Source organism: Triticum urartu, chromosome 5 (genome assembly GCF_003073215.2).
Source record: "Triticum urartu cultivar G1812 chromosome 5, Tu2.1, whole genome shotgun sequence".
NCBI classification, from domain to species: Eukaryota; Viridiplantae; Streptophyta; class Magnoliopsida; order Poales; family Poaceae; genus Triticum; species Triticum urartu.
In genome coordinates, this window is record NC_053026.1 from 86,157,165 (window position 1) to 86,229,253 (window position 72,089).

The 72,089-nt window shown below is 43.6% G+C and overlaps 1 long non-coding RNA gene across 1 annotated transcript; it reads left to right on the plus strand.

The window, feature by feature from the left end:
- Positions 1–33,025: 33,025 nt before the first annotated feature.
- Positions 33,026–36,408, plus strand: LOC125555709. Its single transcript, XR_007304821.1, has 2 exons — positions 33,026–33,625; positions 36,320–36,408. It is a non-coding gene; the product is annotated as an uncharacterized LOC125555709 (long non-coding RNA).
- Positions 36,409–72,089: the final 35,681 nt, after the last annotated feature.

Below are 72,089 nucleotides of genomic sequence, written 5' to 3' on the forward strand. Positions count from 1 at the left end.
ACACTGAAAAGAGCTACATCGGGTCTGTTGAAATGAAGCCATGGTATGGTACGCCCAACCATGTTATATATTTTCTTAACATTTGGAATATGGGGCTTGTGTAAAATATTACAAACCTATTCCAAATCAGACAAGTGCTACTTTGTAGGTTATACCAAAATGTTGGGTATTCCTCCCTCACTATACCAAGGCAAATAGTTTTGCCGTGTAACGGTGTGCTTTTAAAGAGAATGGTTCTTTCAAAAAGGTGAGTGGGAGAATAGTGCAACTCGATGAGATAAACAGAATCTTCGTCATCAGATCAAAGTAAAGAGACCTTGGAAGTAATTCCAGAGTTTCCTACTGCGACTGATACGGAAGTCTCTACAATAAAATGTATGAACTTCGGTCGAACTTGCAGCTGAACCACGTAGGCAAGGCTCGTGCAAACCTCTCAGGTGCGCAAACGAGATATTGTTGTTAGACAACATTATACCTATGATACACAAGGAAGCGTTGATGGTCCCTGACTCCAGAATTGGCTAAATGCCAATACAACTCGAGTTAGTTTCCATATAAGTGATTCAAGAATATAACCTTGATACACCTTTCGGAAGACTTAGAGTCTAACGAATATTTATGGAACTTAAAACTGATACGGATAAAAATGTTTTATCCATAAAGCTCGACTTGTTGAAATAACAAGTTCAAGAGTTAGACTACAATGAGGTTGTTTTCATCGTAGCGATGCTTAAAGTCGGTTCGGGTTGACTAGCAATTAATACATATTTCAATCATGAGATATGAAACATGGATGACAATAGGATTTCCATCTGATGGAAATGAAACCAAGGACTTGTATGTGTTACAGTCCAAGGCATTTTGTCTATCCAGAGGATGCTAGTAAGGGTGCAAACTTCAGAGTTCCAACGATGGACAGAAGAGAGCAAAATGGAGTTGGAATCTTCGTGCTTTGATGAAATGGTTAAAGGGGTTTGACTTCATCAATGGGTAACGAAGATGCTTGTAATTCAAGAAAGTAAGTGGGAGCATAATAATATTTCTAAAAACCTTGTGTGCTTGACACATTGTTAATTGGAAATAAATTTCTTGACACGAATTAGGACTTCATTTGAAAATAGTTTTTTGATGAAGTGCTTAGGCTAAATAGCCTCAATATTAGGCATAATGATCTATGGAGATAGATTTACCTAATAGGGCTAAGCAATAAATACATATTGACAAGGTGCTAAAACCTTTTAGCATTTAAAACCGCCAAGAAGTGATTCCTGCCGGAGTCACATGGAAGAGTTTTTTGCAAGACTCGGTGTCCCAAAACACTGATGAGCAAAATACATGATGCAGATTCCACACACTTTTGTGTTTGGATTAATCATGTATTCCATGGTATGTAAAACAATCAGATATGTCCGATACTCCCAAGGTGTTGCGAGTATGGATACTAAAGTGATCAAAGTACTAATCGTGGGACAACAGTGGAAGATGTCATTGAGTACTAGAGTAAGTACTGATGATATGTTTTCTCGCAAGTGGAGATCAGGAAGAGTTCGTTGTAAAATGTTACATCGATACAGTCTTCATCTTTTCTCCATGTGATTTTCGATTTAAGTTAAGGCTTTTGTGTAATACACAATATGGTGGCACGGTAGTTGGAAATTGTTCCCAACAGGATACTGTAGCGAATTCTATAACAAATGACTAAGTATGTTGACGCTTTAGAAGCGACAAACAAGATGTTGAATCATATAGTTCATTCATGAACTTAGTATGGTTCCAAGATGGCTTTTGTCAATGGGACACTACTGCTGGTAGTTTCTCCATAACTCAGTCTGAGGAATCCAGGTTCGACCTATGATTCACATACATAAAAGCCAAGTCCGCACAAAATATGAATTTTGTGAAAGCGTGAAAACGCGAGGATATGTAGAGATAGACACGGAGCTGAAGTTGTCAGATCCGATGGACATCAGGCTATACCACATGCGAAGCATTTTTTACACCGGTATGCCATAAGTGTAAAGTGCATTAGCATTAACTAGATTATTGACTCTAGTGCAAGTGGGAGTCTATAGGAGATATGCCCTAGAGGCAATAATAAATGCTATTACTTATCTCCATGTTCATAATTATGTTTATGTTCCATGCTATAACTGCTATGGTTCTCGAGTCTGCAATAACACGAGGCTCGGAGGAAGACTCATATGCACGTGTGGAATAATAAACGGTAAGAAGTATTCCTAGTCTGGCCTCTAAGACTAGCTCAAGTGTTGCATGATGATTCTGTTTTCCTGGTCATGGGCATGTCTATGCCAGCAACTTTGAGGGTACAATGTTAATAGAACATTTGTGTTGAATCGACCCGGATTGATGTTATGCTATGAGATTCATTCGTCACAAGTTTAATGGTACATAACATAGAGATGGTTAACGTTTGCATGATTCCTTAGACCGTGAGAGTATCGAGTTTCTTCATGCTTGCTTCATGAACCTTGGGGTTTGTTAAACGTCATCCGTAAATGGGTGGCTATTAAGGCGGCTTACGGGTTCATGGAAAAGTATGTCAAGTAACTTGATAGCTCAAGATTGGGATTTGCTCCTCCGACGATGGAGAGATATTCTCGGGCCCTCTCGGTGTTATGCTATCCATAATCGTTTTGCCAGACACCTTGTGATTTGATCACTGGGATGCCGGAACACGGAAACGAGAAAAGAGAACAAAACCGGTAACGAGGTAACTTGCATGGTGGACAATTGTTCGTCCATGGGGATGCAATAAATCTCACCTCAGGTGTTTGTGACATATCGCGAAGCAACAGGAATAGCTCACTGCAACTGGAGGTTCACTCGAATATTTATTCGTGTGGGTATAGGGGTCAATATGGGTGTCCACGGCTCCGATGTTGATCATTGATCAGAAGGGGTTTCGGGTCATGCCTATACTTCACCGAACCTATAGGGTCACACGCTTAAGGGTCATCTATCTGCTGAATACTAGACAAGGAGTTTGAGAGAAAATCATCGAAAAAGTTTCGGACAGCGGAAAAGTTCCGCAGAGGGAGGTCACCGGATGAGTTTCGGTGAAACAAAAAAAGTTGTTTCGGGGTATGCCATTAAGTCAAAATGGTTTCGGCACATGCCTGATAATTCTTGTAGGGTGGCAGAATCATTCTGGAAACTTTTGGGAATTTTCAGAAAAAAAACCGGAAATGTTCCGGAGCTGCCGGAACCGGTTCAGATGCTTTTCACAGATGAAAATCACTAAACTGGAGTTGTTCCAGAATGCGTTGAAAATTATTATCGTGGGTACTGGAAATGTTCTAAGCCCACATAAATATTTTCAGTTTGAACGGATGCTAAAAATGTCGTTGTGAATAGTGAAAGTGCTTTTTGGGATATTTTATGGAAAGCCACCTTTTGGGGCTTTGCCCAAAAGATCTAGGGATGACATGGAAGGGTGGGAACCTCCTTTTGGGGGGGCCCACAAGGGGTGGGACGTTCATGGGTGCAGCTCATCCATGGGGCTCCACTTGTCCCTTGTTTTCACTCTTTAGGTCCTTGGGAAGGACTCCATTTAATGTGGGTTTTGGGTTTTCTTGTAAAACCACCCTACCCCTTGGGATTTCCTATAAATAGAGGTGGAGGGGCATCCCTCCACTCTCATCCCTTGCTCTCATACACATGCCATGCATTATCTGGCTTCTTCTCTCCCTCCCACGAAAAGAGTCTTGTAGAGCCATAAGGTTGTCTAGGTTCTGGCATGAACTAGTTCTGGACGGCAAAGCCCTGCCGGATAGATGACACCGTATGTGTGCTACTCTGTAGAGAGATCGTAGTTTCGGTCTTAGTTCATGAGTGCCTCCCGAAGGACTTTCCGAGTTTCTAAGGTCCTCCCGAAGGGCTGTCCGAGTGATCGTTCGAGTTTCGAAGGTCCTCCCGAAGGGCTGTCCGCGACACCGTCCGGGGGGCTGTTCGACCGCCTCCTGAAGGGCTGTCTGAGGAGCAAATGAGGGTATACATCCTCGCGGTTGGGAGGTTGTAAATCCTAGCTGCGGGGATCTGCACCGCCGTTCGTCATCGACTCTACTTCCGCTGTGCTACGAGTCGGTAATGAAAAAGATCAAACCATGTATGCAGTCTCCATATTGGTCCTGGGCTGGTGTAGGTGAGAAATTTTTTGTTTTCTGCTGCGTTACCCTACAATATCTTCAACTACTGATGTGGTAACTAACCCCTCTGCTGAGGATACCACTACTATTGCTGATGAGAATGCCAGGTTGAAGACATTGCTTGAGACAGGAATGTACAAAAGTATCAAAGGGCATCAGACACTATTTGATGTCCTCAAGAAACAGATTCTGAACCGAAACCCTAGGAAAGAGGGTGTTGGGTTCGAAATGAAAATGAACATTGATGGTTCTTACTGGAAGCCTGAGCAGTACCCCAAAACCACATGGGTTGCTGCAAAGGGACCTTTAGTGGATCCATCTACCTTATCTGGCTTCACTTGTGCTAACCCGTCCATCATTGATGAATCCTTCGATGCAAACTATAAACTATTTAAGAATCAGAATGGTGAAGTGTTTGCCAAGTATATTGGTACTAACTGCAGGAATGGACCACCTTTGAAGAAGATCTGGGTGCCCAAGAGTTGTCTTGAAAATCTTCAGGTGAATGTCATCATGACACCACTTGGGATAAAGACAAACCCCAAACCAAAGGATTCACATGGTCCAAAGGCTTCATACAGACAGAGGACTCACTAGAGTCACCCTAACACAAATGTTTTGCAGGGAAACCATACTCAGACCTATGAATATGAGCGTGTTTCATCAAACCGCCATGTTCATAAGACCAAGAACTATTCTGCTTATTCTTATGAGTATTATTCACCTCCTGTAAGACTATTTGCTAGGGCTCCAAAGCCAAAGTTCTCAGATGCTGCACTTAGACTCATTGCTTCGAAGCCACCCCTGAAGATGTGGGTGGTTAAGAAAACTTAACTCTCTTTTGCAGGGAAAGGTCTCTAGCCGGAAATCAAAGGCGTCAGATGCTATTGCTAGAGACCTAAAACATCTTGTGGGGCGCAAGATAAAATGCCCAAATGGTCTTATTATGTATTTCGTTCCTGAATCACTTGCCATTCATCCTATCAGTCCTAACCTGGATTCGATCTTTCATAATCCACTTGCTTGTCAAATGTTTATGCTTCACAATACTCTTCGTGAAGCCTATCCCCCTAACTGCACTATAGGGTATGGCACCGGCTGCTTCAGAATGGATTATTGATAGTGGATGCACTAACCACATGACTGGCGATCGAAGTCTCCTCATGGACTCAACCTTATGTCCATCTGACAAGAGTCATATCACATTTGCTGACACTGGTAAAAGCAAGGTATTGGGTCTAGGTAGAGTTGCAATATCAAAGGATTAGTACATGGATAAAGTGATGCTTGTTGAATCCCTTGGTTTCAACTTAATGTCTGTACCAATCTTTGTGACTTGAACATGATTGTGATATTTGGAAAATATCGTTGCCTTGTTCTAATGGAATGTGACAAGTCTCTAGTCTTTGAAGGGTACCGAAAAGGTGATCTGTACATGGTAGATTTCTCAGCAGGACCAAAGTTGGCGGTATGTCTTCTAGCAAAAGCTTCAGAGTGCTGGCTCTGGCATCGGAGGCTAGGGCATGCTGGCATGAGAAACTTGTGCACTCTCGTGAAGAAGAAGCATGTCGTAGGCATCGAGGGCGTCAAGTTCAAAAAGGATCATCTGTGTGGTGCCTGCGAAGCCGGGAAGATGACTAGGGCCAAGCATCCCTCGAAGACAATCATGACGACATCACATCCCTTCGAGCTGCTTCACATGGACCTATTCGGCCCTACTCACTACTCCACCCTTACTACAACTGCTTGTCTCTATGGCTTCGTTATTGTTGATGATTACTCTAGATATACCTGGGTGCATATAATTCTCTACAAGACTGAAGTGCAGGATGTCTTCAGAAGATTCACAAATCGTGCCATGACGAACTATGGCATCAAGATCAAGCACATAAGAAGTGACAATGGCACAGAGTTCAAGAACACCGGCCTCGACACTTATCTTGATACATTGGGCATCACTCATGAATTCTCAGCTCCATACACACCTCAGTAGAATGGCATCATGGAGCGCAAGAACAGAACACTCATTGAGATGGCTCGTACGATGCTTGATGAGTACAAGACTCCAAGAAAATTCTGGCCTAAAGCTATTGATACTGCATGCCACATCATCAACCATGTTTATCTTCACAAGCTTCTAAAGAAGACATCATATGAACTACTGACTGGTAAGAAGCCAAATGTAAGCTACTTCAGAGTATTTGGTGCCAGGTGCTGGATCAAGGATCCATATCACACTTCAAAATTTGCACCGAAAGCACATGAAGGTTTTATGCTTGGTTACGGAAAGGATTCGCACTCCTACAGAGTCTTCAACCTCTTTCACTATAAAGTGGTTGAAACTGTGGATGTGTGGTTCAATGAAACTAACGGCTCGCAATGAGAGCACCTGCCAAATGTGCTAGATGAAGTCCCTCCTAGTGAATCAATCAAGCTTATGGGTACTGGAGAAATCATACCTTCAGAGGCACAGGCTGAAGAGGAACTTATTATCTCTGCACCAAATCAACCTGAAGACTCTGCTCAGCCAGAAGCCAATGTTGAAGATGAAGACAATGATCAGCAAGAGCAAAATCTTCGTCCGGCTCATCCTCGTGTTGTAAATGAAGTACAGATTGAGAATATAATTGATAGCATTAGTGCACCCGGTCCCCTTACTCGTTCAAGAGCTACACAACTAGCAAATTTCTATGGGCCTTTGCATTTGTGTCCATATATGAACCCAAGAAAGTTGCTGAAGCCTTCATGGAACATGAATGGTTTCAAGCTATGCAAGAAGAGCTTCAACAGTTCGAGCTGAACAATGTATGGGAACTGGTCAAGCGTCCTGATCCTCGCAAGCACAATATCATTGGCACAAAATGGATCTATCGCAACAAACAAGATGAGCATGGTCAAGTAGTCAGAAACAAGGCCCGTCTCGTTGCTCAAGGATATACTCAAGTTGAAGGAATTGACTTCGATGAAACATTCGCTCCGGTGGCTAGGCTTGAAGCCATTCGCATTCTGCTAGCCTATGCCAACCATCACAACATCCTCCTGTATCAAATGGATGTGAAGAGTGCTTTTCTCAATGGCAAGATTGAAGAAGAAGTGTATGTTGCACAACCACCTGGCTTTGAAGATCCAAAACATCCTGATATGGTTTACAAGCTCAACAAGGCACTGTATGGCCTCAAACAAGCCCCTCGTGCTTGGTATGACACAGTCAAGGACTTCCTGAAGAGCAAAGGCTTCAAACCTGGTTCCCTGGTTCCCACTCTCTTCACGAAGACATATGATGGTGAACTGTTTGTGTGCCAGATCTATGTGGATGACATTATCTTCGGTGCACTAACAAAAGATACAGTGATGAGTTTGGACACATGATGCAAGAGCAATATCAGATGTCCATGATGGGTGAGCTGAAGTTCTTCCTTGGTCTTCAAATCCGCCAGCAAAGGAATGGCATCTTCATATCTTAAGAGAAATACCTCAAAGACTGCCTGAAGAATTTTGGAATGCAAGACTGCAAGGGATACACGACGCCAATGCCAACCAAAAGTCATCTGGGCCCCAACGACAATGGTAAAGAGTTCGATCAAAAGGTATATCGCTCCATGATTGGTTCTTTACTCTATTTGTGTGCATCTAGGCCAGATATCATGCTTAGCATTTGTATGTGTGCCTGATTCCAAGAGGCACCAAAGGAATCACATCACTTAGCTCTGAAGCGAATTCTTCGATATTTGGCTTACACCCCAACACTAGGATTATGGTATCCAAAGGGCTCAGAGTTTGATCTAGTTGGATTCTGAGATGCTGATTATGGTGGTGACAAGGTTGATCGCAAGTCTACATCAGGCACATGTCATTTTCTTGGACAATCTCTTGTCTGTTGGTCTTCAATAAAGCAGAACTGTGTCTCTCTCTCAACTGTTGAATCTGAATACATTTCTGCTGGATCTTGCTGCTCAGCTTCTGTGGATGAAGCAAACTCTCAAGGACTATGGCATCCATCTGAAGCATGTGCCACTCTACTGCGACAATGAAAGCGCCATCAAGATTGCCAACAACCCAGTTCAACATTTGAAGACAAAGCACATTCAGATCCGTCATAACTTTCTCAGAGATCATGTCATGAAGGAAGATATTGATATCATTCACGTCAACAGTGAAGAGCAATTGTCAGATATCTTCACGAAGCCCTTGGATGAGAAAAGGTTTTGCAAGTTACGGTGTGAGCTAAATATCTTAGAATCCTCGAATGTCCTGTAGTTGGACACACATTCTAACGCTTATGCATGTGCTGACTTAGATGTGCAACACACGAAGTAACGTATATCCTCAAATAATGAAGACATACACTCTAAGTGTGAATACATTAATGCGGAAATTGACTTCGGAGCACCACGTTAATCGTGCGCCATGTCTGGGTCTAATAATTCCTATACGGTGGGTAACGCCACCACCAAAATCTTATTTGAAGTGTTTTTATTGGCGTCACATATGCATAGTCTTCGCATTTGGTTTGTCTTCAACATTGAATCAACTTCATGTTTATCTTCACAATGTTGATTTGGTATCATATTGGTATATACATATACTTGTGTTCTGTCCTCTACAACATTCACTTATAGCTATGACTTCTTGTCTGAATCCTTTGATCGGACCCTAACCCCCTCTATGCTTCTACCTCACATTCTATCTATCCAAATCATACGCATTCTATTGAAACCGTCGATTGTCTTCTCTGAGTCCTTGTCAGCAGAAGACACAGAGACAAAAATTGAATCTATTTTAATGCCATATCTCTTTTACCTAAAAACCGGAGAAGCGGGAACGACCACCCGACAATCTAGGCGTGCGTGGGAACATGGAACAACTTCCAAGGTGTTGCATGCATGCCACGCGTCCCTCAGATGTGAACCGCCAGGGGCACCTGTGTAATAATGTTGTGCCGTCCATGTCCCTATAAATATACACCTCACCGCGGTCATTATCTTTTCTTCCACCTCTCCACCCCGCACAAACCCTAGCGCCACCTCTAGCTCTCGACGACACCGGTGATGAAGCGGTTAGCTGCCGCGACCTCACCGACGCCGTCCTCATGCCGGCCGCGGACCTTGTCTCCTCCGCCACCGCCGTAGGTGTCTTTCGTCGCCAAGTTAGGGCACGAAAGATTGAACTGCTCGGCCTCCAACTCCACTCCGTCTAGCAGTTCTTCGTGTGGTAATTAAAATTACCTTTTACCATATTTTTGATCCGATAGATCCATTCTTCATCACCAAAAGTGGTTTCTAAAACTGCAAAATTGGATCTATCCTGTTCTGCATCTCATATCATGCCTAGAATGTTCACTTATGCTTCACTACTAGTTAGATTCCTCACTTGTACCTATTCTTGGATTCGTACAAATTTGGAACCAACTCTTAACAAATAAGTGAATGTATTCGCGTCATGAGGTCAATGTCTTCAAACTGATTTATCTTCAAAATCTCTTGAGAATGCATATGACCTCTTCCCCTTCCCTCGCATCTCTAATGCTATCACAGGTACATGTCCGTGGGAGAATCCCTTGGTTCTCATAGTCTGCATTCATTTGCAGAATTCTTATAGCGTCACATAAATTCTCCTGAAGCCAGTTCCTGTCTGACCAGCAGACGGAAGCCTTTGCAAGTTCTGAAGCCATTTAGTCTGAATTCCATGGCGACAGAAAAGACAGCAAGAAAGGGCGGCAGACAGCACCGTGGGGACACAGCCAAGGACCTGCCACCAGATCTCTTTGAACTATACAAGTCAGACCTTGAAGAGACCTATGGGGAACACAAGAACCGAATCCAATGGATCCGAAGATATTGGGCAGAGGAATGGTTCAAGTACAAATTTGTCACCGCCAAATATGCTGAAAAGAATGCCATCAAGGGCCCCTGGGGAGATATTGTATACAAAGGTCTTCAGCCCAAGTCCAAGTCTGAAGCCATAGCTCTAGGTTTCTATTCTTGCATGGTCCGAGGACCACAGCCTGAAAATGACAATCCATCCAGTCTGCTATGGTGTCGTGAAGACAATCTCTTCAAGCACAACTTCCAGTTTGCCAAAGAGTCTACCAAGAAGAACAAGAAGGACTTTGGACCCGACTTCAACCCCGGTCCATCTGCTCCTCGGGCTGATGGCACTCGTGATGCTGAACCCAATATCATCGGGCCTTTCTACAACCTCGACGGTCTCCTCACTCACATTACTGTTCAGGGGGCAGCTGTGGAGCACTCTGAGCATGACGCTGACACTGATGAAGCGCCAGCTCCACCAAGGCCATAGAAGCAGAAGCAATCTAAGGCTTCAAAGCCCTCTGCTGCTCCTAAAGCTTCGCGTGTGAAGCCACTAGCCACTGCACCACCCGAAGCAAGCGTGTAGTCTGAAGATCTTTATCGCATCTCCAAGAAGACCGAGAAGTCTTCAAAGCAGATGAAGCCCATCCAGCACTCTGGGCAAGAACTGACCCCAACTGATATCTTGTGAAATGAAGAAGCCATCATTGATCTGTCCAGCAACGACGATTTTGGTGATGATGCTCTTGAGATGCTCATAAAGAGCAAGGAGGACGCGGAGATCTTCAATGACCTGTCCCTGTTTGATATGGATATCTTAAACAACTTCATTGATGAATGGTTTGAAAACCCTAGCATCAACATCGATGACCTTGAGCTTCCAATTGGCATCAGTGTCTCTTTCCATAGTGCCATTGCTACTGAGCTGGCTCAAGCTCAGAAGATAGTTGAACTGAAAAACAAGATTGATCATGAGAAAGCTCAGTTCAAGAGGAACATGGCCAATCTCAGCGTGGCAGATGTTCAAAGCTTCAAGCAGATGCTGCATGAGCTCAAGGAGCTGTTTCACCAGAAATGCGAGGAAGCTAAAGGTTTCAGAGAGAGAATGAAATACTTTACTGATAAGAGTGTGCAAGCGCACAATGAGGCTGAGAAGCGCAAGGCACTGGGGCGCCCTGGCATCAACCCCATAATGGCTGCCAAGAAGAAGAAGAAGTCTGCTACGGGACGCACCAAAGAAGTAAGGCAGGAAGCACCTAGCATTGTCGTCCCTGCCAGCATGACAAGCTCGAAGCCTAAGGTCCCCACAACTGCTTCAGAACTGAAGAAGACAAGGGCAGCTGAGGCTGAATCCAGAAAGCGCAAGAGCAAGTATGCCACTGACGATGCTCCACAGACCAAGAAGAGGAAGACAAAGAAGAAAGATCGGGCTGCTCCCATAGAGCCCCTTTTCGTCGAGCCCATCTCAGTTGCTCATCCTGTGTCAGAAAACCAAGAGTGTCAGTTAATTGTTCATGAGCCTGCTTCCACAGAGGCTCCTGAAGCTGAAGACATTCCAGCTGCTAATCCCATCACAGCTGAAGACATTGGTCATCACGACAATGTAGATGATGATGAAGTCCTTCCTCAGATCGAGCGCCAACCAGTATCATCGCCTGTTCTCACAAACAGCGAACTCATCAGCATTGGTCATCCATTGACGCCAACTGCTCAGGATGCATCGTGGGTTGATCACCCACAAGACACACCTAGCAAAGACACACCCAGTACTCCCCCTCCTCAAGTTACCACTCCGGTACTTGAGGATGACAATTACATGGTGAAGACCACCCCATCTCCAAAGGCGTCGCCCGCATTGCGCAGGCTTCGCAAAGGCCCTAGGCCACCGGTCGCCATGCCGAGTGATAACCCACAAGGAAAGGAGATTGCAACAGTTTTCGAGGGTAGAGTATTCAACCCAAATTTATTGATTCGACACAAGGGGAGCCAAAGAATATTCTCAAGTATTAGCAGCTGAGTTGTCAATTCAACCACACCTGGAAACTTAATATCTGCAGCAAGGTATTTAGTATCAAAGTAATATGATAATCATGGTAATGGTAGCAAAAGTAATATTTTTGGGTTTTATAGTGATTGTAACAGTAGCAACGGAAAAGTAAATAAGTGAAGAACAATATAGGAAAAACTCATAGGCATTGGATCGATGATGGAGAATTATGCCGGATGCGATCGATCATGTAACAGTCATAACATAGGGTGACACAGAACTAGCTCCAGTTCATCAATGTAATGTAGGCATGTATTCCGAATATAGTCATACATGCTTATGGAAAAGAACTTGCATGACATCTTTTGTCCTACCCTCCCGTGGCAGTGGGGTCCTATTGGAAACTAAGGGATATTAAGGCCTCCTTTTAATAGAGTACCGGACCAAAGCATTAACACTTAGTGAATACATGAACTCCTCAAACTACGGTCATCACCGGTAAGTATCCCGATTATTGTCACTTCAGGGTTAACGGATCATAACACATAATAGGTGACTATAGACTTGCAAGATAGGATCCAGAACTCTCATATATTGATGAAAACTAATAGGTTCAGATCTGAAATCATGGCACTCGGGCCCTAGTGACAAGCATTAAGCATAGCAAAGTCATAGCAACATCAATCTCAAAACATAGTGGATACTACGGATCAAACCCTAACAAAACTAACTCGATTACATGATAAATCTCATCCAACCCATCACCGTCCAGCAAGCCTACGATGGAATTACTCACGCAAGGGGGTGAGCATCATGAAATTGGTGATGGAGGAAGGTTGATGATGACGATGGCGATGGATTCCCCTCTCCGAAGCCCCGAACGGACTCCAGATCAGCCCCCCCGAGAGAGTTTACGGCTTGGCAGCGGCTCCGTATCGTAAAAACGCGATGAATCCTTCTCTCTGATTTTTTTCTCCCCGAACACGAATATATGGAGTTGGAGTTGAGGTTGGTGGAGCGTCAGGGGGCCCACAAGGCAGGGGCGCGCCCAGGGGGTAGGGCGCGCCCCCACCCTTGTGGACAGGGTGTGGGCCCCCTAACGTGGATCTTTCTTCTAGTACTTTTTATGTATTCCAAAAATAATCTCCGTTGATTTTCAGGTCATTCCGAGAACTTTCATTTCTGCACAAAAATAACACCATGGCAATTCTGCTGAAAACAGCGTCAGTCCAGGTTAGTTCCATTCAAATCATGCAAGTTAGAGTCCAAAACAAGGGCAAAAGTGTTTGGAAAAGTAGATACAATGGAGACGTATCAACTCCCCCAAGCTTAAACCTTTGCTTGTCCTCAAGCAATTCAGTTGATAAACTGAAAGTGATAAAGAAAACTTTTACGAACTATGTTTGCTCTTGTTGTTGTAAATATGTAAAGCCAGCATTCAAGTTTTCAGCAAAGATTATGAACTAACCACATTCGCAATAACATGTAGGTCTCATGTTTACTCATATCAAATGGCATAATCAGCTAGCGAGCAATACTAACAAATCTCGGATGACAACACTTTCTCAAAACAATCATGATATGATATAACAAGATGGTATCACGCTAGCCCTTTCTGAGACCGCAAAACATAAATGTAGAGCACCTTTAAGGATCAAGGACTGACTAGACATTGTAATTCATGGTAAAAGAGATCCAGTCATAGTCATACTCTATGTAAACTAACAGTAATGGATGCAAATGACAGAGGTGCTCTCCAACTGGTGCTTTTTAATAAGAGGATGATGACTCAACATAAAAGTGAATAGATAGGCCCTTCGCAGAGGGAAGCAAGGATTTGTAGAGGTGCCAGAGCTTGGTTTTGAAATAGATATGAATAATATTTTGAGCGGTATACTTTCATTGTCAACATAACAACCGAGAGATCTCCATATCTTCCATGCTACACACATTATAGGTAGTTCCCAAACAGAATGGTAAAGTTTATACTCCCCTCCACCAACAAGCATCAATCCATGGCTTGCTCGAAACAACGAGTGCCTCCAACTAACAAGAGTCCCGGGGGAGTTTTGTTTGCATTTATTTTGATTTGATTTGCATAAAGCATGGGACTAGGCATCCCGGTGACCAGCCATTTTCTCGTGAGTGAGGAGCGGAGTCCACTCCTCTTGAGAATAACCCGCCTAGCATGGAATATACATACATCCCTAGTTGATACATGAGCTATTCGAGCATACGAAACAGAATGTTTATTTGAAGGTTTGGAGTTTGGCACATACAAATTTACTTAGAACGTCAGGTAGATACCGTATATAGGTAGATATGGTGGACTCATATGGAACAACTTTGGGGTTTATGGAGTTGGATGCATAAGCAGTATTCCCGCTTAGTACAAGTGAAGGCTAGAAAAAGACTGGGAATCGACCAGCTAGAGAGCGACAACAGTCATGAACATGCATTAAAATTAATCAACACCGAATGCAAGCATGAGTAGGATATAATGCACCATGAACATAAATATCGTAGAGGCTATGTTGATTTTGTTTCAACTACATGCGCGAACATGTGCCAAGTCAAGCCACTCGAATCGTTCAAAGAGGATACCACCCTATCATACCACATCACAACCATTTTAATAGCATGTTGGCACGCAAGGTAAACCATTACAAGCTCCTAGCTAATTAAGCATGGCATAAGCAACTATAATCTCTAATTGTCATTGCAAATATGTTTCTTCCATAATAGGATGAATCAGGAATGATGAACTAATCATACTTACAAAAACAAGAGAGGTCGAGTTCATACCAGCTTTTCTCATCTCAATAAGTTCATCATATATCGTCATTATTGCCTTTCACTTGCACGACCGAATAGTGTGGATAATAATAATAGTGCACGTGCATTGGACTAAGCTGGAATATGAAATCATTCAATTCAAGAGAGAAGATAAAGTAATATGGGCTCTTTGTTAGATCAACAATAATGCATATAAGAGCCACTCAACATTTTAATCATGGTCTTCTCCTCTCGACCCTCAAAGGAAAGAAAAGAAATAAAACTATTTACACGGGAAAGCTCCCAACAAGCAAAAGAAGAACGAGAAATCTTTTTAGATTTTCTTTTAATTATTACTACTACAACATAAAAAGTAAACTAGCTAAAAGCTACAACTATTTTTTTGTTTTTCTTAAGGTTTATCAAACACACAAGAACAAAGTATAAAAAGGGAAATAAACTAGCTTGGATATTACAATGAAAAAGTATGAGCACCGAGAACTAGCATGAGTGTGTGAACATGAATGTAATGTCGGTGAGAAATACGTACTCCCCCAAGCTTATGCTTTTGGCCTAAATTGGTCTATGGCCACGACTGGCCTGCCGGATATCCAAAGTAATAGTTGGGGTCGTACTGAGAAGGAGCCTCGGGTTGCCACTGGTTGGCAATCTCCTCCGGATCCCACTGGTAAACAGACTGTCGTGAAGGATCAAATTGTGGTTCCGGCCATGGCTCTGTAGCTGATGTGGGGTTTCGGTAGGCGTGAATGGCCTCCGGCGGAACAAGGTACTTGCCTGCAGATACGTCAAACAAGGAAGGAGCAGGCAAAGTGATAGTCTTAGGGCGATTTTTATCAAAAAACAGCTTGTATTTAAGCATCTTTTCCTTATTATTAACGATAAAGTCATGTGCTACCATACTCTTATAGTCTAGAAAAACAGGAGGCGACAACTTTTCTTCTTTCTCATAATGTCTAATAGGTATGTTAAAATGTGCAGTGAGGCGCGAGGCAAAGATGCCTCCAAGGATGGGGCCCTTAGTGCGATTCAGGTTTAACCGCTTGCAACAATAGCGCCCATACTAAATGTGTCATCACAGAACAAGGCATGGCACAAAATAACAATATCAGGGGCACTAAGGTTGCCATAGTTTCCGCGAACAATCAATCATCTACTAGCAAATATTGCAAAGTAACATAGAACAGGAAACTGTACGCTAGTAATTCTTGCATCGGAAACCTTCCTAGTTTCCCCTACATCAATCATATCAATAAACCCTTCCACATCACTACGATGTGGTTCTTCTATGCTTCATGTAAAGGGTATCTTATAGAGCCGGCATAAATCAAAAAGGGACATCTCCTTATACTCATCATATAAATAGAAATCCACCGAAGGTGGTGACCTCCTAGCATGGAAATGAAAATTTTGCACAAAAATATTAGTGTGTAAGAGATACTGTTCGCGTTGGTTGCGGAGGAAGTCGGTGATGTCTGCATTCTCAGCCAACTCATAAAAATCATCATAAATCCCGGTTGATCTCAAGAAATCATCACAAGGCCATTCACACGGCCGAACTTCCGCGGTGCGAGGGAGATTATATTTGGGCCTCTTATCCTCCTCACTTTGCTTGTCCTTCGAGCTTCGGCACGACGAGCCCCTCAAAAATCTCTTCATCTTTTTCTGAAAATTTCTGAAATTTTTAGTAACTTCAAAATAAAAGTGAACCAAACTCAACAAAATTGATAGCAACTACTCCCACAAGTGCCTAGAGACTATATCATCCATTAAAACTACTTTTGACCATATAAATTTGACATGCAAGCTCAAGAACAGGGTCACCTAAGCAACAAAAATTTTCAATGAATAAAGCACTAGAACAAAAACTAATTGGACCATTGGAGGAGTCACATACCAAAGAACAATCCCCCAAAGCAGTTTTGTGAATGGAGCTTTGAGCTAGGAGATCGAAAATGGCAGCAAGATGAGTTAGAACTCGTGTTTGAGCTGGATGGTGATTTTTTTGGGAGGAAGAAGGAGTGTGTGGTAGCTGGAATAAGTGGAGGGGACCCACGTGGGGTCCACGAGGCAGGGGGACACACCCAGGGGGGTAGGGCGCGCCCTCCACCCTTGTGGGCACGTGGCTGCTCCCCGTGCCGTGTTTTTAGTGCCAGACATTCTATAATATTCTAGAAAAAATCATATTTAATTTTCAGGGCAATTGGAGAACTTTTGTTTTTGGGGTATTTTTTATTGCATGGATAATTCAGAAAACAGACAGAAAATACTAATTTTGCTTTATTTAATATAAATAACAGAAAGTAAAAAGAGGGTACAGAGAGTTGTGTTTTCTGACTTCACCCATCTCATGCTCATCAAAAGGAATCCACTAACAAGGTTGATCAGGTCTTGTTAACAAACTCATTTCGAATAACATGAAACCAGAGAAATTTCGAATAACACTAGGTTACCTCAACGGGGATATGCACGTCCCCAACAATAAGAATATCATATTTCTTCTTGACAGTAGGAAGAGGAAATTCAAAACCTCCAATAGTATTTGTTGAAATTTTTCCAATAGAATTGATACTGTGGACTTGAGGTTGTTTCCTTGGAAAGTGTACCGTATGCTCATTACCATTAACATGAAAAGTGACATTGCCTTTGGTGCAATCAATAAAAGCCCCTGCAGTATTCAAAAATAATAATAGACATACTATCGTCCTCGAGAATATCAAGAATAACAAAGTCCGTTAAAATAGTAACGTTTGCAACCACAACAGGCACATCCTCACAAATACCGACAGGTATAGTAGTTGATTTATCAGCCATTTGCATAGATATTTCAGTAGGTGTCAACTTATTCAAATCAAGTGTACGATATAAAGAGAGAGGCATAACACTAACACCGCCTCCAAGATCACATAAAGCAGTTTTAACATAGTTTCTTTTAATGGAGTGATGACCCACAAGTATAGGGGATCTATAGTAGTCCTTTCGATAATTAAGAGTGTCGAACCCAACGAGCAGCAGAAGGAAATGATAAGCGGTTTTCAGCAAGGTATTCTCTGCAAGCACTGAAATTATTGGTAATAGATAGTTTTGTGATAAAGTAATTGGTAACGAGTAGAAAGTAATAAAAGTAAATAAGGTGCAGCAAGATGGACCAATCCTTTTTGTAGCAAAGGACAAGCCTGGAGAAACTCTTATATGAAGGAAAGCATTCCCGAGGACACATGGGAATTATCATCAAGCTAGGTTTCATCACGTTCATATGGTTCGCATTCGGTACTTTGATAATTTGATATGTGGGTGGACCGGTGCTTGGGTACTGTCCTTACTTGGACAAGCATCCCACTTATAATTAACCCCTATTGCAAGCATCTGCAACTACAACAGAAGTATTAAGGTAAACCTAACCATAGCAAGAAACATATGGATCCAAATCAGCCCCTTACGAAGCAACGCATAAACTAGGGTTCAAGCTTCTGCCACTCTAGCAACCCATCATCTACTTATTGCTTCCCTATGCCTCCCTCTAGGCCCAAACAATGGTGAAGTGTCATGTAGTCGACGTTCACATGAAACCACTAGAGGGATGACAACATACATCTCATCAAAATATCGAACGAATACCAAAGTCACATGACTACTAGTAGCAAGACTTCTCCCATGTCCTCAGGAACAAACGTAACTACTCAAAAAGCATATTAATGTTCATAATCAGAGGGGTATTAATATGCATATTGGATCTGAACATATGATCTTCCACCAAGTAAACCAACTAGCATCAACTACAATGAGTAATCAACACTACTAGCAACCCACAAGTACCAATCTGAGGTTTGGATACAAAGATTGGATACAAGAGATGAACTAGGGTTTGCGATGAGATGGTGCTGGTGAAGATGTTGATGGAGATTGACCCCCTCCCTATGAGAGGATCGTTGGTGATGATGATGGTGATGATTTCCCCCTCCCGGAGGGAAGTTTCCCTGGTAGAACAGCTCTGCCGGAGCCCTAGATTGGTTCTGCCAAGGTTCCACCTTGTGCGGCAGAGTTTCGTCTCGTAAGCTTGCTTATGATTTTTTCTCAGACGGAAGACCTCATATAGCAGAAGATGGGCATCGGAGGGCCACCAGGGGGCCCACGAGGCAGGGGGGCGTGCCCCCACCCTCGTGGCTGGTGGGTGGCCCCCCTCTGGTACTTCTTGCGCTCAGTATTTTTTATATATTCTAGAAATAACTTTCGTGAAGTTTCAGGACTTTTGGAGCTGTGCAGAATAGGTCTCTGATATTTGCGCCTTTTCCAGCCCAGAATCCCAGCTGCCGGCATTCTCCCTCTTCATGTAAACCTTGTAAAATAAGAGAGAATACACCTAAGTATTGTGACATAATGTGTAATAACAGCCCATAAGGCAATAAATATCGATATAAAAGCATGGTGCAAAATCTGGGAGTCTGGGAGTCCTGGATTCGGGGGTCTCCGTACAGCCGGACTATATCCTTTGGCCGGACTGTTGGACTATGAAGATACAAGATTGAAGACTTCGTCCCGTGTCCGGATGGGACTCTCCTTGGCGTGGAAGGCAAGCTTGGCAATACGGATATGTAGATCTCCTTCCTTGTAACCGACTCTGTGTAACCCTAGCCCCCTCCAGTGTCTATATAAACCAGAGGGTTTAGTCCGTAGGACAACAACAACCATACCATAGGCTAGCTTCTAGGGTTTAGCCTCTACGATCTCGTGGTAGATCAACTCTTGTAATACTCATATCATCAAGATCAATCAAGCAGGACATAGGGTATTACCTCCATCGAGAGGGCCCGAACCTGGGTAAACATCGTGTCCCCCGCCTCCTGTTACCATCCGCCTTAGATGCACAGTTCAGGACCCCCTACCCAAGATCCGCCGGTTTTGACACCGACAACAACCCTGGCAGAAAGCAGGTCGAAACAAGAACAGGAGATTTTTGCGTGATACAGTGGTCAAAACCTTCGGGAGATTATATAATGAATTTTTACCGACCAAAAGAAGTATTGTGGAAGAAAACGTAGTCCGGAAAGCGCACGAGGTGCCCAAGAGGTAGGGGGCGCGCCCTCCACCCTCGTGGAAGCCCCGTGTCCTTTCCGGTCTGCTTCTTATTTTCTTATTTTTTTATATATTCCAAAATGGAGAAATATTGCCATTAGAACTGTTTTGGAGTCGGTTTACTTACCGTACCACGTACCTATTCCTTTTTGGAGTCTGAAACGTTCCGGAAAGTGTCCCTTATGTATTCCTCCGGGGTTATAGTTTCAATAACATCAGTTTCAACATTTATGGGATTACCTGAGATATAATGTTTGATTCTTTGACCATTTACCACCCTCGGATTTGTGCCTTCGAAGTTGCTGATTTTTATGGCACCAGAATGATAGACCTCCTCGATGACGTAAGGACCTTCCCGTTTAGAGAGAAGTTTTCCTGCAAAAAATCTTAAACGAGAGTTGTATAGCAATACATACTCACCTACATTGAACTCACGTTTTTGTATCCTTTTATCATGCCATCTTTTAACTTTTTCTTTAAACAGCTTGGCATTTTCATAAGCCTGGGTTCTCCATTCATCAAGTGAGCTAATGTCAAATAACCTCTTCTCACAGGCAAGTTTGAAGTCATAGTTGAGCTCTTTAATGGCCCAATATGCCTTATGTTCTAATTCAAGAGGTAAGTGATAGGCTTTACCATAAACCATTTTATACGGAGACATACCCATGGGATTTTTATATGCAGTTCTATAGGCCCATAATGCATGATCAAGTTTCTTGGACCAATTCTTTCTAGATCTATTAAAAATATTTTGCAAAATTAATTTGAGCTCTCTGTTGCTCAATTCTACTTGACCACTAGACTGTGATTGATATGGAGATGCAATTCTATGATTAACATCATACTTATCAAGCATTTTACGAAAGGCACCATGAATAAAATGTGAACCACTATCAGTCATTAAATATCTAGGGACTCCAAACCTCGGAAAAATAACTTCCTTAAGCATCTTAATAGAGGTGTTATGATCAGCACTACTAGTTGGAATAGCCTCTACCCACTTAGTAACGTAATCAACAACAACTAAAATATGTGTATACCCATTAGAGGAAGGAAAATGTCCCATATAATCAAAGCCCCAAACATCAAATGGTTCAATAACAAGTGACTGATTCATAGGCATTTCTTTACGTCTACTAATATTACCAATTCTTTGACATTCATCACAAGACAAGACAAACTTACGGGCATCCTTAAAGAGAGTAGGCCAATAAAAACTGGATTGCAATACCTTGTGTGCAGTTCTATCTCCAGCATGGTGCCCTCCATAGGCTTTGGAGTGACACTTGCGTAGGATCTTTTCCTGCTCATGCTCAGGTACACAACGTCTAATAACACCATCTACTCCTTCTTTATAAATATGTGGGTCATCCCAAAGGTAATGCCTTAAATCATAGAAGAAAATTTTCTTTTGTTGGTATGTGAAACTAGGTGGTATCAATTTAGCAACAATGTAATTAGCATAATCAGCATATCATGGAGCAGTATGAGAAGCATTTATGACATTTAGTTGTTCATTAGGAAAGCTATCATCAATAGGTAGTGGGTCATCAAGAACATTCTCTAACCTAGACAAGTTGTCTGCAACGGGGTTCTCAGCTCCCTTTCTATCAATGATATGCAAATAAAATTCTTGTAGCAGGAGAACCCATCTAATAAGTCTAGGTTTAGCATCTTTATTTTCCATAAGATATTTAATAGCAGCATGATCAGTGTGAATAGTTACTTTAGAATCAACAACATAAGGTCTGAACTTATCACATGCAAATACAACTGCTAAAAATTCTTTTTCAGTAGTAGCATAATTTCTCTAGGCATTGTCTAGAGTTTTACTAGCATATTGAATGACATTTAATTTCTTATCAACTCTTTGTCCTAGAACAGCCCCTACAACATAATCACTAGCATCACACATAATTTCAAAGGGTAAATTCCAATCAGGTGGCTGAGCAATAGGTGCAGAAATCAAAGCTTTCTTAAGTATTTCAAATGCTTCTACACAATCATCATCAAAGACAAAAGGAATATCTTTTTGTAATAGGTTAGTGAGAGGCCGAGAAAATTTTGAGAAGTCCTTAATGAACCTTCTATAAAAACCGGCATGACCCAGAAAACTTCTTGTACCTTTGATGTCCTTGGGACACATCATCTTTTCAATAGCATCAGCTTTAGCTTTATCAACTTCAATACCTCTTTCATAAATTTTATGCCCCAAGAAAATACCTTCATTAACCATAAAGTGGCACTTCTCCCAATTCAAGACAAGATTAGTTTCTTCACATCTCTGCAAAACTCGATCAAGGTTGCTCAAGCAATCATCATAAGAGGATCCATAAACGGAGAAATCGTCCATGAAAACCTGACAAATTTTTTCACAAAAGTCAGAGAATATAGCCATCATGCATCTTTGAAAGGTAGCAGGTGCATGACATAAACCAAAAGGCATACGTCTATAAGAAAAGGTACCGAAAGGACAAGTAAAAGTGGTCTTAGCTTGATCATCAGCTGACACAGGTATTTGAGAGAAACCAGAGTAACCATCTAGAAAGCAAAAATGTGTATGTTTAGATAATCTTTCTATCATTTGATCAATAAAAGGCAAAGGGTAATGATCTTTTTTAGTAGCTTTATTTAATTTGCGGAAATCAATTACCATCTATAACATGTAATAATTCTTTGTGGGATCAATTCATCTTTATCATTAGGAACAACGGTAATACCTCCCTTCTTAGGGACACAATGGACAGGACTTACCCACTGACTATCAGCAACGGGATAAATTATACCTGCCGCAAGCAGATTTAATATTTCCTTTCTTACCACTTCCTTCATCTTAGGATTTAGCCGTCATTGGTGATCAATAACTTGTTTGGCATCCTTCTCCAAATTTATTTTGTGTTGATATAGAGTGGGACTAATGCCCTTAAGATCATCAAGAGTATATCCAATAGCAGCACGGTGTTTCCTCAAAGTTTTTAATAATTAATTTTCTTCATGCTCTGAAAGGTTAGCACTAATAATAACATGATATATCTTCTTTTAATCAAGATAAGCATATTTAAGACTATCAGGTAACGGTTTAAGCTCGAACACGGGATCACCCTTGGGTGGAGGAGGATCCCCTAGGATTTCAACAGGCAAGTTGTGTTTCAGAATAGGTCCTTGTTTAAAGAATACTTCATATATTTCCCTTCTTTCATTCATGAACATATCGTTTTCATGGTCGAGCAAATATTGTTCTAAAGGATCATTAGGAGGAACAACAATAGAGGAAAGACCAATAATTTCATCCTTACTAGGTAATTCCTCATCACGGGGTTGTCTACGGAATTTAGAGAAGTTAAACTCATGAGACACCCAAACCAATAGTAACAACATCCTTTTCACAGTCTATCCTAGCATTAACAGTATTTAAGAAGGGTCTACCAAATATAATGGGACAAAAGCTATCTTGTGGGGAACCAAGAACAAGAAAATCAGTAGGATATTTAACCTTCCCACACAAGACTTCAACATCTCTAACAATCCCAATTGGTGAAATAGTATCTGTATTGGCAAGCTTAATTGTAACATCGATATCCTCTATCTCAGCAGGTGCAATATTGTGCATAATTTCTTTGTATAAGGTATGAGGTATTGCACTAGCACTAGCACCCATATCACATAAGCCATGATAACAATGATCTCCTATTTTAACAGAAATAACAGGCATTGCCTATAATAGGTCTATGTTTATCCTTAGCACCAGGCTTAGCAATTCTAGCAGTTTCTTCACAGAAATAAATAACATGCCCATCAATATTACCGGTCAAGAGATCTTTAACCATAGCAATATTAGGTTCAACTTTAATTTGCTCAGGGGGTTTGTGTGTACTAATATTACTCTTGTTGACTACAATTGAAGCTTTAGTATGATCCTTAATTCTAATAGGGAAAGGTGGTTTCTCAACATAAGCAGTGGGAACAACAGGATCATCATAATTGATAGTCTTTTCTTCAACTTTAATAGGTGCAACTACTTTTGTTTCAATGGGAGGATTACATTTAAACCACTTCTCCTTAGGGAGATCAACATGAGTAGCAAAAGATTCACAAAAAGAAGCTACTATCTCAGAGTCAAGTCCATATTTAGTGCTAAACTTACGGAAAACATCAGTATCCATAAAAGATTTAACACAATCAAACTTATGTGTCATACCTGACTCCTTACCTTCGTCGAGATCCCAATCTTCAGAGTTGCGTTTAATCCTCTCCAATAAATCCCATCTAAATTCAATAGTCTTCATCATAAAAGAACCAACACAAGAAGTATCGAGCATGGAGCGATTGTTGTCAGAAAGCCGAGCATAAAATTTTTGAATAATCATTTCTCTTGAGAGCTCATGATTGGGACATGAATATAACATTGACTTAAGCCTCCCCCAAGCTTGAGCGATGCTTTCTCCTTCGTGAGGCCAAAAATTATATATATAATTACGATCACGATGAACAAGATGCATAGGATAAAATTTCTGATGAAATTCCAATTTCAATTGCTTATAGTCCCATGATCCCATATCATCATATAGCCTATACCATGTCAATGCATCTCCCTTCAAAGATAAAGGGAAGACCTTCTTCTTGATAACATCATCGGGCATACCTGCAAGCTTAAATAATCCGCAAACTTCATCCACATAGATTAAGTGCAAATCGGGATGCAATGTTCCATCTCCTGCAAAAGGATTAGCTAGCAGTTTCTCTATCATACCCGAAGGAATTTCAAAGTAAAAATTTTCAGTAGGTTCATTAGGTTGAGGGGTAACTAATTGTGGTTCCGGACGAGGTGAATATACCCCGAACAAACCCCTCAAAGGATTATGTTCCATAGTAACAAGTGACAGTAAATTTCAGCACACTATATAAATTTTTCCTTACCAAATTCCACCTACCGAAGGCGCTTCACTCCCCGGCAACGGCGCCAGAAAAGAGTCTTGATGACCCACAAGTATAGGGGATCTATCATAGTCCTTTCGATAAGTGAGAGTGTCGACCCAACGAGGAGCAGAAGGAAATGATAAGCGGTTTTCAGCAGGGTATTCTCTGCAAGCACTGAAATTATCGGTAACAGATAGTTTTGTGATAAAGTAATTGGAAACGAGTAGCAAGTAATAAAAGTAAATAAGGTGCATCAAGATGGCCCAATCCTTTTTGTAGCAAAGGACAAGCCTGGAGTAACTCTTATAAGAAGGAAAGCGCTCCCGAGGACACATGGGAATTATCGTCAAGCTAGGTTTCATCACGTTCATATGGTTCGCGTTCGGTACTTTGATAATTTGATATGTGGGTGGACCGGTGCTTGGGCACTGTCCTTACTTGGACAAGCATCCCACTTATGATTAACCCCTATTGCAAGCATCTGCAACTACAACCGAAGTATTAAGGTAAACCTAACCATAGCATGAAACATATGGATCCAAATCAGCCCCTTACGAAGCAACGCATAAACTAGGGTTCAAGCTTCTGTCACTCTAGCAACCCATCCTCTACTTATTACTTCCCAATTACTCCCTCTAGGCCCAAACAATGGTGAAGTGTCATGTAGTCGACGTTCACATGACACCACTAGAGGGATGACAACATACATCTCATCAAAATATCGAACGAATACCAAATTCATCTGACTACTAATAGCAAGACTTCTCCCATGTCCTCAGGAACAAACGTAACTACTCACAAAGCATATTAATGTTCATAATCAGAGGGTTATTAATATGCATATTGGATCTGAACATATGATCTTCCACCAAGTAAACCAACTAGCATCAACTACAATGAGTAATCAACACTACTAGCAACCCACAGGTACCAATCTGAGGTTTGGATACAAAGATTGGATACAAGAGATGAACTAGGGTTTGAGATGAGATGGTGCTGGTGAAGATATCGATGGAGATTGACCCCCTCCCGATGAGAGGATCATTGGTGATGACGATGGTGATGATTTCCCCCTCCCGGAGGGAAGTTTCCCCGGCAGAACAGCTATGTCGGAGCCCTAGATTGGTTCCGCCAAGGTTCTGCCTCGTGGCGGCAGAGTTTCGTCTCGTAAGCTTGCTTATGATTTTTTCTCGGACGAAAGACCTCATATAGTAGAATATGGGCATCTGAGGGCCACCAGGGGGCCCACGAGGCAGGGGGGCGCGTACCCACCCTCGTGGCTGGTGGGTGGCCCCCTCTGGTACTTCTTGCGCTCAGTATTTTTTATATATTCTGGAAATAACTTCTGTGAAGTTTCAGGATTTTTGGAGCTGTGCAGAATAGGTCTCTAATATTTGCTCCTTTTCCAGCCCAGAATCCCAGCTGCCGGCATTCTCCCTCTTCATGTAAACCTTGTAAAATAAGAGAGAATAGGCATAAGTATTATGACATAATGTGTAATAACAACCCATAATGCAATAAATATCGATATAAAAGCATGATGCAAAATGGACGTATCATGGAGCATGGTATAGTTGGTACTCCTGGATCTCAAGTTTCTTTGGTATTCCACCCTTAAAAGTATAATTAGCAAGCATGGTGGAAATTTCATCTTCCGGTATCTTTCTTTTATTAGTAACAATTTCCTTCATATATTTAGCATAAGGATTCATTTTAAGCATATCAGTCAAACGCATACGCAAAAAGATAGGTCTAATCATTTCAGCAAAGCGCTCAAAATCCTCATCATCCTTTTTCTTGGATGGTTTAGGAGGAAAAGGCATGGGTTTCTGAACCCATGGTTCTCTTTCTTTACCGTGCTTCCTAGCAACAAAGTCTCTCTTATCATAACGTTGATTCTTTGATTGTGGGTTATCAAGATCAACAGTAGGTTCAATTTCTACATCATTACTATTGCTAGGTTGAGCATCAACATGAACATCATCACTAGGTTCATGTTCATTACCAGATTGTGTTTCAGCATCAAAGATAGAAATATCATTGGGATTCTCAGGTGTGTCAATAACAGGTTCACTAGAAGGATGCAAAGTCCTAACATTTTTATTTTTCTTCCTCTTAGAAGGACTAGGTGCATCAACGTTTTTTCTTTGAGAATCGTGCTCAATTCTCTTAGGGTGGCCCTCAGGATACAAAGGTTCCTGAGTCACTTTACCTCCTCTAGTTGCAACTCTAACAGCAAAGTCATTATTCTTACTATTCAATTCATTGAGCAAATCATTCTGAGCTTTAAGTACTTGTTCTACTTCAGTGGTAACCATAGAAACATGTTTACTAATAAGTTTAAGTTCACCTTTAACACTAGCCATATAATCACTCAAGTGTTCAATCATATAAGCATTATGTTTCAGTTGTCTACCAACATAAGCATTGAAGTTTTCTTGTTTAACAATAAAATTATCAAACTCATCTAAGCATTGGCTGGCAGACTTATAACAAGGAATATTGCCTTCATTAAATCTATAGAGAGAATTTACCTTTACTACCTGTGTCGTTATCAAGATCATGTATTTCTTCAACAGGAGGCAAATTAAGACCATGTATTTCTTTAATAGGTGGTAAATTCTTAACATCTTCAGCTTTAATACCTTTTTCTTTCATAGATTTCTTTGCCTCTTGCATATCTTCAGGACTGAGAAATAGAATACCCCTTTTCTTCTAAGTTGGCTTAGGAGTTGGTTCAGGAAGTGTCAAATTATTTTCATTGGTCAACATATTATTCAATAGAATTTCAGCTTGATCAACAGTTCTGTCCCTGAAAACACAACCAGCACAACTATCCAGGTAATCTCTGGAAGCATCGGTTAGTCCATTATAAAAGATATCAAGTATTTTCATTTTTCTTGAGAGGATGATCAATCAAAGCATTAAGTAATTGGAGAATCCTCCCCCAAGCTTGTGGGAGACTCTCTTCTTCAATTTGCACAAAATTATATATTTCCCTTAAAGCGGCTTGTTTCTTATGAGCGGGGAAATATTTAGCAGAGAAGTAGTAAATCATATCCCGGGACTACGCACACAACCAGGATCAAGAGAATTAAACCATATCTTAGCATCACCCTTTAATGAGAACAGAAATAAATTAAGGATATAATAGTAGCGAGTTTTCTCATCATTCGTGAACAGGGTAGCTATATCATTTAATTTAGTAAGATGTGCCACAACAGTTTCAGATTCATAGCCATAGAAAGGATCAGATTCAACCAAAGTAATTATATCAAGATCAATAGAGAAATCATAATCCTTATCAGTAATAAATTGTAGGATCTAGAAGTAGACGTGTCTAGAGGGGGGTGATTAGACACTTAGTGCTAAAGTTGCAATTTTTAAGCTTTTTCGGTTTAAGTGGAGTTTAGGCACAATTTCAACACACACAATACATATCAAGCAAGCATGCAAAGAGTATATGAGTAGCGGAATGTAAAGCATGCAACTTGCAAGAATGTAAAGAGAAGGGCTTGGAGAATTCAAACGCAATTGAAGACACGGATGTTTTTCCCGTGGTTCGGATAGGTGGTGCTATCCTACATCCACGTTGATGGAGACTTCAACCCACGAAGGGTAACGGTTGCGCGAGTCCACAAAGGGCTCCACCCAAGGGCAAAGGTTGCGCGAGTCCACACAGGGCTCCACCCACGAAGGGTCCACGAAGAAGCAACCACCCACAAAGGGTCCACGAAGAAGCAACCTTGTCTATCCCACCATGGCCAACGCCCACACAGGACTTGCCTCACTAGCGGTAGATCTTCACGAAGTAGGCGATCTCCTTGCCCTTACAAACTCCTTGGTTCAACTCCACAATCTTGTCGGAGGCTCCCAAGTGACACCTAGCCAATCTAGGAGACACCACTCTCCAAGAAGTAACAAATGGTGTGTAGGTAATGAACTCCTTGCTCTTGTGCTTCAAATGATAGTCTCCCCAACACTCAACTCTCTCTCATAGGATTTGGATTTGGTGGAAAGAAGATTTGAGTGGAAAGCAACTTGGGAAGGCTAGAGATCAAGATTCATATGGTAGGAATGGAATGTCTTGGTCTCAACACATGAGTAGGTGGTTCTCTCTCAGAACATATGAGTTGGAATGATGTGTGTGTTCTGATGGCTCTCTCATCGAATGAGAAGAAGGTGGAGGGGTATATATAGCCTCCACACAAAATCCAACCATTACACAGTTTTCCAATCTTGGTGGGACCGAATCAATAAACTCGGTCGGACCGAAAATGTAAACCTAGTGACCGTTAGTGATTTTCGGTGGGACTGACATGCAACTCGGTGGGACCGATATGGTTAGGGTTTGGGCATAACGTAATCTCGGTGAGACCGATTACACAAACTCGGTGAGACCGAGTTTGGTAATTAGCTAACCAGAGAGTTGGTCAGGCAAACTCGGTGGGACCGATTTGCTCTTTCGGTGAGACCGAGTGGAACTCGGTGAGACCGAAAAGTTACAAAGGGGAAACACTGAGTTTACATTGCAATCTCGGTGGGACCGATTCGCTCTTTCGGTGGGACCGAAAAGTTACGAAAGGGAAACAGAGAGTTTGCAACCCCATCTCGGTGAGACCGAGATCCTTATCGGTAGAACCGAATTGCTAGGGTTTGGCAGTGGCTAATGACAAGTGAAACTCGGTGGCGCCGGATAGGAAGAATCGGTAGGACCGAGTTTGGCTTAGGGTTTAGGTCATATGTGGATATGGGAAAGTAGTTGAGGGTTTTGGAGCATATCACTAAGCACATGAAGCAAGAGGCTCATTAAGCAACACCTCATCCCTCCTTAATAGTATTGGCTTTTCCTAAAGACTCAGTGTGATCTTGGATCATTAAATATAAAATGAAGAGTCTTGAGCTTTTGAGCTTGAGCCAATCCTTTGTCCTTAGCATCTTGAAGGAGTTCCCACAACCTTTAGTCCATGCCACTCCATTGTTGAACTTATCTGAAATATGCTAGATAGAGATGTTAGTCCAACAAGAGATATGTTGTCATCAATTATCAAAACCACCTAGGGAGCACTTGTGCTTTCATAAAGATAGGTGAAATAGCATAAGCAGGATCATATTTCATTCTAGCATTCAGAGATTTTTCTTTAAGCTTAGCTAATAGTTTCTTAAGATCACTTCTATAATTGTAGGCAAGAAAGTCTCTAGCAGTTTCTTCATCCATAACATAACCCTCAGGAACAATAGGCAATTCATATCTAGGGGGAGAATCTTCGTCATCACTTTCATCAATATTATCAGTTTCAATAATTTCATTCTCTCTTGCCCTAGCAAGTTGTTCATCAAGAAATTCACCAAGTGGCACAATAGTATCAACAATAGAAGTAGTTTCATCATAAGTATCATGCAAAGCAGAAGTGGCATCATCAATAACATGCGACATATCAGAATTAATAGCAGAAGCAGGTTTAGGTGTCGTTTCTTATGAGTTTAATAATCCTTCAAGTCATTCCTAGCCCGATCGGCTATATCATTATCGTGCTAAATTTTAATTGTGCTACCTGGTCCAGGTTCTCGGCGCATAATTTTTGACAATGAGCTAATCTTACATCGAACTTCCTCGTCATATCATTTCTCCTTGAACATCAAACTTGATTTCGAGTTTATGTCGTACCCTTGGTTCCCATAACTTTTCGCTTTATCATCATTTGACTTGATGGCATCGCCGATCGATTACATCTTCATGAAATATCTTGACAAATGTGTCATGATCATCATCAGCATTCTGAGCTCTTCCAGGATGTCAATTGAGTTCATGATGAAAAATACCATCCTTGCCCTCGATGATCTGTGTTATCATCGACAACTGTATTGACTTCCCTCCAACACAAACTTGTTCGTGTTTTGTGTTATACCTTGAGATCCTTGCTATCCAGCAATTATTCTTCTTTACCTTGGAGTATTAGCATCTTTTATGTCAAGGATATTGTGAGAATTGCTCCACCTCTTGAGAATTCTTGATATAGTAATACTTCTCGCCATCTCCCTTCGTTTTCTGATCCCCGTGTTGTTTCTAACCTGAATACCGATAATTGAACTATGATGCGTGAATTCAAAACTTCTAGCAATCCTATTGCTTTGGAGTTAATGGTCGATAGTTAATTCTTAGACTATTGGTTATCGAATCAACATTCTAACATTGATCATGCTACCTAAGCCCTTATTTTGGGTGCACTTTTACCGATGTTTAACTGTGTATGTTTTCCTCGATCATACCTCGTTATATCAGTTGATATGACAAGTGTTACCTCCTTGTTCACATAATTATGGAAATCCGTCTTTGGTTAATCTCGATGAATTGTTGCTGACTCCATCAACCACATCCTCATTTTCTCCTTGTTTAATGATGAACTTTTGTTTTGTAACTTGCTTCTATAGTTCATTTCCCGAGAATCTTATAATGTCATCTTGTCAATTTGTGTTGCACCTTTTCTTCTCAGGCATCCTAAGTCTGAGGTATCCCAACACCAATTAGATCCCTCAATCAGATATGCTGGTGGGAACATATTTCCAAGAGTAATAACAATGGTCTTTATATGACCTGGTAAGGTGATATCGTGCCTAGCACACCTGGCCGGAGGACCTATTGTTACCGTTTCCTTTTTAGCAAGGCTATCCTTTCTTCCATGAGGAAATTGTAAGACTTATTCTACAAGTCGTTCCTGATGGATCCTTTGTGTTTCCAAAGTCTGATCTTTACCCAGTGACCATGTCAGTGCTATCTCGAAGCATGTCTGTGGTACTCCAATTTTCAACAAGAACATTTGAAGCCCAATGCTAAATGTTTCATGCTCAATTATCCAAACACCGTTGTATGGGTAATGTCATGAAATTTCTCTCCCCTTACCTAAAGAGTTTTCTACATTATATCATGTCATGGATATCATGCTCTGTTTGTCCTTGGGAAGGATATACCCTTGAAATATGTGTTTAAACACATTTTCCTTTCCATTGTTCTGTTGGATCTGATAATCATAATTTCCTTTCCGTTGTTTTGTTTAACCTTCCTTGTGATCTATATGATATAAGTAGTAATATTTCCCTGCTTATGTAAACACCTCGGTTGTACAACTATGTCAGTAAGACCCTGTTAATATTGTTGATAACATTCCGGTAACCACCGATGGACGAGAACTTTACCTATTGGTCCGCTTCGTTCAATGAGCAGGAAAATGATTCTCTTTGTCCCTCGCCCTTGGTACCGGCATTATTGCCAACATAACTGGCAGGCTATCCTCTGACATGCCTTGCTATCATGACCGTGCAAAATGTCAGCGCCCCTTATCTACTTTTGGCCCACATGGTGGGCCCATAACCCACAGTTCCACATGATCGAAACCTGACTCTCCTATACACCCATGTTCCCAAAGTCAATACTCACGCTTGGCTTCGTGTGTAATTCACGAGCCACCTTCCTAGTGATATATTCTGGTATCAGACGCAATACTTATTCTCGTTCTTCTGAACCCCTTTCATAGTCTGTTTCAGGCATCGAACAATTGCCTGCCTGCTCGAAACTTTCCATGATACCTCCTTACTTTGCTCTCGATATTTTCTTAAATTTCAATTTGAGAGATAGTTTAGTCACCTTCCCCGATGTTATCGACCAGGTAGTCGACCTCACAGAGGCCCGTTCTCCCGGAATACCCACCCTTTATTCTTTCGTAAGTACGATGGAGTTCCCGAAGAAAGGATGTCGACTTCATCATGATGACCTGAAGCAGAGAATTGAAGACATCAATGGAAGTGATCAACTTCTTCGAGAGGAGCATGCCAAGACCGAGAAGATCCGTTATAATATCATAACCAGACATTTCCCCCTTACTCTACCTCTTAAATCTCGGGACGAGATTTCTTGTAGTGGAGGAAGAATTGTGATGCCCGGATAATTAAGCTATAGCGAACCTCTGCTAATGATGCCACGTCACTCGGTTACTATTGTTAATCTCGTGTTAGTTCAAACCCGATTCAAATTCTAATTTAAAATAAAGTCAAATTATTATTTCTTCAAATAGTAAAACAAAAATGTTCGTTGTGTTGAAAATATTAAATAGAAATTTTGATGAATTAACCAACCTCATTTGAATTATTAAAATGCCCTTAACAAATTAATATGTGGTCCAACAACACATAGCTTGGCCATTTTGAATTCTAAAAATAATTATCCTTTTCCAAATATTCTACAAACTTGTTTGTGGCTCAACAATATTGTCGTCAATTTTTGTGCGAAGTTTCACCTTCGACTAAATTCATTTGGTCACTCAATTAAAATGAAGAGTAGTAAAGAAATAAAGAAAACCAGAAAAGACTAGCTAAGGGAAAATAGAAAAGAGGAGGACCTACTCTACTGGAAGATTTATCCCATCTAGCACCATAGCAGACCCAGCCCACACAGGCCTCCTTCTGCCTCCAGCTACAGGAGAGAGAGGTCGTGGCGTCATCCATGGCGCCTTGGCCATGGATGGCCTCCACGTCGCCCTCCCCACGACCTATATGGATGTCGACCGAAACCCTAGAGCACTCCCTTCCTTTCCCCCCTCAATCCCCCTGCGCCCCCTACATCTACTGCTCGGATTTGAGCTCGGAAGATCCGCGGTGACCGCTGCCTCTCCGTTGATTGATGCATCCACAGGCCCCTCCGGCATGCGAGGGCACGTCCTGGAGGTCCGTCCCGGTCGACAGCGTCCGTTCCGGCCGTTGGAGCAAGCAGGGGAGCCGCGTAGAAGGCGTCATCGTCTTCTTCTTCGTCCGGCCATCTCAACCCTCCGTCACCAGCGCCTCTCCGGTCCACCTCAGCCTTACTCAAGCACCTCTTCTGGCTCGCGGTGAGCTCCTCTCCCGTTTCCCCTGTTTTCCCGATTCGATTCATCGCCTTAGATGCCGCCGCGCAACGCCGCGCCTGCCATGGCCGAAACCCCGCCGTAGCCGCCCCAGGCTCGCCCCACGCGCGCTCGCTGCACCCGTGGTCGTGCTCCCCGTAGCTCTGGCCGTCCCAGGCCGCGCCCTCGTGCGTGTGTCCGCTCGGGCTGTGCCCCTACTGCTGTTGCGCTGGTAATTGCTGCAGCTTGTGACTGCCGCTGCTATTTGCTGCTCTACTTGGCTGCAGCTCGGTGCTGTTGCCGCCTGCTATTGCTCCTTGCCGCCACCCGTGCCCACCTCCACAGCCGCCGTGCCCGGCCGCAGCCGCCAGCGTCCACCTTAAGCCCGAGCGCTGGCCATGCCATTCTCGCCCAAGCTCCCCGCGCTCGCGTCCGCTGGTTCCTGTCGCGCCCGTGCTGGTGCGCTGCTGCTGCTGCTCATTGTACTGCTGTTGTTTATGTCGCTGCTGTTGCTCATGCTATTGCCGATGATTCTACTGCTGCCTAGTGTCGTTGTTGCTTTCTACTGCCGCTGTTGTGACCGGCCATGGTCTAGTTAGTAGCTAGTTTAGGAATAGTTAGTGCTTAGGTTAATAGATTGTCTAATAAGGTGTAGTCTATGACGTGTGGTCTCGCTGAATTAGATTAAAGAAATATCATGTAGGAAATTATTAAAACACAAACATGTGGGTCCCCTGTTAGTTAAACTATTTTAAATAAAATCTGTTAAGTAGTAGTCAATGACAAGTGGTCCCTGGCCAGTTTGGCTAGTCAACTGGTCCACAATTGACTGTTGACTAAGCAATCAACTGGGCCCATTGTCAGCCAAACAAGTACATCTCTGAGTACACTCTCTGTGTACCCATAGCAATTAAGGTTAATATATTTTTGAATTAAAATTAAATCCAGAAAAATTAGAAAATCATTTAACACTTTGAAAATTTAAAAAATAATTTGTAACTCGGATGAAAATACTTTGTACATGAAAGTTGCTCAGAATTTCGAGACGAATCCGGATACGCAGCCCGTTCGTCCGCCACACGTCCATAGCATAGCGAACACACAATTTTCCCCCTCCGGTTCGTCTGTCTGAAAACGCGAAACACCGGGGATGCTTTCCCGGTTGTTTTCCCCTTTCGCCGGTATCACCTCCTATTGCGTTAGGGCACACCTAGCACCGTTACTTGTCATGTCATACATCGATATGCATGTGTTTGCATTGTATTCATTGTTTATTCCCCCTCTTCTCTCCGATAGACTAATAGACTAACGTCGCTGCTAGTGCCCCAATCGACTACGGTGTTGACGACCCCTCTCTCTTGCCAGAGCAACCAGGCAAGCCCCCCCCCCCTTGATCACCAGATATCGCCTACTCTTCTCTATACTGCTTGCATTAGAGTAGTGTAGCATGTTACTGCTTTCCGTTAATCCTATTCTGATGCATAGGCTGTCATTGTTGCTATAGTTGTTGATACCTTACCTGCAATCCTAAATGCTTAGTATAGGTTGCTAGTTTATCATCAGTGGCCCTACATTCTTGTCAGTCCGCCATGCTATACTATCGGGTCGTGATCACTCGGGAGGTGATCATAAGTATATACTTATACATAATATATGATACTTGTGGTGACAAAAGACGGGTCGGCTCGAGGAGTACCCGCGAGTGATTCACGGATTGGGGGCTGAAAGGACCTTTGTCCCGACGGCCCTCTGGGTGGATCTTTGTGGCGGAGCGACAGGGCAGGTTGAGACAACCTAGGAGAGAGGTGGGCCTGCCCTGGTCGGCGTTCGCGGTGACTTCAAGATAACACGCTTAACGAGATCTTGGTATTTGATCTGAGTCTGGCTATTGGCCTATACGCACTAACCAACTACGCGGGAATAGTTATGGGCACTCGACGTCATGGTATCTGCCGAAGACTTCGTGACGTCAGCGACTGAGCGGCGCACGCCGCGTTGGACCGCGTAACGTAACTTCCTTTGTAATGGAGGTTGCTAGGTCTGCTCACCGGCCGCGTACGCAACGTGCAGGTGTGCAATGGGCGATGGGCCCAGACCCCTGCGCGCATAGGATTTAGACCGGCGTGCTGACCTCTCTGTTGTGCCTAGGTAGGGCTGCAACGTGTTGATCTTCCGAGGCCGGGCATGACCTAGACAAGTGTGTCCGGACAAAGGGGATCAAGCATTTTGGGAAATGTGGTGCACCCCTGCAGGGAAGTTAAACTATTCGAATAGCCGTGATCTTCGGTAACAGGATGACTTGGAGTTGTACCTTGACCTTATAACAACTAGAACCGGATACTTAATAAAACACACCCTTTCAAGTGCCAGATACAACCCGGTGATCACTCTCTAACAGGGCAACGAGGAGAGGATCGCCGGGTAGGAATATGCTATGTGATGCTACTTGGTGGACTTACCTTCTACTCTCTTCTACATGCTGCAAGATGGAGGAGGCCAGAAGCGTAGTCTTCGACAGGACTAGCTATCCCCCTCTTATTCCGGCATTCTGCAGTTCAGTCCACATATGATACCCCTTTTCCATTTGATACCAATGCATACATATGTAGTGTAGCTCCTTGCTTGCGAGTACTTTGGATGAGTACTCACGGTTGCTTTGCTCTCCCTTTTCCCCTTCCTATACCCGATTGCTGCGACCAGGCGATGGAGTCCAAGAGCCAGACGACATCGCTGACGATGACTCCTACTACTCTGGAGGTGCCTACTACTACATGCAGCCCGCTGACGACGACCAGGTGTAGTTTAGGTGGATCCCAAGCAGGAGGCCTGCGCCTCTTTCGATCTGTATCCCAGTTTGTGCTAGCCTTTTTAAGGCAAACTTTTTAAACTTATGTCTGTACTCAGATATTGTTGCTTCCGCTGACTCGTCTATGATCGAGCTCTTGTAGTCGAGCCCTCGAGGCCCCTGGCTTGTAATATGATGCTTGTATGAATTATTTTAATTGTAGAGTTGTGTTGTGATATCTTCCCGTGAGTCCCTGATCTTAATCGTACACGTTTGCGTGTATGATTAGTGTACGATCAAATCGGGGGCATCACAGACACTCTGTTTGTCTATGTATTCACACATGTACTAAGTTTCCGGTTAATACAATTCTAGCATGAATAATAAACATTCATCATGATATAAGGAAATATAAATAACAACTTTATTATTGCCTCTAGGGCATATTTCCTTCAGTCTCCCACTTGCATTAGAGTCAATAATCTAGATTACATAGTAATGATTCTAACACCCATGGAGTCTTGGTGCTGATCATGTTTTTCTCGTGAGAGAGGCTTAGTCGACGTGTCTGCAACATTCAGATCTATAAGTATCTTACAAATCTCTATGTCTCCCTCCTGACTTGATCGCGGAAGAAATTGAAGCGTCTCTTGATGTGCTTGGTTCTCTTGTGAAATCTGGATTCCTTTGCCCTGGCAATTGCAGCAATATTGTCACAAAAGATTTTCATTGGACCCGATGCACTAGGTATTACACCTAGATTGGATATGAACTCCTTCATCCAAACTCCTTCATTTGCTGCTTCTGAAGCAGCTATGTACTCCGCTTCACACGTATATCCCGCCATGACGCTCTGCTTAGAACTGCACCAACTGACAGCTCCACCATCCAATAAAAATACGTATCCGGTTTGTGACTTAGAGTCATCCGGATCAGTGTCAAAGCTTGCATCGACGTAACCGTTTACGATGATGTCTTTGTCACCTCCATAAACGAGAAACATATACTTAGTCCTTTTCAGGTATTTCAGGATGTTCTTGACCGCTGTACAGTGATCCACTCCTGGATTACTTTGGTACCTCCCTGCTAAACTAATAGCAAGGCACACATCAGGTCTGGTACACAACATTGCATACATGATAGAACCTATGGCTGAGGCATAGGGAATGACTTTCATTTTCTCTATATCTTCTGCAGTGGTCGGGCATTGAGTCCGACTCAACTTCACACCTTGTAACACAGGCAAGAACCCTTTCTTTGACTGATCCATTTTGAACTTCTTCAAAACTTTATCAAGGTATGTGCTTTTTGAAAGTCCAATTAAGCGTCTCGATCTATCTCTATAGATCTTGATGCCCAATATATAAGCAGCTTCACCGAGGTCTTTTATTGAAAAATTCTTATTCAAGTGTCCTTTTTTGCTATTCAGAAATTTAGTATCATTTCCGATCAACAATATGTCATCCACATATAATATCAGAAATGCTACGGAGCTCCCACTCACTTTCTTGCAAATACAGGCTTCTCCAAAAGTCTGTATAAAACCATATGCTCTGATCACACTATCAAAACATATATTCCAACTCCGAGAGGCTTGCACCAGTCCATAAATGGACCGCTAGAGCTTGCACACTTTGTTAGCACCTTTTGGATCGACAAAACCTTCTGGTTGCATCATATACAACTCTTCTTTGAGATATCCATTAAGGAATGCAGTTTTGACATCCATTTGCCAAATTTGATAATCATAAAATGGGCAATTGCTAACATGATTCGGACAGACTTAAGCATCACTACGGGTGAGAAGGTCTCATCATAGTCAACTCCTTGAACTCATCGAAAACCTTTCGCAACAAGTCGAGCTTTGTAGATAGTAATATTACCGCCAACGCCAGTCTTCTTCTTGAAGATCCATTTATTCTCTATGGCTTGCTGATCATCAGGCAAGTCAACCAAAGTCCACAGTTTGTTCTCATACATGGATCCCATCTCAGATTTCATGGCCTCAAGCCATTTTGCGGAATCTGGGCTCATCATCGCTTCCTCATAGTTCGTAGGTTCGTCATGGTCAAGTAACATGACCTCCAGAATAGGATTACCGTACCACTCTGGTGCGGATGTTACTCTGGTTGACCTACGAGGTTCGGTAGTAACTTGATCAGAAGTTTCATGATCATCATCATTAGCTTCCTCACTAATTGGTGTAGGAATCGCTGGAACTGATTTTTGTGATGAACTACTTTCCAATAAGGGAGCAAGTACAATTACCTCATCAAGTTCTACTTTCCTCCCACTCACTTCTTTCGAGAGAAACTCCTTCTCTAGAAAGGGTCCTGTCGGTGTCAAAACCGGCGGATCTCGGGTAGGGGGTCCCGAACTGTGCGTCTAAGGTGGATGGTAACAGGAGGCAGGGGAAACGATGTTTTACCCAGGTTCGGGCCCTCTTGATGGAGGTAAAACCCTACGTCCTGCTTGATTTATTCTTGATGATATGAGTATTACAAGAGTTGATCTACCACGAGATCGGAGAGGCTAAACCCTAGAAGCTAGCCTATGGTATGATTGTATGTTATTGTGTCCTACAGACTAAAACCCTCCGGTTTATATAGACACCGGACAGGGCTAGGGTTACACAAGGTCGGTTACAAGGGAGAAGATATACATATCCGTATTGCCTAAGCTTGCCTTCCACGCCAAGTAGAGTCCCATCCGGACACGAGACAAATTCTTCAATCTTTTATCTTCATAGTCCAACAGTCCGGCCAAAGGATATAGTCCGGCTGTCCGGAGACCCCTAATCCCGGACTCCCTCAGTAGCCCCCGAACCAGGCTTCAATGACGATGAGTCCGGCACGCAGTGTTGTCTTCGGCATTGCAAGGCGGGTTCCTCCTCCGAACATATCACGGAAGAGTTTGAATACCAGGACAGTGTCTGACCCTGCAAAATAAATTCCACATACCACCGTAGAGAGAATAATATTTCCACAAATCTTAATCTACTGACATGCTTTGGCAACATGACGTCAGGCCATAGCTCGGTGATTATTCGAATCGTTTTTCTTCAACCAGCTCCACACATAACACGAGGCGGTTTCTTGACACGTCTTGTCAAAGCAGAGATCGTGTTCCCCTAATTACGTGATCCTCATCAATACGGTCGTGGGTAACCCAACCGTGCCTAGGACTCCTAGATTCTAGGCAAGTCCCAAACGACCACTAGGAGGATGCTTGATATTCACCCTCTTTATAAAGGGACAAGGCTTTTACTTTTTCCCCTCTCGTGCTCAATCGAATCCTTCTCCCGCCTCGAGTTCTAACACCCAAAGCTCAGGTCAGGTGCTTCGGACCTTCAATCATGTCCGGATCCAGCCTTCAAGGCCGGTGGATGCCCTCCTCCGTTACGGAAGAGGATATCAAGAAGTTGAGGGAGGCCAGATACCTGACCGCCGAGGTTTCGCATCAGCTGCCTGCCCGAGGGCAGGTCGTCCCTACTCCCGAACCCAACGAGAACGTTGTGTTCATCTCCCACTTCCTCCGAGGCCTAGGCCTCACCCTGGATCCCTTTGTTAGGGGTTTGATGTTCTATTACGGGCTAGATTTCCACGATCTAGCCCCGGACTCCTTTCTCCACATCTCGGCATTTATTGTCGTGTGTGAGGGCTTCCTCCGCATTACCCCTCACTTCGGCCTGTGGCTCAAGACCTTTGACGTGAAGCCGAAGATGGTCGAGGGGCAGTATGCAGCGTGCGGAGTCGCATTAATAAGCAAGATAGCAGGAGCTCCGTGGCCAAAAGGTTCCTTTCTAGAGGTGTCCGGATTATGGCAACGGGAGTGGTTTTACATCACAGCTCCCAGAAGTGCCAAGTGGGTGGCTGCCCCTGCTTTCCGCTCGGGCCCTCCACCACAACTGATGTCATGGATTAGCAAAGGACTGAGCTGGGGTCCAGCCAAGGACGTGCCTATACTGCAGAGCCGCATTCAAGATCTCTTTGAAGGAGATTTCAGTCTGGTTACGGTGGTGCAAGTCATGCTAGTTCGACGAATCTAGCCATGCAAACGCCGGCCCCTCCGCATGTGGGAGTTCAACCCAGAAGGGCCGCGCACTATTCAGAATTTCCTCGACCTGACGCATGAGGAGATGTACAAATCATTCTTCGGACCCCAAATAGAGTGTCCGGATACTACCGAGGACGTGGGCCCGAGCAACAACCATACCGCCGACCAAGTAAGTAATCCTCTAGCCGAACACACCGTCTTTCATTTACCATGACGTCATTCTGAGAAATCGCTCTTTGACCAGGACTGGCTAACAAAGGCGAAGATGATTCGGTGTTCGGCCCCCCTTCCTGAGGTTTGGAGAATCCAGTACTGGAAAAGATGCTCGAGCTAGCACCTTGCCTGGAGCCTTGAAGGAAGATAAGGGGGGGGGGAATAATGAGGTCAAAAGCGGGTCCCCATCGCTACCAATTCCAACCGAGGGAATGAGCGCCTCCGTGAAGGAGGATAACCAAGGGGAAGAATCTGACCTTCTCTCGCTTCAGGGAAGGAAGAGGACTGCCTCTGAAGATCCAGAAACCAAGGCTTCCAAACGGGAGAAGAAGTCTCCACCAGAGGGTCCTGCCTCGGAGGGTGCTTTTGCCGCACAAAGTCCGCGCGAGGATCAGCCCTCCAACGAGCTGTAAGTAATCAAAAAGTACTTTAATAGTGGAGATATACTACCTTACCTCTGGGGAAAATAACTGAAGCGTTTATCTTGCAGTTCGGATCTTAGCCCTTCTCAGCAGAGCTCGTCTTCGGGGGATCTTCTTCCAGAGATGATGGAGAGCGAAACGCCTCCCCCGGACTCCCCCGCTCAAGAAGCGGGCGACCTTGAAGTGTTGTCACGGAGGGCCTCTCCGGATCTGATGAGGCCAGAAGATAATCCTATAGTCACCCGAAATCCCCAGCGTCTGTCTCTTGAAGAGAGCAAACAAAAGAGTCCGGCACTGTCTGGTATGCGGTCGGACGTACTGAGGGAGCTATTGGAGCGAGCGGCCATCTCAGAAGAACACCGTACGTTGATGGGTACGGTGATGGAAAGAATTTCGTCCACCGAAAGCGGATTGCATGAAGCTTTTATGAGTCTACTGATGGGCTTTGAGGTACGTGAAATGATATATTTATGATAGTATCACACATTTTTAGGTGTGCCCTATGTAGATAGTAGCCCCTGAGACTCTGGTTGTCTCCGAGAATGGCGGCGAACAGAGGATCGTAGTCCCAGGTAATAACCATACCTCTTTATGTGCAGGTGATGGGAGCTCCGGTGGCTGGCCGGATTAATGAGTTTGCCGAACTAAAGCGGCAACTTGATGCGGCAGATGCCGACATCGAGCTTGTTAACAAGCGGCTTGACGAGGCACAGGGTAAGTAATGTTTTTCCGGCCAATGTCACATGGTAAGAGCAGCGTGATGCCAGTATCTTTAATATGTTGTGACTGCAGATGGAGCTGCCGCCCTGGAGACCCTTCGGGCGGAACTTGCCCGAGCCACCGAACAAACAAGGATTAGTAATGCGGACGCTTTAAAGGCGGCCGAAGAGTTAAGAGCCGAGAAGGCCACGCATTGCGAGAGCAAAGAAAATATGGCCAAGATGGTTGTAAAGTTAAAAGACACTGCCGACCATTGCCGGTTCCTTGAAGAAGAAAACCGAGCGAAGGCGATGGACCTTGAAAAAGCCGCGATGGCGGCCAAAGACACCCGCTCTGCCATGAGGGCAAAGAAGGAAGAGCTGCGTGAAGCTGGTGATATTGTGGCTGGGAAGCCCTTTTTGCTGCGTAGGAAGTTCGGAGATCCGCGGTATGCCCCTCTGGATCGGCTGTGGAGTTCGACAGACACATATATGGACTTGGCGGCAAGCGCTGTCGATGCGGCCGAATACTTCCGAGATCAAACAGATCGTGAAGTGGACAAGCTGTTCTGGTCGCAATTTAACGTTCCAGAGCATCTGCTTCCCTTGACTGATCAGCTAGCCGAATGGGCCGAACTCAATAGATTGTCCGGACTTGCCATGAGGTCCGTCGTAGATCATCTGTGGCCGGAAAAACCGAAGCCGAACAACTATTTCAGCTTAGTGCAGCAGTTCCTTGGAGCGGTGCCGTGCATCAATGCGATGAAGAGGTCGGGGTGTATAGAAGGCTCGCGGATGGCCCTTTCCCATGTCAAAGCATACTGGGCAGAGATGGATGCTACCACTATTGCGGCGCAGGGTTCGGCCATAGGCCGAGTGGCTGCCGAGCACTATTTCGAAGAAGTTCTCGAGGGTGCTCGTTTGATAGAGGCCCAGTGCTCGAAGAATATTATGTTTGAGTGACATGTATTCCCATTGTAAACACAATGTTTTTATGAAATTTATTAAGGCTGTATTTATACTTTTGCCTGGAAGTAATATGATGCCTCCTGTGCGGCCGTTTATGTATATATGTATATAACCTGAAAGATTGCAGTCGTCGGCTTCAGCCCCCACGCATGTAATGCGGGGGTGTTCGCAGAAGACCCGTGTTCACACTTAATCCAACGTCTTGGTCCTAATAAGGAGGTGATAGTGCAGCGAACGAGGCAACCGGACTATAATGCTTTAACACTTTCACTTAGCCATAGGAGTTTGACGGTGGGGCTACTATATAGCCCCTGGTGGCTCCGCACTCTCCCGAATTCGGGGTGCGTACATGCCTGGCCGGGAAACGGCCCTTCGTTAAGGCGGAGGAATTTTAACATTCCGATAGGTCATTGAGTGGTTGACCAGTCTCACGCTATATCATGACAGTCAGTTTTCGGCTTTCTCTACTGAGGTACTCGTCCGGATGACCCAGGGCACAATCGCAGTAGTTCTCCTGGTGCCGCCTTAGCGGATAGAGCGGAACGTAAGGCAACAAAACACAGGAGCCGGGAAAACCCAACATTTGACCAAAGACATGATTCGGAGCTGATGCATATAAGGCCAAACTCGCGACGCCGAACACTCCCTAAGGTATTCGGTCTTTATGGTATAAACCGGGCCTAAACAGTGCCCTTTGTAAGAAGCCCCTGGTGTCCAGGTACGTGCATTATTATGACATGGCCACATGCCAAGACACCAGCATCCTTCTCAATAGTACTGAGAATCCAAGGGATGTGTATCAACAAGAGACAATAAGAAAGGTTTACGCAGGGTCTTAATCTAAAAAGAATCCTTGGAACGGGTCCCTGCTGCATGTCTGCGCCTGTGTCTCCGTTGTGCCGTATCCTGGACGGGTGTAGCACGATGGTCATCTGTAAAAAATAAGAACTTAAGTGAAAAGTTATCGTGCAAAAAGGTAGGTTTAAAGAAACCATGTATAATTCAAGATGAGTAAAAATTGCCCCTTGTCTGCGCGCGTTGAGCCCCTTTTATTTGTAATAGTGGTGTGGCCATCAAACCTGTATGAATTACATATACTCGTCTAACCGTGTCCGTAGTCTTGACGACCTGTCGAATGCTTTAGTTGGTGAGGCCGTTTTAGTGTGCGGCTGCCGAGGCAGCCACACTCTCTTCGGCGTGCAGGGATCGCTCAATATTTCCATTTACTGTAATGATGCCACGTGGACCGGGCATCTTAAGCGTGAGGGAAGCGTAATGCGGTATTGCATTAAAGCGAGCGAAAGCTTCGCGTCCAAGTAGTGCTTGATAGCCACTTTGGAACAGAGCAATGTGGAAGGTTAAATTTTCTCTACGGAAGTTATCGGGGAAGCCGAATATAACCTCTAGTAGCAGGGAGTCCTTGCAATGAGCCCCTGGTCCTGGCTTTACTCCTTTAAAGGTTGTATTGCTGTGGCAAATTTTCGTTGGGTCTATCCCCATTTTGCGGATTGTGCCCTGATATATCAGGTTTAGACTGCTGCACCGTCCATCAGGACTCGTGTGAAATGGTATCCGTCAATTATTGGGTCTAATACCAGGGCAGGCCATCCAGCATGCCAGATACTTGCTGAGTAATCCCGATGGTCGAAAGTGATCGATTGAGACGACCAGTGGCAGGACTCCGCGGTGATAGGCCCTTGGGCATATTTCTCTGGGAGTGCCGCTTTGTTTCTCCCCTTGATCGCGTGTAACACGTTTACTATTTTGACTTTTGGTGGAAATTTCTTTTGTTCCCCAGTGTCTTGCTTGAGAGGCTCATCCTCGTCTTCGCTTGGTGTATCCTCCCCCTTGTGTACCGCGTTCAGCTTGCCGGACTGTTTGAAGACCCAACATTCTCTGTGGGTATGATTAGCGGGTTTACCAGGGGTGCTATGGATCTGACATATTTGGTCCAGAATTTTTTCAGGCTGGATAGTTCATCTCTGGCGCCTTTAGGGGGCGGCTTTTGCTGACCTGGCCGAGAGCTTCTGAATTCGTCGTTTACTGTCGTGCTCTTCAGGCTGTCTTCTTTATTCCGGCACTTATTATTTTTGCTGCGTCGTGATTTCCCATTTCCATCTCTAACTTCGGATGTACTTGGGTCTCTGGTGCTGCATCTGGCTAGCCAGCTGTCCTCACCCACGCAAAAGCAGGTCATGAGGCTTGTTAATGCTGCCATTGTTCTCGGCTTTTCTTGGCCGAGGTGTCTGGCAAGCCATTCGTCGCGGACTCCGTGCTTAAAAGCTGCCAAGGCTTCGGCGTCTGGACAGTCGACTATTTGGTTCTTTTTAGTAAGAAACCTGTTCCAAAGCTTTCGGGCTGACTCTCCGGGCTGTTGAGTTATATGACTCAAATCGTCTACGTCCGGAGGTCGGACATAAGTCCCTTGAAAATTTGCCCGGAAAGCGTCTTCAAGCTCTTCCCAGCTTCCAATGGAGCTTTCGGGGAGACTTTTAAGCCAGTGCCGAGCTGACCCTTTGAGTTTGAGGGGTAAATACTTGATGGCGTGGAGATCATCTCCTCGAGCCATATGGATATGAAGGATATAGTCCTCAATCCAGACCCCAGGGTCTGTTGTTCCGTCGTATGCCTCTATGTTTACGGGTTTGAATCCCTCTGGAAATTCATGGTCCAGCACCTCATCGGTGAAACATAGGGGGTGTGCGGCACCCCTGTATCTGGGTGTACCGCGTTGTTCGGATGTTTATTGTGTTGCATCGTATGCTGGAGCGCGCTTGCGTGGTCCATAGATGGATCTGGTTGCGCCGTCCTTTTGATGCGAGCCCTCGCGTGGATCGCGTATTGGCTTATGTGCGGCGTTGTTTGCCGCTCTATGTTGGCCATGAGGTCGTCTATCCGGCCAGATGGCCGTTTTATTTTTTGGTTGCAGGGGATCTAAGGCCTCCTCATCGAATTCAGGTAGCAACTTCCGCTTCGGGTAGCTATTGGTGTGGTGATTACCGCCATACTTCGCTGCTGAGTTGAGTACTTTACTCCATCTGATTCGGAGTGTGTCTTGCACAACCTTGAGCCTTTGCTTCTGCTTTTTTAGACTACTCGCGGTGGCAACAAGCCTTTGACGGGCGTTATGTTGCTCCGGGTGTTTGTCTGGTGTGATGTCATCCGGACTATTATCTTTGACAGAGTCGGGTTGTTCGGTTTGATTATCCGTGTTGTCGTGGTCCGGCGATGGTTCACCCTGCTCTAACGCTGGGTCTATATGATCGTTGTTTTTGTCGAGGCGTGATTTGGAGCGGCGCTTACGCCGCCGCTTTGACTGCTTCTCGAGGGGACAACCCTTCGTTGCGTCCTTCCGTTCCTCGTCGTCGTCGTCTTTTGGTGTGTCCACCATGTATACGTCATGTGATGAAGTGGGCTTCCAGTGCCCTATGGGTAGTGGTTCCTGTTCGTCTCCTGCATCGTCGTCCATACCGTCGATGTCTTCGGAGTCGGAGTCGAGCATGTCGGTTAAGTCATCGACAGTGGCTACTAAGTGGGTGGTGGGTGGGCGGCAAATTTCTTCGTCATCCACATCCCAATCCTGCCGGACATAGTTCGGCCAGGACTCTCCTGACAAGGAGAGAGACTTTAATGAGTTCATTGTGTCGCCGAAGGGCGAGTGCTGAAAGATATCCGCGGAGGTAAACTCCATGATCGACGCCCAACCGGATTCGATAGGAACGGGCGTAGGCGGTTCGGAGTCCGTGGCCGGAGAAGTATCCGACAGTTTAACAACACGACTCTTGTGAAGGGTAAGATCGATATTCGGCTCGATCGCCGTTGGGGATGCGGCCTCTGTGGCGGGGTCTATCCACCCGTCCATGGGAGGCGCAACTGGATCTGAATTAAGGGTCAGAGCGGCTGCCGGTGCGATCTCCCAGACGCTGTCTGATGGTAGAGCTAAATCGTACTCATCGTGACCGCGTGACGCACAAGGCAGAGGCTCGAATCCGTCGAAGATCAAGTCTCCGCGGATATCGGCCGTGTAGTTTAAGCTTCCAAACCTGACCTGGTGGCCAGGGGCGTAACTTTCGATCTGCTCCAGATGGCCAAGCGAGTTGGCCCGTAGTGCGAAGCCGCCGAACACAAAGATCTGTCTGGGGAGAAAAGTCTCACCCTGGACTGCATCACTATCGATGATCGTAGGAGCCATCAAGCCTAACGGCGACGACACAGAGGAACTCTCAATGAAAGCACCAATGTCGGTGTCGAAACCGGCGGATCTCGGGTAGGGGGTCCCGAACTATGCGTCTAAGGCGGATGGTAACAGGAGGCAGGGGAAACGATGTTTTACCCAGGTTTGGGCCCTCTTGATGGAGGTAAAACCCTACGTCCTGCTTGATTTATTCTTGATGATATGAGTATTACAAGAGTTGATCTACCACGAGATTGGAGAGGCTAAACCCTAGAAGCTAGCCTATGGTATGATTGTATGTTATCGTGTCCTACGGACTAAAACCCTCCGGAGAGGGCTAGGGTTACACAAGGTTAGTTACAAGGGAGAAGATATACATATCCGTATTGCCTAAGCTTGCCTTCCATGCCAAGTAGTCCAACAGTCCTGCCAAAGGATATAGTCCGGCTGTCCGGAGACCCCTAATCCCGGACTCCCTCAGGTCCATTCTTAGCAACAAATATCTTGCCTTCGGATCTGTGATAGAAGGTGTACCCAACAATCTCTTTTGGGTATCCTATGAAGACACATTTCTCCGATTTGGGTTCGAGCTTATTAGGTTGATGCTTTTTCACATAAGCATCGCAGCCCCAAACTTTAAGAAATGACAACTTGGGTTTCTTGCCAAACCACAGTTCATATGGTGTCATCTCAACGGATTTTGATGGTGCCCTATTTAACGTGAATGCAGCCGTCTCTAAAGCTTAACTCCAAAATGATAGCGGTAAATTAGTAAGAGACATCATAGATCGCACCATATCGAATAAAGTGCGGTTACGACGTTCGGACACACCATTACGTTGTGGTATTCCACATGGCGTGAGTTGCGAAACTATTCCGCATTGTTTCAAATGAAGACCAAACTCACAACTCAAATATTCACCTCCACAATCAGATCGTAGAAACTTAATTTTCTTGTTACGATGATTTTCCACTTCACTCTGAAATTCTTTGAACTTTTCAAATGTTTAAGACTTATGTTTCATTAAGTAGATATACCCATATCTGCTCAAATCATCTATGAAGGTTAGAAAATAACGATACCCGTCGCGAGCATCAACACTCATTGGACCGCATACATCAGTATGTATTATTTCCAATAAGTCTGTTGCTCGCTCCATTGTTCCGGAGAACGGAGTCTTAGTCATCTTGCCCATGAGGCATGGTTCACAAGCATCATGTGATTCATAATCAAGTGATTCCAAAAGCCCATCAACATGGAGTTTCTTCATGCGCTTTACACCAATATGACCTAAACGGCAGTGCCACAAATAAGTTCCACTATCATTATTAAACTTATATCTTTTGGCTTCAATACTATGAATATGTGTATCACTACTATCGAGATTCAATAAAAATAGACCACTCATTAAGGGTGCATGACCATAAAAGATATTACTCATATAAATAGAACAACCATTATTCTCTGATTTAAACGAATAACCGTCTCACATCAAACAAGATCCAGATATAATGTTCATGCTTAACGCTGGCACCAAATAACAATTATTCTGGTCTAAAACTAATCTCGAAGGTAGATGTAGAAGTAGCATGCCGACCGCGATCACATCGACTTTGGAACCATTTCCCACGCGCATCGTCACCTCATGCTTAGCCAATCTTCGCTTAATCCGTAGCCCCTATTTTGAGTTGCAAATATGAGCAATAGAACCAGTATCAAATACCCAGGCGCTACTGCAAGCATTAGTAAGGTACACATCAATAACATGTATATCAAATATACCTTTCACTTTGCCATCCTTCTTATCCACCAAATACTTGCGGTAGTTCCGCTTCCAGTGACCAGTCCCTTTGCAGTAGAAGCACTCAGTCTCAAGCTTAGGTCCAGACTTAGGCTTCTTCACTTGAGCAGCAACTTGTTTGCCGTTCTTCTTGAAGTTCCCCTTCTTCCCTTGGCCCCTCTTCTTGAAACTAGTGGTCTTGTTGAACATCAACACTTGATTCTCCTTCTTGATTTCTACCTTCACAGCCTTTAGCATTGCGAAGAGATCAAGAATTGTCTTATCCATCCCTTGCATATTATAGTTCATCACGAAGCTTTTGTAGCTTGGTGGCAGTGATTGAAGAACTCTGTCAATGACACTCGCACCAGGAAGATTAACTCCCAGTTGAGTCAAGTGGTTGTGGTACCCAGCCATTCTGAGTATATGTTCACTGACATAACTATTCTCCTCCATCTTGCAACTATAGAACTTATTGGAGACTTCATATCTCTCAATTCGGGAATTTGCTTGAAATATTAACTTCAACTCCTGGAACATCTCATATGCTCCATGACGTTCAAAACATCGTTGAAGTCCCGATTCTAAGCCGTAAAGCATGGCACACTGAACTATCGAGTAGTCATCAGCTTTGCTCTGCCAAACATTCACAACATCTGGTGTTGCTCCTGCAACGGGCTTTGCACTTGGAGGTGCTTCCAGGACATAATTCTTCTGTCCAGCAACCAGGATAATACTCAATTACGGACCCAGTCCGTGTAGTTGCTACCATCATCTTTCAACTTAGCTTTCTCTAGGAACGCATTAAAATTCAAAGGAACAGTAGCATGGGCCATTTATCTACAACAACATAGACATGCAAAATACTATCAGGTACTAAGTTCATGATAAATTAAAGTTCAATTAATCATATTACTTAAGAACTCCCACTTAGATAGACATCCCTCTAATCATCTAAGTGATCACGTGATCCATATCAACTAAACCATGTCCGATCATCACGTGAGATGGAGTAGTTTTCAATGGTGAACATCACTATGTTGATCATATCTACTATATGATTCATGCTCGACCTTTCGGTCTCAGTGTTCCGAGGCCATATCTGCATATGCTAGGCTCGTAAAGTTTAACCCGAGTATTCTGCGTGTGCAAAACTGGCTTTCACCATTGCATGTGAACGTAGAGCTTATCACACCCGATCATCACGTGGTGTCTCGGCACGACGAACTATAGCAACGGTGCATACTCAGGGAGGACACTTATACCTTGAAATTTAGTGAGATACCATCTTATAATGCTACCGCCGTACTAAGGAAAATAAGATGCATAAAGGATAAACATCACATGCAATCAAAAAAAGTGATATGATATGGCCATCATCATCTTGTGCCTTTGATCTCCATCTCCAAAGCACCGTCATGATCACCATCGTCACCGGCTTGACACCTTGATCTCCATCGTAGCATCGTTGTCGTCTCGCCAACTATTGCTTCTACGACTATCGCTACCGCTTAGTGATAAAGTAAAGCAATTACATGGCGTTTGCATTTCATACAATAAAGCGACAACCATATGGCTCCTGCCAATTGCCGATAACTGTTACAAAACATGATCATCTCATACAACAATTTATATATCGCCACGTCTTGACCATATCACATCACAGCAAGCCCTACAAAAACAAGTTAGACGTCCTCTAATTTTTTGTTGCAAGTTTTACGTGGCTGCTACGGGCTTCTAGCAAGAACCGTTCTTACCTACACATCCAAACCACAACGATTTTTCGGCAAGTGTGCTGTTTTAACCTTAAACAAGGACCGGGCATAGTCAAACTTGATTCAACTAAAGTTGGAAAACAGACACCCACTAGCCACCTGTGTGTGAAGCACGTCGGTAGAACCAGTCTCATGAACGCGGTCATGCAATGTCGGTCTGGGCCGCTTCATCCAACAATACCGCCGAATCAAAGAAAGACATGCTGGTAAGCAGTATGACTATTATCGCCCAAAGTTCATTGTGTTCTACTCGTGCATATAACATCTACGCATAGACCTGGCTCTGATACCACTGTTGGGGAATGCTGTATTTCAAAAAATTTACCTACGATCACGCAAGATCTATCTAGGAGATGCATAGCAACGAGAGGGGAGAGTGTGTCTACTTACCCTCGTAGACCTAAAGCGGAAGCGTTTAGTAACGCGGTTGATGTATTCGAACGTCTTCGCAATCCTACAGATCCAAGTACCGAACGCACAGCACCTCCGCAATCAGCACATGTTCAGCTCGATGACGTCCCTCGAACTCTTGATCTAGTTCAGGCCGAGGGAGAGTTCCGTCAGAATGCAGCGTGGTGACGGTGATGATGAAGTTACCGACGCAGGGCTTCGCCTAAGCACTACAATGATATGATCGAGGTGTGTAACTATGGATGGGGGCACCGCACATGGCTAAAAAATCAACTTGTGTGTCTATGGGGTGCCCCTGGCCACGCATATAAAGGAGGGGAAGGAAGAGGTGGCCGGCCCTAAGGGGGTGCGCCAGGTGTGGGGAATCCTACTAGGACTCCCAAGTCCAATTAGGATTCCCCTCCTCTTTCCTATTCCTAGTAGGAGAAGTAGGGAAAGAGAAGGAGGAGAGAAGAAAAGGGGGCCGGCCCCCCCAAACGTAACCCAATTTGGATTGGGCTTGGGGGGTGATGTCTACTACAAAACCTTCTTCTTGTAGACGTTGTTGGGCCTCCAAGTGCAGAGGTTTGTAGGACAGTAGCAAATTTCCCTCAAGTGGATGACCTAAGGTTTATCAATCTGTGGGAGGCATAGGATGAAGATGGTCTCTCTCAAGCAACCCTGCAACCAAATAACAAAGAGTCTCTTGTGTCCCCAACACACCCAATACAATGGTAAATTGTATAGGTGCACTAGTTCGGCGAAGAGATGGTGATACAAGTGCAATATGGATGGTAGATATAGGTTTTTGTAATCTGAAAATATAAAAACAGCAAAGTAACTAATGATAAAAGTGAGCGTAAACAGTATTGCAATGCGTTGAAACAAGGCCTATGGTTCATACATTCACTAGTACAAGTTCCCTCAACAATAATAACATAATTGGATCATATAACTATCCCTCAACATGCAACAGAGAGTCACTCCAGAGTCACTAATAGCGGAGAACAAACAAAGAGATTATGGTGGGGTACGAAACCACCTCAAAGTTATTCTTTCCAATCAACCCGTTGGGCTATTCCTATAAGTGTCACAAACAGCCCTAGAGTTCATACTAGAATAACACCTTAAGACACAAATCAACCAAAACCCTAATGTCACCTAGATACTCCAATGTCACCGCAAGTATCCGTGGGTATGATTATACGATATGCATCACACAATCTCAGATTCATCTATTCAACCAACAGATAGAACCTCAAAGAGTGCCCCAAAGATTCTACCAGAGAGTCAAGACGAAAACGTGTGCCAACCCCTATGCATAGGTTCATGGGCGGAACCCGCAAGTTGATCACCAAAACATACATCAAGTGGATCAATAGAATACCCCACTGTCACCACGGGTATCCCACACAAGACATACATCAAGTGTTCTCAAATCCTTAAAGACTCAATCCGATAAGATAACTTCAAAGGGAAAACTCAATCCATTACAAGAGAGTACAGGGGGGAGAAAACATTATAAGATCCAACTATAATAGCAAAGCTCGCGATACATCAAGATCGTACCACCTCAAGAACACGAGAGAGAGAGAGAGATCAAACACATAACTACTTGTACATACCCTCAGCCCCGAGGGAGAACTACTCCCTCCTCGTCATGGAGAGCACCGGGATGATGAAGATGGCCACCGGAGTGGGATTCCCCCTCCGGCAGGGTGCCGGAACGGGTCTAGATTGGCTTTCGGTGGCTACAGAGGCTTCTGGCGGCGGAACTCCCGATCTATTGTGCTCCCCGAAGTTTTTAGGGTATATGGGTATATATAGGAGGAAGTAGTGCGTCGGTGGACCTCCGGGCTGTCCACAAGGCAGGGGGCACGCCCAGGGGGGTGGCCCTCCCACCCTCGTGGGCAGCCCAGGACTCTCCTGGTCCAACTCCGATACTCCGTGGGCTTCTTCTGGTCCAAAAATAAGTTCCGTGAAGTTTCAGGTCAATTGGACTCCGTTTGATTTTCCTTTTCTGCGATACTCTAAAACAAGGAAAAAAACAGAAACTGGCACTGGGCTCTAGGTTAATAGGTTAGTCCCAAAAATCATATAAAATAGCATATAAATGCATATAAAACATCCAAGGTTGATAATATAATAGCATGGAACAATCAAAAATTATAGATACGTTGGAGACGTATCAGCATCGCCAAGCTTAATTCCTGCTCGTCCTCGAGTAGGTAAATGATAAAAAAAGAATTTTTGATGTGGAATGCTACCTAACATATTTCTCTAAGTAATTCTATTCATTTTGGCATGAATGTTCAGATCCATAAGATTCAAGACAAAAGTTTAATATTGACAGAAAAATAATAATACTTCAAGCATACTAACTAAGCAATCATGTCTTCTCAAAATAACATGGCCAAAGAAAGTTCATCCCTACAAAATCATATAGTTTGGTCATGCTCCATTTTCGTCACACAAGAATGCTCTCATCATGCACAACCTCGATGACAAGAAGCAATTGTTTCGTACTTTAGTAATCTCAAACTTTTTTCAACTTTCACGCAATACATGAGCGTGAGCCATGGATATAGCACTATGGGTGGAATAGAATATAATGAGGGGGTTATGTGGAGAAGACAAAAAGGATAAAGTCTCACATCGACCCGGCTAATCAATGGGCTAGGGAGATGCCCATCAATTGATGTCAATGCAAGGAGTAGGGATTGCCATGCAACGGATGCACTAGAGCTATAAATGTATGAAAGCTCAACAAAAGAAACTAAGTGGGTGTGCAAACAACTTGCTTGCTCACGAAGACCTAGGGCATTTGAGGAAGCCCATTGTTGGAATATACAATCCAAATTCTACAATGAAAAATTCCCACTAGTATATGAAAGTGACAAAACAAGAGACTCTCTATCATAAAGATCATGGTGCTACTTTGAAGCACAAGTGTGGAAAAAGGATAGTAGCATTGCCCCTTTTATTTTTATTTGGCATTTATTTGGCCTTTTTTTGGGGACAATTCTCTATTAATGATGATCATCACACTTCTATTTATTTACAACTCAAAGATTACAACTCGATACTAGAACAAGATATGACTCTATATGAATGCCTCTGGCGGTGTACCGGGATTGTGATGAATCGAGAGCGACATGTATGAAAAATTATGAACGGTGGCTTTTCCACAAATACGATGTCAACTACATGATCATGCGAAGCAATATGACAATGATGATGCGTGTCATAATAAACTAAACGGTGGAAAGTTGCATGGCAATATATCTCGGAATGGCTATGGAAATGCCATAATAGGTAGGTGTGGTGGCTGTTTTGAGGAAGATATAAGGAGGTTTATGTGTGATAGAGCGTATCATATCACGGGGTTTGGATGCACCGGCGAAGTTTGCACCAACTCTCAATGTGAGAAAGGGCAATGCACGGTACGGGAGAGGCTAGCAATGATGGAAGGGTAAGAGTGCGTATAATCCATGGACTCAACATTAGTCATAAAGAACTCACATACTTATTGCAAAAATCTACAAGTCATCAAAAACCAAGCATTACGCGCATGCTCCTAGGGGGATAGATTGGTAGGCAAAGACCATCGCTCATCCCCGACTGCCACTCATAAGGAAGACAATCAAATAACACCTCATGATTCAAATTTGTTACACAACATTTACCATATGTGCATGCTATGGGACTTGCAAACTTCAACACAAGTATTCCTCAAATTCACAACTACTCAACTAGCACAACTTTGATATCACTATCTCCATATCTCAAAACAATCATCAAGTATCAAACTTCTCTTAGTATTCAATGCACTTATATGAAAGTTTTTATTCTACCCATCTTGGATGCCTATCATATTAGGACTAGATTCACAACCAAAGCAAACTACCATGTTGTTTAGGACTCTCAAAATAATATAAGTGATGCATGAGAGTTCATCTATTTCTATAAAATAAAACCACCACCGTGCTCTAAAACGATATAAGTGAAGTACTAGAGCAAATGACAAATTACTCCAAAAGATATAAGTGAAGCTTAATGAGTAGTCGAATAATTATGCAACTATGTGAAGACTCTCTAGCATTTAATAATTTCATATCTTGGTATTTTATTCAAACAACAAGAAAAACCAAATAAAATAAAATGACGCTCCAAGCAAAACACATATCATGTGGTAAATAAAAATATAGCTCCAAGTAAAGTTACTGATACGTCTCCGTTGTATCTATATTTTTTGATTGTTCCATGCTAATATTCTACAACTTTCATATACTTTTGGCAACTTTTTATCCTATTTTTGGGAGTAACATATTGATCCAGTGCCCAGTGCCAGTTCCTGTTTGTTGCATGTTTTATGTTTCGCAGAATATCCATATCAAACGGAATCCAAACGGGATAAAAACGGATGGAGCTTATTTTTGGAATATTTGAAAAATTCCGGAAGAAAAATCCACGCGAGATGATGCCCGAGGTTGCCACAAGGCAGGGGGCGCGCCTGAAGGAAATATGCCCTAGAGGCAATAATAAAGTTATTATTTATTTCCTTATAATCATGATAAATGTTTATTATTCATGCTAGAATTGTATTAACCGGAAACATAATACATGTGTGAATACATAGACAAACAAAGTGTCACTAGTATGCCTCTACTTGACTAGCTCGTTAATCAAAGATGGTTATGTTTCCTAACCATGAACAATGAGTTGTTATTTGATTAACGAGATCACATCATTAAGAGAATGATCTGATTGACATGACCCATTCCATTAGCTTAGCACCTGATCGTTTAGTATGTTGCTATTGCTTTCTTCATGACTTATACATGTTCCTATAACTATGAGATTATGCAACTCCCGTTTGCCGGAGGAACACTTTGGGTGCTACCAAACGTCACAACGTAACTGGGTGATTATAAAGGAGCATTACAGGTGTCTCCAAAGGTAGATGTTGGGTTGGCGTATTTCGAGATTAGGATTTGTCACTCCGATTGTCGGAGAGGTATCTCTGGGCCCTCTCGGTAATGCACATCACATAAGCCTTGCAAGCATTGCAACTAATGAGTTAGTTGCGAGATGATGTATTACAGAACGAGTAAAGAGACTTGCCGGTAACGAGATTGAACTAGGTATTGGATACCGACGATCGAATCTCGGGCAAGTAACATACCGATGACAAAGGGAACAACGTATGTTGTTGTGCGGTCTGACCGATAAAGATCTTCGTACAATATGTAGGAGCCAATATGGGCATCCAGGTCCCGCTATTGGTTATTGACCGGAGACATGTCTCGGTCATGTCTACATTGTTCTCAAACCCGTAGGGTCCGCACGCTTAAGGTTACGGTGACGGTTATATTATGAGTTTATGCATTTTGATGTACCGAAGGTTGTTCGGAGTCCCGGATATGATCACGGACATGACGAGGAGTCTCGAATTGGTCGAGACATAAAGATTGATATATTGGAAGCCTATATTTGGACATCGGAAGTGTTCCGGGTGAAATCGGGACTTTACCGGAGTACCGGGAGGTTACCGGAACCCCCCGGGAGCCATATGGGCCTTAATGGGCTTTAGTGGAAAGGAGAAAGGGGCAGCCCAAGGTGGCCGCGCGCCTCCCCCCCTCCCCTAGTCCTATTAGGACTAGGAGAGGTGGCCGGCCCCCCTCTCCCTCTTTCCCCCTGGGGGAATCCTAGTTCAACTAGGATTGGGGGGGGAGTCCTACTCCCGGGAGGAGTAGGACTCCTCCTGCGCCCTCCTCCTGGCCGGCGGCCCCCTCCCCCTTGGCTCCTTTATATACTGAGGTAGAGGCACCCCAGAAACACACAAGTTGATCCAGGTGATCTATTCCTTAGCCATGTGCGGTGCCCCCAGCCACCATATTCCTCGATAATACCGTAGCGGAGTTTAGGCGAAGCCCTGCTGCTGTAGTGCATCAAGATCGTCACCACGCCGTCGTGCTGACGGAACTCTTCCCCGACACTTTGCTGGATCGGAGTCCGGGGATCGTCATCGAGCTGAACGTGTGCTCGAACTCGGAGGTGCTGTAGTTTCGGTGCTTGATCGGTTGGATCGTGAAGACGTACGACTACTTCCTCTACGTTGTGTCAGCGCTTCCGCAGTCGGTTTGCGTGGGTACGTAGACAACACTCTCCCCTCTCGTTGCTATGCATCACCATGATCTTGCGTGTGCGTAGGAAAATTTTGAAATTACTACGAAACCCAACAGTGGCATCCAAGCCTAGGTTATTTATGTTGATGTTATATGCACGAGTAGAACACAAGTGAGTTGTGGACGATATAAGTCATACTGCCTACCAGCATGTCATACTTTGGTTCGGCGGCATTGTTGGACGAGACGACCCGGACCAACCTTACGCGTACGCTTACGCGAGACTGGTTCCCCCGACGTGCTTTGCACATAGGTGGCTTGCGGGCGACTGTCTCTCCAACTTTAGTTGAACCGAGTATGGCTACGCCCGGTCCTTGTGAAGGTTAAAACGGAGTCTATTTGACAAACTATCATTGTGGTTTTGATGCGTAGGTGAGATTGGTTCTTGCTTAAGCCCGTAGCAGCCACGTAAAACTTGCAACAACAAAGTAGAGGACGTCTAACTTGTTTTTGCAGGGCATGTTGTGATGTGATATGGTCAAGACATGATGCTGAATTTTATTGTATGAGATGATCATGTTTTGTAACCGAGTTATCGGCAACTGGCAGGAGCCTTATGGTTGTCGTTTTATTGTATGCAATGAAATCATGATGTAATGCTTTACTTTATTACTAAACGGTAGTGATAGTCGTGGAAGCATAAGCTTGGCGAGACGACAACGATGCTACGATGGAGATCAAGGTGTCACGCCGGTGACGATGGTGATCACAATGGTGCTTCGGAGATGGAGATCACAAGCACAAGATGATGATGGCCATATCATATCACTTATATTGATTGCATGTGATGTTTATCCTTTTATGCATCTTATCTTGCTTTGATTGACGGTAGCATTATAAGATGATCTCTCACTAAATTATCAAGAAGTGTTCTCCCTGAGTATGCACCGTTGCGAAAGTTCTTCGTGCTGAGACACCACGTGATGATCGGGTGTGATAGGTTCTACGTTCAAATACAACGGGTGCAAAACAGTTGCACACGCGGAATACTCAGGTTATACTTGATGAGCCAAGCGTATACAGATATGGCCTCGAAACACGGAGACCGAAAGGTCGAGCGTGAATCATATAGTAGATATGATCAACATAACGATGTTCACCATTGAAAACTACTCCATCTCACGTGATGATCGGTTATGGTTTAGTTGATTTGGATCACGTAATCACTTAGAGGATTAGAGGGATGTCTATCTAAGTGGGAGTTCTTTAATTAACTTGATTAACTGAACTTAAATTTATCATGAAACTTAGTACCTGATTAGTATCTTGCTTGTTTATGTTTGATTGTAGATAGATTGCTCGTGCTGTTGTTCCGTTGAATTTTAATGCGTTCCTTGAGAAAGCAAAGTTGAAAGATGATGGTAGCAATTACACGGACTGGGTCCGTAACTTGAGGATTATCCTCATTGCTGCACAGAAGAATTACGTCCTGGAAGCACCGCTGGGTGCCAGGCCTGCTGCAGGAGCAACGCCGGATGTTATGAACGTCTGGCAGAGCAAAGCTGATGACTACTCGATAGTTCAGTGTGCCATGCTTTACGGCTTAGAATCGGGACTTCAATGACGTTTTGAACGTCATGGAGCATATGAGATGTTCCAAGAGTTGAAGTTAATATTTCAAGCAAATTCCTGGATTGAGAGATATGAAGTCTCCAATAAGTTCTATAGCTGCAAGATGGAGGAGAACAGTTCTGTCAGTGAGCATATACTCAAAATGTCTGGGTATAATAATCACTTGATTCAATTGGGAGTTAATCTTCCAGATGATAGCGTCATTGACAGAATTCTTCAATCACTGCCACCAAGCTACAAGAGCTTCGTGATGAACTATAATATGCAAGGGATGAACAAGTCTCTTCCCGAGCTCTTCGCGATGCTGAAAGCTGCGGAGGTAGAAATCAAGAAGGAGCATCAAGTGTTGATGGTCAACAAGACCACTAGTTTCAAGAAAAAGGGCAAAGGGAAGAAGAAGGGGAACTTCAAAAAGAACAACAAGCAAGTTGCTACTCAAGAGAAGAAACCCAAACCTGGACCTAAGCCTGAAACTGAGTGCTTCTATTGCAAGCAGACTGGTCACTGGAAGCGGAACTGCCCCAAGTATTTGGCGGATAAGAAGGATGGCAAGGTGAACAAAGGTATATGTGATATACATGTTATTGATGTGTACCTTACTAATGCTCGCAGTAGCACCTGGGTATTTGATACTGGTTCTGTTGCTAATATTTGCAACTCGAAACAGGGACTACGGATCAAGCGAAGATTGGTTAAGGACGAGGTGACGATGCGCGTGGGAAACGGTTCCAAAGTCGATGTGATCGCAGTCGGCACACTACCTCTACATCTACCTTCGGGATTAGTATTAGACCTAAATAATTGTTATTTGGTGCCAACTTTAAGCATGAACATTATATCTGGATCTTGTTTGATGCGAGACGGTTATTCATTTAAATCACAGAATAATGGTTGTTCTATTTATATGAGTAATATCTTTTATGGTCATGCACCGTTGAAGAGTGGTCTATTCTTGTTGGATCTCGATAGTAGTAACACACATATTCATAATGTTGAAGCCAAAAGATGCAGAGTTGATAATGAAAGTGCAACTTATTTGTGGCACTGCCGTTTAGGTCATATCGGTATAAAGCGCATGAAGAAACTCCATTCTGATGGACTTTTGGAACCACTTGATTATGAATCACTTGGTACTTGCGAACCGTGCCTCATGGGCAAGATGACCAAAACACCGTTCTCCGGAACTATGGAGAGAGCAACAGATTTGTTGGAAATCATACATACAGATGTATGTGGTCCGATGAATGTTGAGGCTCGTGGCGGATATCGTTATTTTCTCACCTTCACAGATGATTTAAGCAGATATGGGTATATCTACTTAATGAAACATAAGTCTGAAACATTTGAAAAGTTCAAGGAATTTCAGAGTGAAGTTGAAAATCATCGTAACAAGAAAATAGAGTTTCTACGATCTGATCGTGGAGGAGAATATTTGAGTTACGAGTTTGGTGTACATTTGAAAAATTGTGGAATAGTTTCGCAACTCACGCCACCCGGAACACCACAGCGTAATGGTGTGTCAGAACGTCGTAATCGTACTTTACTTGATATGGTGCGATCTATGATGTCTCTTACTGATTTACCGCTATCGTTTTGGGGATACGCTCTAGAGACGGCCGCATTCACGTTAAATAGGGCACCATCAAAATCCGTTGAGACGACGCCTTATGAACTATGGTTTGGCAAGAAACCAAAGTTGTCGTTTCTGAAAGTTTGGGGCTGCGATGCTTATGTGAAAAAGCTTCAACCTGATAAGCTCTAACCCAAATCGGAGAAATGTGTCTTCATAGGATATCCAAAGGAAACTATTGGATACACCTTCTATCACAGATCCGAAGGCAAGACTTTTGTTGCTAAATTCGGAAACTTTCTAGAGAAGGAGTTTCTCTCGAAAGAAGTGAGTGGGAGAAAAGTAGAACTTGATGAGGTAACTATACCTACTCCCTTATTGGAAAGTAGTGCATCACAGAAAACTGTTTCTATGACACCTACACCAGTTAGTGAGGAAGCTAATGATGATGATCATGAAACTTCAGAACAAGATACTACTGAACCTCGTAGATCAACCAGAGTAAGATCCGCACCAGAGTGGTACGGCAATCCCGTTCTGGAAGTCATGCTACTAGATCATGATGAACCTACGAACTATGAAGAAGCGATGGTGAGCCCAGATTCCGCAAAGTGGCTTGAAGCCATGAAATCTGAGATGGGATCCATGTATGAGAACAAAGTGTGGACTTTGGTTGACTTGCCCAATGATCGGCAAGCAATTGAGAATAAATGGATCTTCAAGAAGAAGACTGACGCTAACGATAATATTACTGTCTACAAAGCTCGACTTGTCGCAAAAGGTTTTCGACAAGTTCAAGGGATTGACTACGATGAGACCTTCTCACCCGTAGCGATGCTTAAATCTGTCCGAATCATGTTAGCAATTGCCGCATTTTATGATTATGAAATTTGGCAGATGGATGTCAAAACTGCATTCCTGAATGGATTTCTGGAAGAAGAGTTGTATATGATGCAACCAGAAGGTTTTGTCGATCCAAAGGGAGCTAACAAAGTGTGCAAGCTCCAGCGATCCATTTATGGACTGGTGCAAGCCTCTCGGAGTTGGAATAAACGTTTTGATAGTGTGATCAAAGCATTTGGTTTTATACAGACTTTTGGAGAAGCCTGTATTTACAAGAAAGTGAGTGGGAGCTCTGTAGCATTTCTGATATTATATGTGGATGACATATTGTTAATTGGAAATGATATAGAATTTCTGGATAGCATAAAGGGATACTTGAATAAGAGTTTTTCAATGAAAGACCTCGGTGAAGCTGCTTACATATTAGGCATTAAGATCTATAGAGATAGATCAAGACGCTTAATTGGACTTCCACAAACAACATACCTTGACAAAATTTTGAAGAAGTTCAAAATGGATCAAGCAAAGAAAGGATTCTTGCCTGTGTTACAAGGTACGAAATTGAGTAAGACTCAATGCCCGACCACTGCAGAAGATAGAGAGAATATGAAAGATGTTCCCTATGCATCAGCGATAGGATCTATCATGTATGCAATGCTATGTACCAGACCTGATGTGTGCCTTGCTATAAGTCTAGCAGGGAGGTACCAAAGTAATCCAGGAGTGGATCACTGGACAGCGGTCAAGAACATCCTGAAATACCTGAAAAGGACTAAGGATATGTTTCTCATATATGGAGGTGACAAAGAGCTCATCGTAAAAGGTTACGTTGATGTAAGCTTTGACACTGATCCGGACGATTCTAAATCGCAAACCGGATACGTGTTTACATTAAACGGTGGAGCTGTCAGTTGGTGCAGTTCTAAACAAAGCGTCATAGCGGGATCTACATGTGAAGCGGAGTACATAGCTGCTTCGGAAGCAGCGAACGAAGGAGTCTGGATGAAGGAGTTCATATCCGATCTAGGTGTCATACCTAGTGCATCAGGTCCAATGAAAATCTTTTGTGACAATACTGGTGCAATTGCCTTGGCAAAGGAATCCAGATTTCACAAGAGAACCAAGCACATCAAGAGACGCTTCAATTCCATCCGGGATCTAGTCCAGGTGGGAGACATAGAGATTTGCAAGATACATACGGATCTGAATGTTGCAGACCCGTTGACTAAGCCTCTTCCACGAGCAAAACATGATCAGCACCAAGGCTCCATGGGTGTTAGAATCATTACGGTGTAATCTAGATTATTGACTCTAGTGCAAGTGGGAGACTGAAGGAAATATGCCCTAGAGGCAATAATAAAGTTATTATTTATTTCCTTATATCATGATAAATGTTTATTATTCATGCTAGAATTGTATTAACCGGAAACATAATACATGTGTGAATACATAGACAAACAAAGTGTCACTAGTATGCCTCTACTTGACTAGCTCGTTAATCAAAGATGGTTATGTTTCCTAACCATTAACAATGAGTTGTTATTTGATTAACGGGATCACATCATTAAGTGAATGATCCTGATTGACATGACCCATTCCATTAGCTTAGCACCCGATCGTTTAGTATGTTGCTATTGCTTTCTTCATGACTTATACATGTTCCTATGACTATGAGATTATGCAACTCCCGTTTGCCGGAGGAACACTTTGGGTGCTACCAAACGTCACAACGTAACTGGGTGATTATAAAGGAGCATTACAGGTGTCTCCAAAGGTAGATGTTGGGTTGGCGTATTTCGAGATTAGGATTTGTCACTCCGATTGTCGGAGAGGTATCTCTGGGCCCTCTCGGTAATGCACATCACATAAGCCTTGCAAGCATTGCAACTAATGAGTTAGTTGCGAGATGATGTATTACAGAACGAGTAAAGAGACTTGCTGGTAACGAGATTGAACTAGGTATTGGATACCGACGATCGAATCTCGGGCAAGTAACATACCGATGACAAAGGGAACAACGTATGTTGTTATGCGGTCTGACCGATAAAGATCTTCATAGAATATGTAGGAGCCAATATGGGCATCCAGGTCCCGCTATTGGTTATTGACCGGAGACATGTCTCGGTCATGTCTATATTGTTCTCGAACCCGTAGGGTCCGCACGCTTAAGGTTACGGTGACAGTTATATTATGAGTTTATGCATTTTGATGTACCGAAGGTTGTTCGGAGTCCCGGATATGATCACGGACATGATGAGGAGTCTCGAATTGGTCGAGACATAAAGATTGATATACTGGAAGCCTATATTTGGACATCGGAAGTGTTCCGGGTGAAATCGGGATTTTACCGGAGTACCGGGAGGTTACCGGAACCCCCCGGGAGCCATATGGGCCTTAATGGGCTTTAGTGGAAAGGAGAAAGGGGCAGCCCAAGGTGGCCGCGCACCTCCCCCCTCCCCTAGTCCTATTAGGACTAGGAGAGGTGGCCGCCCCCCCTCTCCCTCTTTCCCCCTCGGGGAATCCTAGTTCAACTAGGATTGGGGGGGGGAGTCTTACTCCCGGGAGGAGTAGGACTCCTCCTGCGCCCTCCTCCTGGCCGGCGGCCCCCTCCCCCTTGGCTCCTTTATATACTGAGGTAGAGGCACCCCAGAAACACACAAGTTGATCCAGGTGATCTATTCCTTAGCCGTGTGCGGTGCCCCCAGCCACCATATTCCTCGATAATACCGTAGCGGAGTTTAGGCGAAGCCCTGCTACTGTAGTGCATCAAGATCATCACCACGCCGTCGTGCTGACGGAACTCTTCCCCGACACTTTGCTGGATCGGAGTCCGGGGATCGTCATCGAGCTGAACGTGTGCTCGAACTCGGAGGTGTCGTAGTTTCGGTGCTTGATCAGTTGGATCGTGAAGACGTACGACTACTTCCTCTATGTTGTGTCAGCGCTTCCGCAGTCGGTCTGCGTGGGTACGTAGACAACACTCTCCCCTCTCATTGCTATGCATCACCATGATCTTGCATGTGCGTAGGAAAATTTTGAAATTACTACGAAACCCAACAGCGCCTGCCCCCTGGGCGCGCCCCTGACCCTTGTGGGCCACCCGTAAGGCGGTTGATGCCCTTCTTCGGCCGCAATAAAGTTAATTTTTGGTAAAAAAATCACAGCGAAGGTTTCGATCCAATCGGAGTTACGGATCTTCATATATATATATATGAAACGGTGAAAGGACAGCAGACGAGAACGCAGAAACAGAGAGAGATAGAGAGACAGATCCAATCTCGGAGGGGCTCTCGCCCCTCCCATGCCATGGAGGCCAAGGACCAGAGGGGAAACCCTTCTCCCATCTAGGGAGGAGGTCAAGGAAGAAGAAGACGAAGGGCCCCCCTCTCCCCTTATCTTCCGATGGCGCCGGAACGCTACCGTGGCCATCATCATCATCACCGCGATCTACACCAACACCTCCACCATCTTCATCAACATCTCCATCACCTTCCCCCCTCTATCTACAGCGGTCCACTCCCCCGCAACCTGCTGAACCCTCTACTTGAACATGGTGCTTTATGCTTCATATTATTATCCAATGATGTGTTGCCAACCTATGATGTCTGAGTAGATTTTCGTTGTCCTATTGGTGGTTGATGAATTGCTATGATTGATTTAATTTGCTTGTGGTTATGTTGTTGTCCTTTGGTGCCCATCATATGAGTGCGCGTGTGGATCACACCATAGGGTTAGTTGTATGTTGATAGGACTATGTATTGGAGGGCAAGAGTGACAGAAACTTCAACCTAGCATAGAAATTGATGCATACGGGATTGAAGGGGGACCAATATATCTTAATGCTATGGTTGGGTTTTACCTTAATGAATGTTAGTAGTTGCGGATGCTTGATAATAGTTCCAATCATAAGTGCATACAATTCCAAGTCAGGGATGACATGCTAGCAGTGACCTCTCCCACATAATACTTGCTATCGGTCTAGTAAAGTAGTCAATTGATTAGGGAAAATTTCGCAACCCCTACCACCAATTTTCCACACTTGCTATATTTACTTTATTGCTTCTTTACTTACAACAGCCCCCACTTTTTATTTACTTGCTCTTTATTATCTTGCAAACCTATCCAACAACACCTACAAAGTACTTCTAGTTTCATACTTGTTCTAGGTAAAGCGAACATCAAGCGTGTGTAGAGTTGTATCGGTGGTCAATAGAACTTGAGGGAATATTTGTTCTGCCTTTAGCTCCTCATTGGGTTCGACACTCTTACTTATTGAAAACTGTTGCGATCCCCTATACTTGTGGGTTATCAGTTACCGATGAACGAAGACGAAAGAGGGGATGCCTTCCGGGGCATCCCCAAGCTTAGGCTCTTGGTTTTCCTTGAATATTTCCTTGGGGTGCCTTGGGCATCCCCAAGCTTAGGCTATTGCCACTCCTTATTCCATAATCCATCGAATCTTTACCCAAAACTTGAAAACTTCACAACACAAAACTTAATAGAAAACTCGTAAGCTCCGTTAGTATAAGAAAATAAATCACCACTTAGGTACTGTTGTGAACTCATTCTAAATTCATATTGGTGTAATATCTACTATATTCCAACTTATCTATGGTTCATACCCTCCGATACTACTCATAGATTCATCAAAATAAGCAAACAACACATAGAAAACAGAATCTGTCAAAAACAGAACAGTCTGTAGTAATCTGGATCAAACGTATACTTATGGAACTCATAAAATTCTCAAATAAATTGGTGGACCTGAGGAATTTATCTATTAACCATCTTCAAAAATAATTAACTAAATATCACTCTCCAATAAAAAATTGCAGCAAATCTCGTGAGCGCTAAAGTTTCTGTTTTTTACAGCATGATCGCAAAGACTTCACCCAAGTCTTCCCAAAGGTTCTACTTGGCACAAACACTAATTAAAACATAAAACCACATCTAAACAGAGGCTAGATGAATTATTTATTACTAAACAGGAGCAAAAAGTAAATAACAAGAATAGGATTGGGTTGCCTCCCAACAAGCGCTATCGTTTAACGCCCCTAGCTAGGCATGATGATTTCAATGATGCTCACATAAAGGATAAGAATTGAAACATAAAGAGAGCATCATGAAGAATATGACTAGCACATTTAAGTCTAACCCACTTCCTATGCATAGGGATTTTGTGAGCAAACAACTTATGGAAACAAGAATCAACTTGCATACGAAGGTAAAACAAGCATAACTTCAAAAATTTAAGCACATAGAGAGGAAAGTTGATATTATTGCAATTCCTACAAGCATATATTCCTCCCTCATAATAATTTTCAGTAGCATCATGAATGAATTCAACAATATAACCAGCACCTAAAGCATTCTTTTCATGATCTACAAGTATAGAATTTTTATTACTCTCCACATAAGCAAAATTCTTCTCATTCGGAATAGTGGGAGTATCATAAGAGACTCGAATACTATAAATTGTTTCCACATTAAAAGAGTAATGTTCAGAAAAGGGGTAATCATAATCATGATAAGTTTTATAAATATAATCACTACTTTTTATAGCATAAGTATCATCACAATAATCATCATAGGTAGGAGGCATGCTATCATCATTATAAATTTGCATATCAAAACTTAGAAGACTAAAAATATCATCTTCATTAAACATAGCATCCCCAAGCCTGGGACAAACATTAATTGCAGCAAATATATTCTCAAAAACATCATCTTCGTCAAACATAGCATCCCCAAGCTTGGGCCTTTTCATATCATAAGCATAATCACTCTCATCATTAATAGTATGGATAGGACCAATAGTATAGCAATTATCATATTCTTCCAAGCAAGTGCCAAAAAGATTTTCAAGATAATAAGAAGTATCATTATCTTCCACAATTATATTTTCATGAGGCACAATAGTAATAGGAGCAGCATTATTTGGGGGAGATATCTTTTTGCCTCTCTTCCTTTTTCTTTTCTTCTTCTTCACCACATCATGTGTGGGTTCAATCCTCTTTTTGGAGCTCCTTTAATGAGATTTGTTGAATAGGAGGCTCCTCCTCGTTACCCGATTCATCATAAGAAATAATAGGAGGGTATTGGGAAGTCTCTTCCCTTTCATTAGTATTCTCTTCATCTTATATTTGTTTTCTTTTCTTTATGTAGTTGGCAATATAAGGATTTTAAATACAATTCACCGCACAATACATATAAATTTCCTCTAGATCAAAGCCAAGAAGTTTATCACGGGAAAATACTGGAAGATAGTTAGTTATATGTTTCATTTCTTCGTAACCCATAAGCAAACTAAGTTCATTATGATATGCAAGGGAAATCAAGTCATCACAATTTTTGGAAACGATTAGATCATGAAACAATTTGCATCGGATGGTTAAATGACCACATTCATTGCAAAGTTCACAAGTACGGCTAAGAAAATATAAATTTTCAGCACAAACATCTAGCCTTGCTTGCAACAATTTAGTTTCTGAATGCTTATGCCTCTTGCAATATGTATCTTCCCTATTTGGTGTGTACTTGCAAACCCAATGCACTCCACAAAAATTGACATGTTTATAGGAGACATTTTCATCATAACTAGTGCAATCATCATTAGTACTATGGATATTCAAGGAGTTCATACAAACAACATTGCAATCATGCTCATCATTCAAAGATTTAGTGCCAAACATTTTAATGCATTCTTCTTCTAACACTTTGGCACAATTTTACTTTCCATCATACTCACGAAAGATATTAAAAAGATGGAGCGTATGAGGCAAACTTAATTCCATTTTTTGCAGTTTTCTTTTATAAACTAAACTAGTGATAAAACAAGAAACTAAAAGACTCGATTGCAAGATCTAAAGATATACCTTCAAGTGCTAACCTCCCTGGCAACGACGCCAGAAAAGAGCTTGATGTCTACTACACAACCTTCTTCTTGTAGACGTTGTTGGGCCTCCAAGTGCAGAGGTCTGTAGGACAGTAGCAAATTTCCCTCAAGTGGATGACCTAAGCTTTATCAATCCATGGGAGGCGTAGGATGAAGATGGTCTCTCTCAAGCAACCCCGCAACCAAATAACAAAGAGTCTCTTGTGTCCCCAACACACCCAATACAATGGTAATTTGTATAGGTGCACTAGTTCGGCGAAGAGATGGTGATACAAGTGCAATATGGATGGTAGATATAGGTTTTTGTAATCTGAAAATATAAAAATAGCAAAGTAACTAATGATAAAAGTTAGCGTAAACGGTATTGCAATGTGTTGAAACAAGGCCTAGGGTTCATACTTTCACTAGTACAAGTTCCCTCAACAATAATAACATAATTGGATCATATAACTATCCCTCAACATGCAACAGAGAGTCACTCCAAAGTCACTAATAGAGGAGAACAAACGAAGAGATTATGGTAGGGTACGAAACCACCTCAAAGTTATTCTTTCCAATCAATCCGTTGGGTTATTCCTATAAGTGTCACAAACAGCCCTAGAGTTTGTACTAGAATAACACCTTAAGACACAAATCCACCAAAACCCTAATGTCACCTAGATACACCAATGTCACCTCAAGTATCCGTGGGTATGATTATACGATATGCATCACACAATCTCAGATTCATCTATTCAACCAACACATAGAACCTCAAAGAGTGCCCCAAAGATTATATCGGAGAGTGAAGACAAAAATGTGTGCCAACCCCTATGCATAGGTTCATGGGCGGAACCCGCAAGTTGATCACCAAAACATACATCAAGTGGATCAATAGAATACCCCATTGTCACCACGGGTATCCCACGCAAGACATACATCAAGTGTTCTCAAATCCTTAAAGACTCAATCCGATAAGATAACTTCAAAGAGAAAACTCAATCCATTACAAGAGAGTAGAGGGGGAGAAACATCATAAGAGCCAACTATAATAGCAAAGCTCGCGATACATCAAGATCGTACCACCTCAAGAACACGAGAGAGAGAGAGAGATCAAACACATAGCTACTTGTACATACCCTCAGCCCTGAGGGAGAACTACTCCCTCCTCGTCATGGAGAGCACCGGGAGAGGGATTCCCCCTCCGGCAGGGTGCCGGAACGGGTCTAGATTGGCTTTCGGTGGCTACGGAGGCTTCTGGCGGTGGAACTCCCGATCTATTGTGCTCCCCGAAGTTTTTAGGGTATATGGGTATATATAGGAGGAATAAGTACATCGGTGGACCTCCGGGCTGTCCATGAGGTAGGGGGCGCGCCTAGGGGGGGGGGCACCCCCCACCTGTAATGCCCTAAGACCAATGTGCCAGGTGTCGTCCAGTTATTCCCTGTTGTTGCCTTGTCATTGCTTGCGTGTCATGCATTGCATATCATGTCATCATTTGCATTGCGTTTGCATACGTGTTCGTCTCATGCATCCGAGCATTTTCCCCGTTGTCCGTTTTGCATTCCGACGCTCCGTTCTTCTCCGGTGGTCATTTCTACCTTTCTTTCGTGTGTGGGGATTAAACTTTTCCGGATTGGACCGAGACTTGCCAAGCGGCCTTGGTTTACTACGGGTAGACCGCCTGTCAAGTTTCGTACCATTTGGACTTCGTTTGATGCTCCAACGGTTGACCGAGGGACCAAAAAGGCCTCGTGTGTGTTGCAGCCCAACGCCCCTCCATTTTGGCCCAAAACCCACCAAAACCCTCTCCATCATCTAGAGCATTCGATCACGATCGCGTGGCTGAAAACCGCACCTCATTTGGACTCTCCTAGCTCCCTCTATGCCTATATATAGCCCCTCCTCCGAAATTCTCGGTTCCCCTCTCTTGAAACCCTAGATCCACTCCATCCGCCGCCGCCGGACGAATTTCCGCAGGTCGGACGTGTCCGGTCTGCCCGCCGACGCCACGTGTCATCGCCCGATTCGCCCGCCGCCCGCGCGCCCACATCGCCGCACCGGCCCGCCGGGGCCCAGGCGGGGCCCTCCGGCCCGAAGCCGCCGCCGCCGAGGCCCGCGCCTCACTCGGGTCGCGCGCCGCCTCCGGGTAGCGCCGGCCGCTAACAGCCTCTCCGCCGCACCACCGCCGCCATCGTCGCCGACATGCTTCGCGCACCGCCCCGTCCTCCGGCACCGGTCACCTGTCTCGCCCGCGCCGCCTCTTCCTCCCTCGCCGGAGCCCCCGCCGCCACTCCGGCTCCCCGCCGGCCGGATCCGGCGAGATCCGGCCCGAGAACCTCTACTCCGGCGACCCCGCGCAAGAACTCCGGTGAGCTGCTTCGAAAATCGTGCCGGCGATCCAGATCTGGAAATCCTAGGGGTTGACCTCCTTTTTTTCCCCAAGTCCCTAATTAAATTGCCATGTTCATCGTGCTGTAACTTTGCATCCGTAGATTCGTTTTGGGCATATAGCATATCAAAATGTTCGTCTCAGAGAGTACATCATTTCATCTCATTGGATCATTTTCATTTGAGTTCATCTTGATGCCAGAAATGCTGTTGGAAGAGTGCTATTTGAGTTAATTGTCAGATGTGCTGCTCCAAATAGCTATTTGTCATTTTTGCCATGATTAATGTGTGCATGATATGCCCCTGAGCTCTACATGTGTTTTGTTATATGCTTTGCCATCTTTCCATAGGTGCAATCCATGTATTTTTGCGATGAGTGTGGTGACTATCACAAGCTTGCAAAGTGGTGCATTCGTTAATGCTAATTTCAAGGACTTAGCAATTCCACTAAGTCCTTGATTTGTTTTTATCAATATGCCATATGTTCATGTTGTTTCCTAGTGATCCGTGCCTCTTTTGAGGATGATCAGTAAGGATGATTTGTTAATCTTGTAGTGCTCTATCCATCTGTGTCTTTTTTTGCAATTTTGGAGCATCCTAGCTTGAGTCAATCGAGCTCTACTTTTGTTATTTCGTGAATCTGGGCAGATTGTCTACTTGTTAGCGATTTTGCCGAGGATGTTGTAGTTGATCTGTGCATGCTTTGTTATTGTTCTTGCCATGTCTAGATTTTATAATGTGTCTTCTTGATGGGTGTATGCTTAGTTTGTCATGACTTGCTCTGTAGTGAGTGCATCGAGCTCGCAAACATGCCTACTTGATATCTGATTTGCATGTTCCAGTTTTTCACTAAGTCTGTGATCTGTTTATGTTTTTGCCATGTTCACATGCTTGCAATTGTATTTTCTGATCCCTTTTGGCTCAAGGTCACTAAGGGACTTTTGTTAAGCTCTTTGAGTAGCTCCATGCCATGCTTTGCCATGTTAAACTCATGTAGCATCCATTTTTTGTGCTCCAAAGTGTGCTACCTGATCTGAAATTCCAGACAAGTGTTAATTTCGCTAAGTCTGAAATCTGTTTACCAATTGCACTTTTGCCATGCTTGTTTGAACCTGTTAATGGATGAATTGGCCGTAGCTCAGTGTTCATCTTTTGTAAAGAATTATGAATGGATCCCTGCCATGTATTTTCTTGCCATGTTTGAGTGCTGTAGCATGTTTGTCTTGTTGCATTTAGATGGCTACTTGCTGTTTATTGCAAACCCTTGTCATATTTGAATTGCTTGCCATTTCCAAACCGTGCATCCGATTCCGGCGTTCTTTATATCGATTTCAACCGAAATCACCTCACCTTTCCAGTGGCACACTTGGTTTTCCAAGTTGGGGCCAGGTTCATTCATCCTTTGTCAAATCTTGCATATGCATCACATATCGCATCCCGCATAGCATACCATGTTTGCATCATGTTGTTTGAGCTTTGCACGTGGTTGATTGTGTTCCTTTAGCTTGTTTGTCTTGTTTGGGTAGATCCAGGATACGAGTTCGCTAACGAGGAGCCCGTTGAGTTTGCTTTCGAGGATCCAGTCAACTCTGACAACTTTGCAGGCAAGATGATCATACCCTCGAAATCACTACTATCTTTGCTTTGCTAGATGCTCGCTCTTTTGCTATGCCTATGCTACGATGCCTACCACTTGCTTATCATGCGTCCCAAATTGCCATGTCAAACCTCTAACCCACCATGTCCTAGCAAACCGTTGATTGGCTATG